The 72,089-nt window shown below is 36.5% G+C and overlaps 2 pseudogenes; one reads left to right on the top strand and one right to left on the bottom strand.

Moving 5' to 3' along the window:
* Positions 1-19,951: 19,951 nt before the first annotated feature.
* Positions 19,952-20,096, bottom strand: LOC129150144 (small nucleolar RNA SNORA48; annotated as a pseudogene).
* A 15,589-nt stretch (positions 20,097-35,685) lies between these two features.
* LOC103290316 (nuclear receptor coactivator 4-like) lies at positions 35,686-58,926 on the top strand (annotated as a pseudogene).
* Positions 58,927-72,089: the final 13,163 nt, after the last annotated feature.

The following is a 72,089-nucleotide window of genomic DNA, read 5'->3' as shown; positions in this document are numbered from 1 at the left end:
CCATATTATACCATAGACTATGAACAGGCCCAGCTGGTGTGACTCAGTAGGTGAGCATCGACCTATGAACCAGGAGGTGGTGGTTCAATTCCTATTCAGGGCACATGCCCAGGTTGCAGGCTTGATCCCCAGTAGGGGGTGTGCAGGAAGCAGCCTATCAATGATTCTCTCTCATCATTGGTGTTTCTATCTCTCCCTCTCCCTTCCTCCCTGAAGTCAATAAAAATATATTTTTTAAAAAGTTTAAAAAAAAGAATATGAACAGGAGTGGAAACATTGAGGCAGATCTCTCTGGAAGGATATAGAAAGCATGCCAAGATATATGTTTAGATAACTTTAATGAATGTGCATATAATGCTGCCATATCTGTAAAAATAGGAAAGCATATAAAAACACCAAAACTAATTTATGAAATAAAACAAAACTATACAACATATGACTTTTTCCAAAGTTCAGGGGTAAAGCACCTCAAAATTCATACCTTCCAGGTTCTTCCAGCGAGCGCACTCAGTTCCAATCCTCAATCCCCTGCCTTCGGGGTGTGCCTTTTGCTAGCTTCTGCCTCAGAATCGAGAGCCACTATCACGATAATCCCCTGCCTACTATCAAACTTGCATTTGTCCTGACACAAATCCTCACTTCTTCAGCATGTGTTCCTCAGACTGAGTTATCAGTCAAGGCCCATTAGTGATGCCTGTGCAGAAGCCTTCCAATACGTCATTTTGAGGGATACCTTTGGTTCTTCATGTCCCTCCAAATACTCCTGGTGCTGGGAGATGACCTGACAGTCCTAATGGCACAGAGGCATCTAGGCTAGGCTTTAAAGGCAACTAAAGCCTGCTTCTCTTTGAATATAAGAGTAAGTTGAAGAGGGAGCACTATCTCAATACCTTGAGATTCTGCATCCCAGCAATTATGACAGTTTGGCTCAAATAAACTCACAAAATTTTTTTTAAAAAAGAGTAAGTTGAAGACATTTTTATCTTCTTGGTAACTATTGAATCATATATATATATATATATATATATATATATATATGAATATGCACCCATTTATATACATGTAATATATATGATACATTATATATGTATAATACATATTTATATATACTGAGTGGCCAGATTATTATGATCTCTGAATGCATAATAATCTGGCCACTCAGTGTATATCCTATATAATAAAAGGCTAATGTGCAAATTGTCCCCTCGACCAGCAGGCAGGCTGGCCAACCGCCCAGGTCCTCTCCCCCTGGCCAGGTTGGCCAGACCCATGCACGAATTCATGCACCGGGCCTCTAATATATATATACTGAGTGGCCAGATTATTATGCATTCAGAGATCATAATAATCTGGCCACTCAGTGTATATGTATATGTATATGTATATGTATATGTATATGTATATAACTACATATCCCAAAGAGGAACATTGATCCTTGTCTTATTCAGGAGTCCCTGAGCATGATCATATGCTTACTAAGGTTAGACATTTGAAAGGGAAAAAAATAAGGAAATCTTACCTAAGTAGCCATGTATAAGGAAGCTGTGTGGTGGGGCATGAGGAACTGGAGGCTAAAACTTCAAGAATAAGCAACTATCTTCCTCTCCATTGCGTGCTCCATGGGGGAATGAGAACCAGGGTTTCCAGAGAAGCCAGGAATCCTCCTATGAAATGTCTTATACGTTGACTCAAAAAAAGTTAGGTCTTGTGCAGACCAGTACAGGATAAGTTTTCCTGTCTTTGAACATCATCACTTATCTCCTCCCCAGGTATCATTCTCCCCAAACGAAATCTACTCATCAGAAAAATACTACCAATCATGGAAAGTGAACATTGAAAATTTGCAAGTATTCCCCAACAATAATGTGCTGAAACAATCATATTTAATCGGTTCTCAAACCTATTATTTGTTCTGTCTACCAAAAGAGAGTTCCAGTGTAGCTATTTCAATTCTGAACTTGCTTCTACTCTAAGTTCTATTATTCTGAGAAAATGCTTGAAAATTTTGGGAGTGATGGTGAGGTAGGAAGGGTTCAATAATATCCTCTAAAAATTTAAAAATAGTATAGCTTATGTTAAAGCTGTTCTAATAGACATTGCGAGATCACTTAGATACAATTTTATTTTAACTACTTTTGCATGCAAGTCGAGTTCCCCTTAAGCCAGGTAATGTAATCACACATCTGCCTTTATTCCTTAAGACAACTGTGCCCTGAATTAGCTCCCCTGAAAGTCTGACACAGTTAGAAGAGCCATAAAAATGTCTTGTTAAGAGATTTAATATCATCATCATTACTATGTAAATATGCATTTCCTCTGGGTATAGAAATTAACCTATTATACTCTTCCTGATACAGAGGGGTTCGTCTAGAGTGTTTTGAAAGAAACACAAAGTCACAATTAATTTATTAGCAGAGTTCTTGGGACAGATGCATAGAGAGAAGCAGGTACAGTTAAGCTTTCATCTGATGCTAAGCTAGCATGAGGACATCTGTGCCTCAAGGCAGAAGTAAGGAGATGGGAAAATCTGTAATAATTTTGCTGATGATTTTACCTAAATGCATGCTTTATTAAGGTTTCCTTCTGAAAAAAATTCACATCTCATGATAATAATTTGCATTTGTATTTTTTTTAGATTTTACAAAGCAATTTTACATATATGATGTCATTGAACTCCTTCCTACTAAACTATATTGTATGTTAGAACAAGTTTTGTCTATTTAGAAATGAAGAAATGGAGCTTAAGTGATCTACAATAGTAACACATGTAATAAGTTGAAGAATGGGGTCATGTACCCTACATCTTGTGTTTTTATGAGTTATTTAGGTATCATGCTATTGTCTTAGAAAAAATCTGCTTTATGATCCTATGAAAACATTTTGATACTCATTGATATATAGATTCATTGTTATGGGCATGTTTCAAATTTTATTTTAATGTAAAACAAAATAGATTTAGAAGAGTAAGAATAATATAAAATTTTTAAATCCTTATCTGAGAATATTTTTCCATTGATTTTTAGAGAGTGAGAGAGAGGGGAAGAGACACAGAAAGAGAAACATTGGTGAGAGAGAGACACATCATACTGTTGCAGAGAATTGAAGCTGGGATCCTTCAGTCCTCAGGCCAATGCTTTATCCACTGGGCCAAACCAGCTAGGGCAATTCAAATTCTTAAAGACAATATATAGTACATATAAAAAAAACTAGAAATACTATTGAAGTTAATATAAATACACACACATACACACACATGTGCACACTTCATTCCACATCAGCACATAAAGAGCTACCTTATTAATTTTAATGGCTGGTGGAATGTTATCATAATTGATTTAAACAGTTAGATATTTATTTCTAAACTAGAGACCCAGTGCATGAATTTGTGCACAGGTGGGATCCCTCGGCCTGGCCAGCAATCGGGGCCGATCAGGGCATCTTGCCCAGTCCTGATTGGGACACCACAGGTTGGCCAGCTGTGGGGAGGGGCCGCGGGAGGTTGGCTGGCCAATGAAAGAGGAGGGGCCGTGGGAGGTTCCGATCGAGGTGATCAGGCCGCCCAGTCAGGGGAAGGGGCTGTGAAAGGTTGGCTGGCCTGGGGGGAGGGGCCATGAGAGGGTGGCTGGCTGCAGGAGGTTGGCTGTGGGAGTGCACTGACCGCCAGGGGGCAGCTCCTGCATTGAGTGTTTTCCCCCTGGTGGTCAGTGCACATCATAGCAACTGGTTGACTGGTCATTCCAGTCATTCGGTCGTAATGGTTGCTTAGGCTTTTATATATATAGATTAATCTTCTTGCACAGACATTATTTACATAGTATATGTCCATTGGATAAATTCCTAGAAGTGGAATTACTAGGCAAAATAAATTATGCATTTTCAATTTTGAGAATTATTGCCAAACTGCTTCATGGTGGTTATATGAATCTGTATTTCCACCAGCAATGCATGAGAGTCCATGTTCTCCTCATAATTCCACTAATACATTGTGTCATTAATTTTTAACTCTAATGTGATAGTTAAAATATGTTATATAGCTGAGTTTTAATTTGTATAACTGATGTTGAGAATTTCCCCGTACGCATCCAATCTTTCCAGTTGTTCATAGGACTGTTGTCCCCCCAGCCCCTCCATTGATTCATATGAATGCTAAACATGTTAAGAATACAAATTTCTTAATTGTTAAAGGTGATTTCTATCTGGGGACTCAAGGCCTACTAATTAAATGATATATCTTTTTAAAAAGTCTTATAAATTTTCTTGATGATGTTAAATTGTAGATGTGAGTGATTTGTTAGGGAATATCTGCACTAAAAATCTGCATGCTCTTTTTATATCAAATTTATGTAAAAGTGATATAAAAAGTATTGTGAGAGCCCAGCCGGTGTTGCTCAGTGGTTGAGCTTTGACCCATGAATCAAGAGGTCATCACGTAGATTCCTGGTCTAGGCACATGCCAAGGTTTAGGGCTCCATCCCCAGTAGGGGGCATACAGGAGGAAGCCGATTCATGTTTCTCTGTCATTGATGTTTCTATTTCTCTATCCCTCTCCTTTCCTATCTCTCTAAAATCAATAAAAACATATTAAAAATAGATAAAAGGTATTATGAGAAAGATCCAACAGTAGTACTCTAAAGGGATAGTCCACAGATTCATGGCTTTGTTATTTTGTGACAATGGCTTTTCCATTTTTAAAAGAACAGTAAACTGTACTCACATTTCCCTCTAAGGCAGTGGTTCCCAATGTGGGGCACCCCCCTCCACAGGGGGGCAATTTGATTTTTAAGGGGGGGCAATTCAAGAATGAATTACTAATAGTGATTTTTTTGCATTTCTTATGGTTCAAGGGGCCTCATATATAGTATATAAATATATATTGTGACATATTTATGCATTTCAGTTCTCTATGTTTTGAAACTTTATTTTCTATTTTTTCATATCACTTCATATTATTATTATTATTTAACAATTTCTTAGTGATTTCTTCCTCAGTACCTCAACTGTCCTTTTATTCTTTTCTTTCATGGATTCCATGTTCTTTGGAAGCTTGTTTAGACCAAGTTAATGGTCTTTTAGGTTTCCTCCACATGAATAGGAGTTCACTTTTTGAATAAGAATTATATGTCACGGGGGGGGGTATCAGGATTTTAGAGATGCTTAGGTGGGACATGGCCCCCAGAAGTTTGGGCACCACTGATCTAAGGGAACTCTCTATCTGTGGAGTTAAATCAGAGGAAGAACATTGTTAAAGTTTGGAGAACTCTTTTGAGATAGACCCCAACCTATTCCTGCAGTGTGAATCTCTTGGAAGATGGTTTTGTAATAATGAAATAATTATTTAAAGTTCTAGGACTTAATTGATTCCCTAGAGCAAGTCAAACCATACCAATAATTATTGACATAGAATAAGTGACAGGAGTGGGATTATGTATGACTAAAATAATCAGATTTTAAAATTTCAATTTATTTGTCTAAATTGACTGCCTATATCAATTGTATTCAGCTACTTACATTATGTAATTTTACCCAAAAGATAATTAGCCCCTATAATTTACTTAAATGATATATTTTCAATCAAGGTTTTAATTTCTGTTGATGTCCCGAAATAATGTGGAAGTAAAATGGAAAATTTAAAACACTTATTCCACATGAAGTAATATAGAATACACTAAAAACATTTCAAATGTCCCTTTATATCATTAAATTCTCTTAATAAAACAAATTCCAAATGTTAGAGACATATACATGGAGATGTAGAGAAAATGTTTATTTTCATTTCCATATTTATTATTACAGATAAACTTTTGAACAACTAAAGAAATAAAATCAAATGTTTTAGAAAAATAGGTAATGTCCTGAGAAGCAATTGCAAATGGCATCACTCATCAATGAGAGTTACTCTTTTTTTTTGTTTGTTAATCCTCACTGGAGGGTATTTTTCCATTGATTTTTAGAGAGTAGAAAGGAGGGGAAGAGACAGAGAGAAACATGTGGATTGTTTTCCTACCACATGCGCCCTGGAGATCAAGCTGCAAACAGTATGTGCCCTTAACGGGAATCAAACCCAGTCCACAGTCCGATTTTCAGTCCACAGGCCGATTCTCTAGACACTGAGCCAAAACTGGCTAGGACAATGAGAGTTATTCTTAAGGCTTTCCCTGTGACGTGGGAAAACCAAGAGAATGGAGGTGGAGAGAGGGGAATGGGAGGGGATGGCATCTACAATTTCAGTGCATATGTCACTGCAGGATTAAATACTGTAAACATCATGGAGTGTCACGTCAACATTACAACCTGTAGTACAGCCTTGATTTATAGTTACTCTACCTCAGATACACATCAAGGGGGTTAATTACTAGTAAAAAAAAAGCCTCATTAGGTAATATTTTCTTATTTGACTGCTTCTTAGCTACAGTCATTTTGTAAACACAAAGGGATCTCAACTCTAAAGGTGTGGCTGGTAGCCTTGGCTTGCTTCTAAGCAAGACCATCACCTCTACTCAATTTCCCAGTTAAATCTTATCTTTATTTGGGATCAGTAAGTGAGCTTCTGATAATAAATAAAAATACTGACTAGACTTTAGGATATAAAGTACATCATAGAGAATATGGTCAATATTATTATAAAGCTATGTATGGTGCCAGTTGGGTACTAGATTTATGGGGAATATCACTTCATCCTATCTAATAAAAGAGAAACATGCAAATTGACCGTACCTCTGCTACACCCACAAGCCACACCCACCATCCAATCAGGAGTGAGTATGCAAATTAACCCAACAAATATGGCGGAGGCCACAGAGCTGGAGCCAACCAGAGGTGTGGGTTGCTCCCGGCGATGGAGGAAGCCAAGCTTCCCACCTGCCCTGGCCGGCCCTGGCCTCAGCTCAAGGCTACAAAGTTTCAAGTATAGAAGATAAATAAATCCCAACAAAGATGGCAGCAGCCACAGAGCTGGAGAGAGCAGGAGGCTTGGGTTGCCCCTGGTGATGGAGGAAGCCAAGCTTCCCACCCGCCCTGGCCGGCCCTGGCCTCCGCTCAAAGCTACAAAGTTTCAATTATAGAAGATAAATAAATCCCAGATACCAGGGCCTCTGCTTGGGTCGCTGGGGGGCATGGCCAGCCAGCAAACAACCACTGGCCCCTCACCCAGGCTGCTCCACGCCCCAAGGGAACCCCCACCCTGATCCAGGACACCCTTCAGGGCAAACCAGTCAGCCCCCACCCGTGCACCAGGCCTCTATCCTATCTAATCCTATCTAATAAAAGAGTAATATGCAAATTGACCATCACTCCAACACAAGATGGCTGCCCCCATGTGGTCAAAGATGACTGCTCCCATGTGGACACAAGATGGCTGCCACAAGATGGCCAGCAGGGGAGGACAGTTTGGAGGGACCAGGCCTGCAAAGGAGGGCAGTTGAGAGCGATCAAGCCTGCAGGGGAAGGCAGTTAGGGGAGGGCAGTTAGGGGTGACCAGGCCTTCAGGGGAGGGCAGTTAGAGGCAATCAGGCTGGCCGGGGAGCAGTTAGGCATCAATCAGGTTGGCAGGAGAGTGGTTAGGGTGTGATCAGGCTGGCAGGCAGAGGCAGTTAGGGGCAATCAGGAAGGCAGGCAGGCAAACAGTTGGGAGCCAGCAGTCTGGGATTGTGAGAGGGATGTTCGACTGCCCGTTTAAGCCCCAGGATCAGGCCTAAACAGGCAGTTGGACATCCCTCAAGGGGTCCCAGATTGGATAGGGTGCAGGATGGGCTGAGGGACAACCCCCCACCCCATGCACGAATTTTGTGCACTGGGCCTCTAGTAGGTTATATAAATGTCTAACCACTATACTGTATACTTGAAACTAATATAATATTCAGCTATAGTTGAAAAAATTAAAATTGGAAAAGTGAACTGAAGTAGGTATAAGTTGAAAATTAAAATTAGAAAAAGGAACAGAAGTAAGTATAGTTTGAAAACAGTAGCTATAGCTTGGCTGGACACATACGCACTGTATCAGCAAGAATATAGGTTTGGTTTCTCTAACACATCCAAAACAATTGTGACTTAAATAAAATGCAAGTGTATAACAATCTGGCTATAAACAAAACAAAACAAACAAATATATGTATTTGTGTGTGTGTGTGTGTGTGTGTGTGTGTGTGTGTGTGTATAATTGGTGGATAGCCAGTGAAGAGAAGAGGCTACCTGAAAGAAATAGAAAGAAAATATAAAAATAGTAGATATCTTTACATAAGAAGTTAATTTTACCTTGAATGCAAATATAACTACTTTTTAAAAACTTTGACTATGTCTAAAATAAGAGAGATGTTTGTCTGTGTGACTTTGGGATAAGTATTTTTTTATACATCACAATCACAATCCCCAGAACATGTACTTTGGTAATTAGAAGTGCTAGTAGGGCTATTTGAATGGAAAATATGTTCACAGTTAATGTGTTTATAAAATTAATAGACGTAAAAACAAAACAATACAACCCACAACAGTCACTGCAATAGAAGTAAACCTGCTGAATGAGCTTTGCTCATAGGCTGCCAGTTTATGACTTCTGAGAGAATGTTTAAAATTATCTTTGAGAGACGGGGAAGGGAAGATTCAATCCACAAGGAGCCACATGTAGTTCTGTAAGGGAATGTGGAGACTTCCAAGTGACTGAGCCAGAGTATGCAATCAGCCCCTTGCCCAAGGAGGAGGAAAACCAAAAAGAAAACACATGAAGGTTAATGCTGACAGGAAGGAAAAGTCGCTCTTTGTTGTCATGTGCGTGCACACACACATGCGTACACACGTGAGTGACAGCACACACACAAATGATTGTGGGCTATAAAACCAAATTAGCCTGTAAGATTAAATCAGAAAGAGTAAGTAAAAATAATAGAAAGAAGAAAAGGTAAAAGAGAAAATCAGCAGTCTTTTGATGAGGACAAAAAAAGATAAAACTTCCATTTATATCATATAGCAACTTGGATATTAATCACAGTTTCAGATCACACGACAGATTTTGTTGAAGTATTTGCTGCAATAAAATTTGCTTAGTCTTAGCACCGGTTATAATTTATGTTTTGTTTAGGTGAAGTCCTGAGCTCTCTCTGCCTACATTTCTTAATTAATGAAAACAGTAGAAATAGCGTGGCTTATGTGCTTGCTTTGAGAAATAAGATAAATTAAATGTAATATTACCACATTAGGCATGGTAAGTATTTAAAATTTACTGATGATTTTATTTTTGCCGAACATGGCAGGTGCCACATGAAGAATGCAAATATAGTTATTGACCTACTGTGTCAGTGACAGAGAAGATTAGTCTTTTCTCTAGGAGGTTGGAATTAGCCTTGCTGAGAATATTCATTGCATACCAGATTAGATTACCCATTGTATTTCTGTCACTAAAGGTTTTTCTTGGTTGTTGACTGAGTAAAACAAATTGGATGTAGGTTCAAGGTATATCATTTAGGCACCTTCTTTCAAAAGTAATCAGGGCCTTACTAGCTTGAAACCAGGTAATTCCATTTAATGTGCCCTTAAAGAGGCCCCCAGGACAGTCCTCCATTGGTAAATACATGAGAGGCAGAACAAATTGACTTTCATGATCACTGAAGTTTAGGAGGATCAGGACAGAAAGTGGTGATGAATTTAAAATTTAGTCTGATAAGACCGATAAAGGTAAAATATAATGTTTTTCATTTATTCCTACACCAGGGACTTATGTCCAGTGAGAGCGGTTCCTGGAACCTGAAAGGATGCTCCATAAACATCCATCTGTAGATGTGTGTTCTGGTCTCTAGCCCCACTGACTTATTCCGAGACCAGCTCAGCTTATCTCTATACTAGAACTCCAACTAGATGAGAGGTAGGCAACACTTGCCCTTGGCTTCAATTTATTCAGAAAGAAGTATATTTTTGGGTATCCCCTGGTGCTCAATGCTAGGACATCAGGAGATGTGAGATATTACTTCCAACTCAAAATATAGTTGGAGACTCAGTAATGTCTTAGCTAAACCAGGACAACTATTAGGAAAATAAATTTACTACCAAGACAGACACTATTTTAGTAGATATAAGAAGATTTTAGGAGTAACATCATAAAAATAGAACAGAGCAGGTCTTAAAGGGGAATAAATGAACTTGGGAATTTTAAATGGGAAGATAATGGTAATAATGATCATGAAGAAAAAAATCCAGTAATTTTTGGAAGTGAGCAATCTTTCGCCTCTTTTAAATATTTCTAGAAATTGTATCTAGGTAAAGTTTTGAACATGCTTTATACTACAAAACATAAAAGGCCTATATTTAATTTTTTTCTTATGATTTCTCTATTGTTTAGTGTAAGAAAATCTTATTAAATCCCTCCTGTTGGTGTCTAATTATATACCTTACCCCAAATGTAATAAATCCAACACATTTTTAGATAAAATAAAATCTATTTTAATTATTTTAAATTTCACTTTGCCAATTTATAAAATGTATTCAGAAATGTATATAACACTTATGTCAATGCCCTCTATGGCTTAAATGTACTTGACTTAAAAAAAGGTTTATTTTATTTTAAATTTGTATTATTTTAATTAGCTTTTAAAGATATTGATCTTTGCAGATACTTAAATATGCCAGTTCTCATATTCCTTTCCTTTTGGTAGGTATTTGAAACACATTTCATGTGCTGAAATGAACCTTTAAAGTTTGAACACATAGACTATTAAATGGTGCTTTCAAAACTTGGCATTGTGCACAGACCTTCTTGGCAGAACATTTTTCACACAGTAAGCCTGTCCCACATCACACAGATCCTGGGATGCCCCAGGGATAAAATCACAGCACGCTGTGTCTTCCTGACAGCTTTCCCTTCTCTCCCGAGGGGCCTCTAATGGGGTCACTCCTCTCTTGTGCCCTACATGATTTTTTCTCACTTTGTTCCATGTTCTGACTCTGCTGGCTTTTAAAAAAATCCCATCTAGAATGTGCCTTACAATAATGTAAGTTTTTTTTTTTTAAAGTAGCAGAGGTGGCTTCATTTCTGGATTTGTAGTTTTTGATTAAAGAAAGTCTGATTTTATTTACTTTTTTCCAGAAGATTTTCTTACTCCCATTAATCTGTTCTGGCTCATCATTGTTTTTTGTTTGTTTGTTTGTTTGTTTGTTTTATAGGCATAGGGAGTTCTTCCATCTATAACTATGATTGAAAATATAGCACCTAACTAGGAGTGTGCATGAAATAGGAAATACCTTTTTCCTTTAATTATGTAGCTGGTTCCTAGTATCTTTTAATTTGAATGAACTTTTGTTTAAAGAAAAAATATATACATTTATCTGTATATTCACACAGATTATCGTTTCAAGTCCATGAAGATATTTTCTTATGTTTCCTCCCAGATTTTTACCCTTTCAAATTTTGATCTGTAATCCAGGCAAAATTATTTTTTGCATGATACACAGGTCAAGGATCCTTTTTTATATGTAATTGAACTGACACCACTTATTACAGGACTATTCTTTTCAACTGAAGAGTTACCCGTGTCTTAACCAAGTGACTGAATGGTATTGGTTTGGCCTTGGACTTGGTATTCACTTCCATTGCAATTTCTTTATATGCAAGTATCTGAACTAAGCGATCAGAGAATTACAAAGGATGAAGGGATGGTTGATCCCTGTACTTCTGAAAAACTTTGTAACCACCTTCGGGGAATAATTATCTTCTGAGAAGGTGTGTTTTATGACTGAGATACAGGGAATACACATGAATCTCTTAATTGCTTAATAATAAAACTCAAACAGAAGTCTTCTTATTACCAATTTGACCCATTTTTCGCTAAGGAACAAAACAACTCTTTTTCCCAATGTTTTGAGAGAAAATAGAACCGAGCAAATTTTTATATTGATTTAATACATAAATAGATCATGGAATGATTTGGCTACAGAGAACTCCAGTATGAGGATGATTTCGGTTCCTCTTTTAAAGAAAGATGTCTTGACACTGGTTTTAAGTATGTCTATTAAGAAAACTCTACCAAAACCCTACTGCCTTTCGGCTAATATAAAAAGTGAAAAATTGCTACATAAATAAAGTTAGGTACATAGGTTTCTATTTTCTTGTGAGACTATATCCCGGGATAGAAAATGGGGTTTTAGTAATATTGCAACTCTATCTATCTAATCTATCTATCTACCTACCTATTTGTAAGTTTTAAAAATTTCTTTCAATGAAACGTCTCAAATATATTACCCTCATAATTCTAATACAAATAAATAAATAAAAAAAGAACATCTTAGAGAACTAACTGTAACATCCAGTGTATAGCCACTAGATGGAACAGGGAATAACATGATAGAATTAACAATGGTTAACTAGTATTTTATGTTACCCTAAAGGCATTCATTTAAAATAAAATTAAATGGCTCAATTAGCATGAAAATGTCACCAAAGTAGAGTAGCAAAATGTAAAGAGTCCGATTCATTAGAGCTGGTTTGAGTCTTAAGAGTTCAGCTCCAGAGCCACGGTCCATGCACCTTGGTTTTACAGGACATCTCCAGGGTGCAGTGCTCACTCACTGATCTGCATCTTCTCTCTGAACCGTTTATGCAACAGCAGTCAGTAGCCATGAAATTGCAGGAGGTCCCCTAATAAATTCTACCATTCATTGAAGGAAAACAGCTGCACACACTTGCACAGATTTGTATAGCATCTTGTGTAAAACAAGGCATTACACTAGACCTGCTGGATTCTTTCTTTTTTTTTTTTAATGGAAATTTCCTTATCCGGGTGGGCAAAAGGTGGGTATGATTTCTTAAGTGAAAAGCTAGTGTTTGTGTGAAGCCTTTTATCTGTAGAACTGCTGAAAAAAATTAATACACACATAAACACACCCATTTTCTTATTTTTTGTCAAAAATAGTTATGTTAACTTACGGAAGAAAAGCACATGCACATACATGTATACGCATATGCATATCTACCCATGTATTTGCATATTTAATTACTTAACTGAAATTTTTTGTCTTTCTAAATTCAAATGTGCCCTAAAAATAAAGACTCCATTTTGTAAATTAGGATGAAATACTCTTTGCATGTTAATTTTTTTTAATGGTTAAAATAAGGGGAATGATGAGTTTGTGAGGACCTTGGGTTATTTATTTTTTTTAAAGTTTTAATTATTTTAAATCTACAACAAAAAGAAAAATATACATTATTCTCTAGGTTTCTAGTAGCACACATGTCATAATACAATGAGTTCTAGCAAATTATTTGAGGAAAATAAAACAATCAAAATGATCCCAAAACAAAATAAAATAATAATGTATAATTGCATTTTATTTTAGTGAAGGTTCGAATAACTACAAGCATCCTAAGGGCTTTAAAATGTGTGGTTAGGGGATTTTCCAGCTGCCACAAATCCTGACAGATGCTGCAGCTTTTTGATCTACTCTACAGTTTAGGAATGAAGAAACTTACACTGCAAAATGCTGCCTCCTGCATTCTGATGGTTTCCTCCAGCTGTGGCATTGTGTGCAGCGCCTGGCCTTGGGATCTCTGTGGATCAAAACTTTGGCTTGAGTTTTAAAAAGCTGATCATAATAACAAAATCTGAAAAAGCTATTTTTAGTTACATGAGTTTAGAGTTGAACAGCTCTAATTTTATTTTGTATGGTTATTGAGATGAAATTGTAAGACACAGTAATGAAATTAACAAGGTTAAATGTTAAAGGCTAGAATAATATTTAAATAAGCTGTGAAACGTACAGCATGATAGAGTTGTAGACTAGTTTGCAAAAGTCACTACAGAAATCTGATCTCCTTAGCTTATAATGAGTGCTATATCTATAAAGATCTGTGTGCATACTAAAAGCTTAGATAGCTCTGTCACGAACATTTGTAGTACAAATAACCTTTTCAGCAAGTGTGTGCACAGGGGATATTTTGAAACTCACAACACTTGTCAAGAGAAAATTAATTTCCACTTGAACTAAGCTAATGTAAATGTCAAAAATGCCCTTTGGAAATTTAATCACAAAATAAATGATCACGCCTACCGAGTAAATTTGCATATATAAAAACAATCTATAACATGGCCTAACTGTTGTCTTATTAGAAGCCAGTTTAATAAGTAATCTAGCCATGTGACCTTGGGTAAGTCATTTAATTTCAGTGCCCATATAAATAACTGATTTGTGAGAGTATAGTGAGGCATGTATTCAATACTAATAAAAATAAATCAAGCTCACAATACAATATTTTAAGCATTATAAGAAATGCTTATAAAAATGTATATGTGTATAGATATAAATAACTTGTATAACCAATGATTTAATAATGTTTTATAATTTTAATAAGTATTCCTCAAATCAAAAAAAAGAAAAATCCCATTAAATCTTTTCTTCCAGGAAGAATCACAAGGGAAATTGTTCAAAATTTAAAAATGCCTGTTGAAAAATATTGAAAAGTAATAGTAGGATCTTCACCATAAACAAAATAAAGTAAAATATGTGGCTAGAGCTTTGAGATGTATATGTAAAATACTATAAACTTTTATACTTGCACATCAAGCAGGCTACATTCAATAATTATTTCTCTTTTAGACTTCCAGAAATTCATGGGTTTGGATCTGTAAGATATACAGTAAAAATGGGTTTTCACATGTACACACTTACCTTTGGGCACAGACCAAGCAAACAAATAGGAAAAGCTAAATAAAATAGAAGTTTGTTAAGATTTGGTAAACTGTAAAATAGGATACAGCCCCATTATAAGGGCAGGAGGGCATTTTTATTTTATTTCAATGTTCCAAACCGTTCTTTGCAGAACCTCATCACAGCAACATTCTTGTAGCACAATCAGCATGCTGTTCACATTCATAGAGGGGGGACCAGAAACAAATCCTTGATTTATCCCAGTTTCAGGGATCACAGAAAGAAAATTTAAACTTTGAAGTGTAAACACTCAAGACTAAAATAATGCAACATAAAATTTTAAAAGTTAAAATAATTCTAAATTTTATGGGCCTAAAAATATAATTGACTTATCTTGACTCTAGTTTTCATAGTGTGATAAAGTGGTGTCATCCATGAGATTAATGCAAGCTGTCACTAAAAATAACACTGATTGAGTAATTAATGGTTTATTTTCAGTCTTCCTCTTTTTCATTGTTGCCAACATGCTTAGTACTTGGCACTGAGTGAATGTATAGCTCACATGTAACTCTTTTCTAACAAAATCATGTATTTCTTGGCTTCTTCACCCTTTTAGTATAGGTTTCTGGCTTCACTTTAATATTCCGATTATGTATTTTATTTCTCTGTGATTTTTCTGGAGTTTAAAGACCATATTCTCTGTCTTTTCATTCTCAACACAAAGTATGGTATTTGGCAGACTATGGGTGTTTAGCAATTGTTTGACCCAAGAATTAATGAGTGTCGCAATCCTACCTAATAAAACAGTAATGTGCAAATTGACCGTACCTTTGCCACACCCATAAGCCACGCCCACCAGCCACGCCCAACAGCCAATCAGGAGCAAATATACACATTAAACCAGCAAAGATGGCGGGGGGTTGGGATCCAAGCAATGATGGTGGACTGGGGCAGGCAGTTAGCGCCGGCAGCCGCCTGACCAGGTCCATGATCAGGGATCAGGGACCAGGGCAGGCGGCATGGGTTAACACCGCCAGCTGCCTGACCAGGTCCCTGATAGGGGCTTGGAGTCTAGCATAACAAAAAAAATATTCAGCAAAAGCAGGAGACAAGGTTTTATAAGTTCTCCCCCAGGTCACCACTGTTCTCTTATACATTTTAATTATCCCAGACTTTGCCTGATGGGATTAGATTTGAATTATGCCTGATAGAGATTACATGGCATGAATTGTAGGCTCATTCTTTTTGTGGTTGCCTGACTGAGAAAGGCCTTGGAATGAGAGAAGGCACTTTTATTTTCCTTTTTCATTCTTTAGAGGCTGAGGAATTACAGTTATATGAAGAAGTTAGTGAGAGAATGAAAGTCTCATGCTGTATTTTTCTCTAAGTTTTATCACGTGGACTATCAAAAACTTGGTGGGATCCTTTTTTTTTTTTTTTTTAAATATATTTTATTGATTTTTCACAGAGAGGAAGGGAGAGGGATAGAGAGTTAGAAACATCGATGAGAGAGAAACATCGATCAGCTGCCTCCTGCACGCCCCCTACTGGGGATGTGCCTGCAACCAAGGTACATGCCCTTGACCGGAATCGAACCTGGGACCCCTGAGTCCGCAGGCCGACGCTCTATCCACTGAGCCAAACCGGCCAGGGCATGGGTGGGATCCTTTTCAAGAGGTGTTACAAAAATTATGTTGGAATTAACATTCAAGAGTAAAAGGAGAGAAGTGAGTGGTGGGTAAAGGAAAGAACTTTGTCCTAGAAACCAAATAGAAGTCACATAAACCTTCAGATTCTTACTCATTGTGCTTTGGAGGTATTAAAGGATAACTTTTTTAAAAGGTAAAATCATGACTCATAATCTGTATAGATAAAAGGCTAAGTGACCGACATTTGTCCACCCGTCTGACCAACCGGTACATATGATGCACACTGGAAATTTAAAAATAAACTTTGACTCGCACACGTGCCATACATATAAAGCTCTCACTGGCGCTAATTTGAATGTTGCATTTGGTGGGAAAGTTCTTTTCAGAGGGGATATTTGTGTCGCCATGCTATACGATTGGCCATAGTACAAACGAGTTTAAAGTACTGTAGTGTTTGGGGATGTTTCAGACAGTTGTCTCTTAAAACAAATATGAGATCAGAGGATTCTGCTTATAGTGAATGGTTAGTAAAACTTGGAGCTGGCAAACTTGATAGCAGTTTTCATTTAGGAATGGATATTATTGAAATTCCCCATGAAATGATTTTTAATGGATCTATTATTAAAGCCACCTTTGGAAATAGTATATCTATAGATAATATTAAAAATATATCTAAACATGCAATTCTTTGTCCAAAAAATGAGCACATTCAAAAATTAAATGAAGAAATTTTGGATATACTTGATGGAGATTTTCACACCTATTTGAGTGATGATTCCATTGACTCAACAGATGATGCTGAAAAGGAAAATTTTCCTATTGAATTTCTTAATAGTATTACTCCTTCTGAAATGCCGTGTCATAAATTAAAATTGAAAGTGGGTGCAATCATCATGCTATTGAGAAATCTTAATAGTAAATGGGGTCTTTGTAATGGTACCAGATTTATTATCAAAAGATTGTGACCTAACATTATCAAAGCTGAAATATTAACAGGATCTGCAGAGGGAGAGATTGTTCTGATTCCAAGAATTGATTTGTCCCCATCTGACACTGGCCACCCATTTAAATTAATTCGAAGATAGTTTCCCATTATGCCAACATTTGTGATGACTATTAATAAATCACAAGGACAAACTCTAGACAGAGTAGGAATATTCCTACCTGAACCTGTTTTTGGACATGGTCAGTTATATGTTGCTTTCTCTCTCTCTTTCTTTTTTAAAAGTATTTTTAAAAAATATTTTATTGATTTTTTTACAGAGTAGAAGGGAGAGGGATAGAGAGTTAGAAACATCGATGAGAGAGAAACATCGATCAGCTGCCTCCTGCACACCTCCTACGGGGGATGTGCCCGCAACCAAGGTACATGCCCTTGACCGGAATAAAACCTGGGACCTTTCAGTCCACAGGGCGACGCTCTATCCACTGAGCCAAACCAGTTATGGCTGTTGCTTTCTCTTGAGTTCAAAGAGCATGTTACATTAAAGTTAAAGTTGTAAATACTTTATCTCAAGGGAAATTAGTCAAGCACTCTGAAAGTGTTTTTACTCTTAATATGGTATACAGGGAGATATTAGAGTAAGTTTAATCACTTTATCAGTCATTATTTGCATCAATGTTGTTTTTATATTATGAGTTTGTTATTGTTGTTATATCATTTGTTATTGTTTAGTTATTAATAAAATTATGTATTATTTTCATATACATTGTACTCATTTCCTTTTATCTCTCACACTTTTATTATAGAGAAAGGGCAAATAGCAATATTAAAATATTTCATCTAATTAATTCCCTTTTAATGTGCACAAATTTCGTGCACCAGGCTACTAGTAAGTGAATATAAAAGCCTAAGCGACCATTATGGTGGAACGACCAGAACAATTGGTCGCTATGATGTGCACTGACCACCAGGGGGCAGACGGTTCAGCCAGAAGCTGGACTCACAGCTGGAGAGTGCAGTGGCGGTGGCGGGAGCCTCTCCTGCCTCCACAGCAGCGCTAAGGAGCAGCGAGCCGAGCGGTAAGGAGCAGTGAGCAGGCAGGTGGTAAGGAGCAAGGGGTCCTGGACTGTGAGAGGAATATCCACCTGCTGGCTTAGGCCCGATCCCCGAGGCAATCGGGCCTAAGCCAGCAGGTGGACATCCCCCAAGGGGTCCTGGACTGTGAGAGAGTGCAGGCTGGGCTGAGGGACACTCCTCCTCCCCCAGTGCACGAATTTCTTGCACGAGGCCTCTAGGAAGTGAATAAAATACATGGTAACACTCAGGTGTTGACAGAATCAATTACATAAATACACACTAAACGTATTGTTTCCTTCATTCACAAATATTGATAGAGTACTTAATATAAATAAAATAAATGAATCCATAGCTGCCTACCAGTCCCTGATTTAAGTTAGTGTCCCTGAGAATAATTATGGGCAATGAAGGAAACAGTGCACAAAGCCCCAGACTAAAGGTCTTCACAGGAGATTTGAGGTTATTACGGACTCTGTGAAAACTAGTTATGGTGTCTTTGGCTGCTTAACCTTTATGCTTATCAGTTTCTTCTTTTGTAATATGAAGGGATCACCTTAATGATCTTTAAATTCCTTGTGTCTACTATTTTATTATAATGATTCATAGTTATATTGTTCAGGCACAAACTCTGTAGGCTCCTCATCGCACATTGCTTGAGGCTCAGGCATAAAGTTATTATAAAGGAAACCATAGTTCTAAAATTATTCTATGTGCCAAACACAGCAGAAACGCGGAGGCAATGAGAGGTCAAGTGGAGGCAGTGGCGTGTGGTGGGGAAAGGAAGTGTGGATGTTCAAGAGCAGTGCTTCCAAAGGGATACTGACACTAAAATTGGGTTTTTATTCTGCAAGAAGCACAGCAGGAGATGTAATGGGATGAGTCATTCTCAATGTCAGAAGCAGCACGTGCCAAGAATAGAGGCTTGAAACGGTGGGAACAGAAAGGAAATCGGAAGTAGTTTGGAGAACTGATTTCTGTGACAGGATGGAGATTGGAACGGTAGGTGAGAGCCAGACCTAGAAGACCTTGAATTCCATGCCTAAGGGTGCAGACTTGCCTATTTGTGCAGTGGTGAGCTGTTAGAAGGCTTTAACAGAGGCGGGGTATGACACATCATTACTTACAAAGATCCTAACTCCAGAGACTAAAAGTAGAGGCAGTGAGTTTTTAGGGAGGAAGATGAGATGAAATTCCAGTGGAAAATGGTGAGGTGGCAAACGGGAGTAGTGGCAGTGACATGGGAAGGAGTACATGATGAGAGATATGATGACAAAGAATCAATAAGACTTGGTAATTGACTAAATTTGGAAGTCAGGGAAAAATTACTGGGCACTGTAGGAGTTTCTTTAGTTTGGGCCCTGAGAAATAGGTGTTTTCATTAAATGGAATGGATAATAAACATGCTGTGGAAGGAAGATGATTAATTTGGTTTTAAATGTGCTAATTTTGAAGTGCCTTTGGACGTTCAGGAAGGAAGCGCCAATTGCAATTACATTAATGTCCATAAGCTTTACTGTTCTTAAAAGTCTAACATGATGTTGTTCCTCACCCCTAATTTCCTACTGTCCTCTTTTATTGTACTCTAGCTACCCACCACCATTTCTGCACTCCTTGACCATGTAAAATGTTTTCTTTTCCCCTGAGTTTTTTTGTTTTTTTTAAATGTGCCTCAGGCATGAAACAGCTCTGGCCACCAAGACAAGCATCAAGCTAGGATGAACTAAGGACTGTATGTCCGCTTTGCCCCTGATTGATATAAGAGCAACACCACCAATCAGGTGTCTCCTTGCCCATTGCTAGGGGGTTCCCCTGAGATTTTGTGATTACCATTTATTCTATTTAAAATAATTTCTCCCCAAACATTTATAGAGATGGTTTATATTTATTAGGCCTTGGTTATTATGTCTCAGAATACTATCTTAGAATCACTTTCTAAGACTATCAAGTTGACCATACATAGGGATGCATATATCTTTTCATATTGGTGGTTTGGTTTCTTTGGATAAATACCCAGAAGTGGATTTGCTGGGTCATATATTTCTATTTTTAATTTTTTGAGGAAACATCATATTGTTTTACATAGTCCTGCACCAATTTGTAATCACACTAGTGTGTGAGGATTCCTTTTTCTCTACATCTTTGTTTACAGTTGTTATTTGTTGACATTTTGAGTATAGCCATTCTGATATTTTTAAGGTGATACTGTGGTTTTTATTTGCATTTCCCTGATAATTAGTGATATTGAGAATCTTTTCATATGTTTGTTGGACTCTCTGGAGAAATGTCTATTGAGGTCCTCTCCCCCCCTCCCCCATTTTTAAATCAGATTTGTTTTAAATGTTAACTTATATAAGTTCTTTATATATTTTGGATATTAATCCCTTATCAGATATATTCTTTGCAAGTATCTTCTCACATTAAGTAGGTTGGCTTTTTGTTTTGTTGATGGTTTCCTTTGCTGTACACAAGCTTTTTAGTTAGATGTAGTGCCATTTTTTTATTTTCCCTTTTGTTGCCTTGTCTGGAGAGAAAGATCAAGAAACTACTACTAACACCAATGTCAAAGAGTTTACTTTCTGTTTTCTTCCAGGAGTTTATTGGTTTCAGGTCTTATATTTAAGTCTTTAATCCATTTTAACTTTACTTTTTTTAATCTGATATAAGAAAGAGACTCAGTTTCATTTTTTGGCATGTATACATTCAGTTTTCCCAACACCACATATTGAAGAGAGTGTCAGTTCCCCATTGCATATTCTTGCCTCCTTTGTCGTAGATTAATTATCCACATAATGGGTTTGTTTATGGGCTCTCTAGTCTGTTCTACTAATTGATGTGTTTGTTTTTGTGTCAGTACCATACTGTTTTGATTATTATATCTTTGTAGTGTAGTTTGAAATCAGGGAGCATGATACCTCCAACTTTGTTCTTCTTTCTCAAGATTGCTTTGGCTATTTGTGATCTTTTGGGGTTCCATCTTTGGGATAATTTGTTCTAGTTCTGTGAAATATGCCATTGGTGTTTTGATAGGGATTGAATTGAATCTGTAGATTTTTGGGGGTTGAATGGACATTTTAACAATGTTAATGTTTTCATTTCATGAGCACAATATGTCCTTTTATTTATTTGTGTCTTCTTCAATTCATTCATCAATGTTGTTAGTTTTCGGAGTACAGGACTTTTACTTACTTGGTGAAATTTGTTCTTAAGTATTTTATTCCTTAAGATTAAATTGTATTGGATTTTCCCCTTTGGACAAATTTATATCTTTTAGATGGTGCCTTGGAAAAAAGATAAGAGAAAAAAGAAAAGTAGCAAGTACTCAAAAAATTACATTTCCTTGAAAATAAAACAATATTTTATAAATATATATCTTATATTACATGTATGTATTTTATATTTTATGTATTCTGAATGTTTTATTTTGGATGAATATTTTATTTAAAATTATCCACTTCTCCAGCAGTCGGACATCCCTCTCACAATCCAGCACCACTGGCTCCTAACTGCTCACCTGCCTGCCTGGCGATTGCCCCTAACCACTCTGCCTGCCAGCCTGCTTGCCCCCAACTGCCCTCCTCCGCCAGCCTTCTCGCCCCCAACTGCCCCCCCGCTGGCCTACTCACCCCTAACTGCCTACCCTGCTGGCCTGATTGCTCCCAACTGCCCCCACCACCGGCCTGATTGCCCCCAACTGCCCCCCACTGCTGGCTTGCTTGCCCCCAACCCACCGGCTGCTCACCCCCAACTGGCCCCCCCCCCCCCGCCAGCCTGATCACCCCCAACTGCCCTCCCCTCCTGGCCTGATCACCCCTAACTGCCTCTGCCTTGGACCCTCCACCATGGCTTTGTCCAGAAGGACATCTGGAATGTTTCCTGGAAGTTCGCCCAGTCTAATTAGCATATTACCCTTTTATTAGTGTGTGTGTGTGTGTGTGTATATATATATATATATATATATATATATTTATATATATATATATACATACATGTATATGTATATATACACACATATATATATATACATTAATATGTATGTGAGTGTATGTGTAGACTATTCCCTAAAATGTAAAACCCAGGAGAAATTAACTTTGTATAAAATAAAATGTATCAATGAATAAAACAATATAAATTCTAACAATATAAATCACAACCCTAATAGACACATAACTAATAAATAATGTAATATATATGTATAGCATATATATAATTTACTGTAGGTAAGTAAAAGAGTACAAACATTTATGTTAAAAAGTATTTATTAAAATTAAATTAGTATATGATTAAAGTTAGAAAAAGCAAAATTACTTTATTGTAATCTTTTAACTAGATATTACTAGGGACTAAATAATTTATAATGGTGCATATTTAAAGCAATTTTACTTTGCCTTTCAGTGTATTTGCAGCTATTTTCCTGGTAGATTTTTTCTAAGGTTATAATCCTATCACAGGGGAAGATTTCACCAAAAACAAACAGAAAGGGTCACGAACCTCTGTCTAACCTTTACTATTTAGACTGAAGTCCCAAGCCTTTTGAAAATGTAAATTGACCTGGCCTGTTCAATTAGAAGACAAGTACATAGATTAGAAGGCTTATTTTTTGGAAAAACCTAAATGTTTTTTCTTTTCCCTAAGCACTTTTCAACTGTTACATTTACAGACAGTTAATTATCATCTATTCTTTGGGGCCCAGGAAAAACAATTTAGTACTCAGTGAAATGAGCATGCAATCTACCTTATTGCTCTTGTCCTTTTGATAGGTGAACGTGAAAGATGTGCACATTCATTCGACAGAGGCAATGACAGTGTTCCCTTGAGAAGGCAGAACTATGAGAAGGGTGGAGGTCGGTACTTGTTCATCCCAAAAAAGCTGTTGGTAGAAATTTCTGATCTTCCCGAAGGATGAGAAGTACTGCATTTCTAAGTGGCAGGGAACATAAAGGAACAACAACCAAAAACGAGCACCAGGCACAACATTAATTGCTAAATGACACATTGGATTTTTACTTTATTTGTGTCAATCAAAATACTCTCAATAAATCCATTTTCATAGAAATAGAGAAAATATCAGTGGTGTGGAAAGCCACAGCTGCCGATCTCTGACTCCAAGGTGTAGCTGTTGATGCTTCATGGGATGGTGTGAAGTCCCACAAAATAAATTGCAAGAGGGGTAGGAAATTGTGAATTATAAAGTCCACTATTGTCTTTTGTGTGTCTCTGTCTTTTTAAAATATATGTTTTTATTAATTTCAGAGAGGAAGAGAGAGGGAGAGAGATAGAAATATCAATGATGAGAGAGGATCATTGATCAGCTGCCTCCTGCATGCCCCTACAGGGGATCGAGGCTGCAACCCTGGGCATGTGCCCTGACCACCAATTGAACCATGACCTCCTGGTTCATAGCTCAACACTCAACCACTGAGCCACACTGGCCAGGCTGTCTCTGCTTTTTAAAAATAGACTTTATATTTTTTAGAGCAGATGTTATTATTCAACATTGAATAATATACCACTATCTGGATGTGACACAGTTTATTTATTTACCCACTAAAGAACATCTTGGTTGCTGCCAGTTTTGGTGATTATGAATAAAGTTGCTCTAAATATCCATGAGCAGGTTTTTGTGTGGACATTAGTTTTCAACTCTTTTGGGTAAATACCAAGGAGCACATTTATGAGATTGAAAGGTAAGAGTTTTGTACGAAACTGCCAAACTGTCTTTCAAAGTGGCTGTACTGTTTGCATTTCCACCAGCAATTAATGAGCATTCCTATTGTGCCACATCCTTGCCAGCATTTGGTGTTGTCAGTGTTCCAGATTTTGGTTCTAATAAGTATTTAGCAGGATCACATTGTTGTTTTAATTTGCATTTCCCCATGACATGGGATGTGAAGCATCTTTTTCATATGCTTATTTGCTGTCATCTCTTTATCTTCTTTGGTGATGTGTCTGTTAAGGTCTTTGGCTTATTTGTTAATTGGATTGTTTCCTTACTGTTGAGTTTTAAAAGTTTTTTTTTTTTTGGTATATTTTGGAAAACTGTCCTTTATCAGACGTGTTTTCTAGTTTGTGGTTTGTCTCTAATTCCTTTGATCCATTTAGAGTTAATTTTTGTGGTGTTAAAAGTTCTAGGTCTATATTCATCTTGTGCATATGGATGTTCAGTTGTCCAACTATTTGTTGAAAACAGTATTTTTACTCCATTGTATTATCTTTCCTTTATCAAATATCAGTTTATTATAATTATATGGGTTTATATCTGGGCTCTCTATTCTATTTTGATCTATTTGTTTATTCTTTAGCAATGCCTCACTGTCTTGATAAAGTTGTGTTTTATTTTTTGATCCATTCTGATCATCTGGTTTCTTATTGGTTCATCTAGAGTATTGATGTTTTAAATGATAATTAAATAGTTGAATTAATGTCTGTTATATTTTTTACCTCAATTGGTTGCCCTTGTTTTTATTCTTATTTTTGTCATCCACTCACTTTCTTTCTTTTGTGGTTTATTTTTGTTTTTCATTAATCAGAATGAATAAGGAATTGATGCTTTTCTTAAAAATCAACTTTAATTTTATTTACAACTAGAGGAGTCCTCTGAAAATGACTTTAATATTGTATGTTTATTATTTGACAAAATATTTTATCAGCAATGGACTTCCCACCTATTTACTTCTTATTTTTTACCTTTGGCTTTTATAAATTTTTAAAGCTTTGTAGTCATTATTGATATTTTCAATACTCAATGTAAAAATAAATGAGGCCAATATAACTAGACCATGCTGATAATGAAGTATTTTTTAAAAGATTTCTAGATAGTGTTCTAAAATAAAGGAATTTTCTTCTTCTTTCATTTTTTATGGTCTGAACATTTTTTATGGTTTGATTTTTTTATATTGGAAAAACATCTGATACATTTGAGATCTGAGATATATTCTGTCATCTAAACTTTCATTGAATTTATCTGTACTGTGTCATGGTGTCAAGAGGTCTTGCTGTGCAATGTGGAGGCCACACACATCGAAGTACAACAGTGTGTGTGTGTGTGTGTGTGTGTGTGTGTGTGTGTGTGTATTGCTTGTGACTGAGTTTTCTGCTTACCAGCTGTGTATTTTTATACACTTAACTAAATTCTTGCCTTTTGGGTCCTTCATCAGTAAATGAGGACATATGATGCAATCCATAGTATTTTGATGGGTTTTAGCTAAAATATTTGTTTTTAAAATACAATTTTTATTGATTTCAGAGAAGAAAGAGGGAAAGAGAGATAAAAATATTAATGATGAGAATCATTGATCGGCTGCCTCCTGGGATCGAGCCACAACTCAGGCATGTGCCCTGTCTAGAAATTGAACCACGACCTCCTGGTTCATAGGTCAATGTTCAACACTGAAGCACACCAGCTGGGCAGTTTTAGCTGAAATATTTTAATGTAAAATATCAATTAAAATTTTCCAAAATATAATAAGGCCCCTTAAATGCTACCTCACCTATCATTATTTTCTGTTTGCATTGCAGTCTTTTATTATTCTTTCTCCCATAAAGCAGTCCAGAATGGGAATTTTTTAATTCCTTAGCACTTTGCCTGGCTTTTATTATGAGCTCAATAAAATCTCTGTCAAAAGAAAGATAAATACCCTTGATTTTAAATACTTGTGCAAACATTTATTTCACCACTAAGAAAATTTAATAATTATCCACTTATGATTGAAAATGTGAGGGTATACATGAGAATTCCTTAAAATGTGGGATGATCAAACTAAGTGAACTGGTCTCTAGAGTTATTCCTATTAATTTCTTTTTGTACGTTGTCCTTGCAAGAGTTTTCTTTCCAGTAAATCACTTGTAAAGGTTGGTGCTACCGTTGCATGAAGTGTGAACCTTTGCTGCCTACTTAGAGCGTCTGTTGCATCAAAGCCTGCTGAGAGTTTATTATTTTAGTAGGGTTCAGTTAGGGCCTCGAAATGCTTTGCACACAGTCAAAGGTGTTGCTGTAATTTATAATTATCTGGGAAAGGAAAAGCACTGATCTTTCCATGGCATAGAGGAAGTCCTACAAAGAATGTTCGGGTATAAAAATATATACCCTATATGTACCTTGGTCTTAGCTTTCACTTTTAATATAAAACATCCATAATGATCTCAGTTATTATGTGTGTACATATGATGTGTGTGTTGTATGTATATATGAAATAAAATGTACCCATACCGTCTAGTCCAGTGGCCGTGCACAACGGCAAATGGTTCCAACCACTTTCTTAGACGTGATTTCCAGCTTATACAGTAGTTAATAAAGGCCTTTGTTTGATCTGTAGTGTCCCAGATACTAACTTTCAAATATAAAAATGAATGATTTACTTTTCTTTGTGACTTCAGACATGGCGCAGTGTTAAAAAAGTTAGTATTTATTTCTGGGAAAACAAATCATAAACATAAACAGGTAAAAATGTCAACCATGCCCTTGGCCTCAACTTGAATCTCAGGTATCTCTTAACTGATTTTAGGTCCACACATTCACTGTCTCCACATGTATGCAGTCCCAAATCCATATGTGGAAGTGAAACTACTTGCCTACCCTCTATGTAATTGTCACGTAGTGTGAATTTGTCCATTGTCGTTGGGATCATGTGTACTCTCATGCAATTCCCTGTGCCACATTGTCCATCCAGGTTTTCATGCCAATTGACTTTAAATCTGGTTTCCACTGTGAAGTGGGAAAGAAGGAAGAAGCCTAGGTATCCCCTCTCTCCTCTTTCCTCAAAGAGAGGCTCAGATAATGGCTATGTTTTCCTGTGGCTCCCTCTAGAAAGATCTGTGGTTTCAGTTTCCAACTGATGATCCTTGTCCCAAGAGGAAAAAGCCTCCTTTTTTGAGATTCCAGCATGGAGAAAAGAACGCCTTGATGTTGCTCCTGATTTCTGTGTCTTCTTACACTCACTTGATTGGCTTCTCAGCTCTTCCATAAGATTCCTCGTATCCGGTTCCAGGGTTAAATTCTCCTTCTTTCAAAAACAGTAAAGGGTTTCTATTTTTTATTTTTATTTTTTTTATTTTTTACCAGATTGTGACACGTATACTCTGTAGGATGATATTCTAGGAGTTTCATTTGCTGGATATATTTCATTTGTGCCATTTCTAGGAATTATGGAATATGACTCTGTTTTAGGTTAAAAGTACTAAACTTTACAGCTTGCATGGTTAATTAAGAAGTAAATGATTCTTTTTTTCCTAAAAATAATATTTTTTATTATAAAAATATGCAGCTGCATGACTTTGAATTACTCCTAATATATATTGGGAACAAATATATAAGTGGATGAAAGTCTTAATTCATGGAATATTACCATGTGATATGTGATTTCCATATGTATCTCATTTATGTTGGTAATAACCCAACAGGAATATTATGTAATTTAACTTGCTATTATAAAGCTTGTAAAATAGCTCCAAACCAATTCCAGACTATGTACAAAGCCTAGAATACTCCTAATCAATAAAAATTTTTCTTCATCAATGAAAATATCTATACAACAGTGACAGAATATGAATATTCAATGTAAATAATATGAAAATTTATACTTTTTACTTTCTTAGCTACATTAGAAAAACTTCTTGCAAGTGTTTTAAGATTAATGTTTTCCTTCCCTCAAGGAAAAAGGATAGAGCAAAACAAGTTTTGTTTTTAATGACTTGAACTCTGGATTTAATAAGTTTCAAGCATGTAATATAAAATTAAAAGAAGAAGGAAATGTATTTGGGGTGAAGATGAGATTAGAGTTAGAAAATCATGAAGATGGCAAAAATAAGTGAAGGAATTTTCTTAGGGGGGAAGAAGTCCAAAGTAAAATTGTCTCTAGTGACAAGGACAGTAGTATAAATTCACTGTCTTGCTTTTGGACTTTGTTAATTATCTTGTCCTTTGCCAAATATGAACTGTAGAGACCTTGGTTATCTGTATATTAAGCAGGGCATCATGCTGGTTCACTAAATGATGACATAATTTTAATAGAGTTGATAAAATGAAGGCAAAAAATCAAAATACCCTCGTAAGATACATGCATCTTAGAAAACAGCTGGTAACCTCATGGAAAGTCACTGATTTTACTGACTTTATAATATTCCCAAGGTTTAAACAGTTTAAGGTGCTAACAGCCACCAAATATATTTAAACTTTCATAGATTGCTTCCAAATATGGAAACCTGTTTAAAGCACAAAATAAATTTCTGATGGAAGAACTTAAGACACTGGTAACTGGTAGATATGTTCCAATTGGAAAACATTGTGTCCATATGTCTCTGTGTGTAATCTGGTCTATCATATTTATCTCTTATCATCTATTTATTTACCACCCATTCTACATGGATATGATATTAATTCCAGAGGAGAAACAATGTCATAGTTTACTGAGTGAAGTAATGAGAAAAAATGGAGTAGAAGTCTTGTAATTGGTTGAGAAAATAGACTATTACTATGCAGAAAGTATAATAGACTAGAGATAATTTGGCTAGTAAATTTTCTTTGTTTATCACCTTATTATTTTAACTATACAGAAGCCAGTTTCCTATTACTCTTTTACTTGAATTTATCACCTTATTATTTTAACTATACAGAAGCCAGTTTCCTATTACTCTTTTACATTGAAAATTTTATCCAGTCTCTGTTAGAAGACAGAACAAGATTTTTAAAAATGAATTTTCAAGAGCAATCTGAAGGTGGACAGCTTAGTTATTTGCATTCCCTACTTCACTAGCCCCGTGATGCAAGTTCTGGAAGCAGATAAAGGTACTGCATTCTACATGGCCTAGTTCTGAATCCACATGAAACACTGTAGGTTTGTTTGAAGTTACAGTTTGAACAAGTGAAAAAAATCAACAAAATCTAAGAAGAACCAGATAGCATGATTTGAAATAAGCTGAAAAGCTTGGGAGGAAAATATAGAAGCAAAATGTTTATTTTTTTCCTCAATTGATATTTTCAACAACATGTTTTTCCTTTTCATTAAAAAATGATTATGGTAATATGATTAAAAAGCTAAATAAATGGAGCTAAATGCATGCTATTTACTACCACCCTCCCTACCTGCCTACCCCAATAGCAGTTGTTCAAGGGCAGCCACCTTTACTTTATTTCTGTTTCTGGTATTTACCAACGTATTTCCTAATAATAAAGGTATAATGCAATTTTCTTATTTAGCAAGTCAAACATATATCCACTACAGACCTTTGGGTACCATATAAAAATGAATACTTTTTAGGCTCTCTTTACTGGAATTTCAAAGAGAAGGAAGATAAATCTCCTACCCATGAAATAGATGTGTTACACCATGCAATTTCGGTGGTAGATGGGATTTTACATTTTATCGAGTTCAGCACTGAATCATGCTTGACTTTTTTTTTCTGACCACTCCTCAGAGGACATCAGCTTCTGCATATATTTCCCCAGTTTCTGTGAAATTAAGCCTCTCAAGCTTGTTCATTTCATAATTCCACAGCTCAGAATTCCCCCCAGCCCTCTGTCTCAATTTAAAATCCATTCTCCTGAGACTTCCTCCCCTTGGACTAGAATTTCCATTGGAATTATTGCTATTTTACCTGACAGGTCTATCAAATGTTTTCGGACAATACTCATTTTATTCTTTAGTCACTTCTCTTCAAAGTTATGTACTATAAATTCCTTAGTATATAATCCCTAAATAAGCGATATACGAGTAGAAGTCTTCACCTCTTTTTCCTCACTCACAGTGTTTTAGGAAAGCCACATGGCAGTATTCACTCCTATTGAGCTTATGCATAACTAAATACTGTGTAGACTGCTTTTTGCTGAGTCTGGATTCCTTTATGCTGAACTCTTGAACTTGAAGTTTTGGACCCAAGAATAGTGCCAAGTATTTTATCCCTGTTATGTTTTCTTTCTAGTGAGATCTGACATGTTGTTAAGTCTGTGAATCTTTTGAATACTGATTCTATCACCTGTGATATTTATCAACACTTCTATATTTCTGTCAACTGCAAATGTCCCAAGCCTGCCATTTCCATCTTTACCTGAGCCATGAATAAAGACATTCAACCAGAAAGGGTCAGGGATAGACCCTCTGTGCATCTCCAGGCCAGGTTGACATTGATCCTTTGATAAATATTTCTGATACTTGCAATGTCTAACCAGTTACAGTAAGTTTAATACTTTGTAGAAAGAAATTAAGAAAGCCCAAGAAGAAGTAGAAGAAGAAAAGAACACTAATGACTTTTTAATATGTTAGGATAGAAAAGAATAGTTAGCTCATTTTCTAAACAATGTATTAAAAAATAGTTGTGATTTTATTACAGGACTCGGAGTTGTCTCCAGTGGTCAGCAAACTGCGGCTCGTGAGCCACATAAGGCTCTTTGGCCCCTTGAGTTTTTAGCAAAGGCCAGCTTAGGAGTACCCTAATTAAGTTAATAACAATGTACCTACCTATATAGTTTAAGTTTAAAAAATTTGGCTCTAAAAGAAATTTCAATCGTTGTACTGTTGATAGTTGGCTCTTTTGACTAATGAGTTTGCCGACCACTGGTCTATACGGTTTGGGCAAATTGGATCAAAGCAGAACACATACTTACATTTATTTGGATATTCCAACTTAGCTGTAAACCGTTGGAGGATGACAATCTTGCCTTGCTGCTGCTGCTGCTGGGTGTGTGTGTGTGTGTGTGTGTGTGTGTGTGTGTGTGTGTGACAGGGACTTCTGCATAGAAGGCTAAAAGACACCAAAAGTGTTTTTATTTTCAACAAGAGTTATGGATGCATGATCAATAAACAACCAGCAAATAATTGCATTTTTGAAGTATGTGAGCAGATGCTCTGGTGTTGGGAATTATTGTTGAATGAGTATAAAATATGACCTTCAGAAAACTTGTCATCTAGCTGTTATCTGATTTTATTGGCAAACAGACTCTCTGTCCCTGTGAAATCATTACTGCATTTTTACAAGTTCAGTGTTTCAATAAATTCATTAGAATGTTTCTTATTTTTTCGTATTTTAGGTACTATTTCCATCTCTTCTTGAAAATGAAAGTGGGTCAGACCATCTGGAATTAGAAATAGAGAGCAAAAATCCCCTTTAAGCTGGGACAGTTGCTGGGAATCAGTCTTGGAAGCTCCCTCCATTTGAAGTGACTACTGTGGATGAAAGGTCTCTATCGATGGCCTGACTTTCACAGAGGCAATTTACCCAATGCCTTGTTCGCTTGGTGCTTGCAGGATTGACTTTGGCTATCTGTGATGCTTACGGAGAAAATGCTTCCTCAGGCTTAATGAAACTAAGTGGAAATGATAGCCAAACTCCGTAATTCCTAGAGCACCCATACTAGGTAGAACATAGGTCTATTGGGAAAAATAGAAACAATAGTAGATCAGGCTAGAACCTTAATATTTATGAGCTATAAGTGTTGACTCTGAATAGGTGAATTCTATCTTGAATATAACTGGTAGATAGGGTTTGTAAAATACATATGTATAGATTCTCGTGATAATGATTAATTATTTTATAATGATCACACATTGGATATGTATTCCAATATAAAAATTGTTTTTCCCTGCTACTTTAATCCTATGGTACTATAGTTACCATGTTTTTATTTCCCTCAGAAACCTTTCTGTAAACACTAATTACTGTAAGTCAACTGTTTAATTTCTAATATTATTGGAAACATTAAGTAGGCTTAAAATCAAGTATTTGTGTTTACAGTGCACTCAATGCTTTTTTCTTTATACTATATAAAATGTAGAAAAGCTTTTAATTATGGTTTTCTCTGTATATAAAGAATTCTATTATCATAAAAGAAACTACTTAACTTTATCACCTCTGAAGAAAATTCACAGACTTTGCACAGTTTCCAGCGTATTTTTTAAGAAAACAAAAACAACAAGCTATTTTACTAAGTGAAATGTAATATTCTTTAAAACTCTGGGGTTCTGAAAATAGGTTACTCATTTGAGACTATGACTAAATTTCCTGGCAGCACAGCTTCAAGCACTGGGAAAAAGTTAAGTCAATTCAGTGACCAGATAAACATTTTGGAGGGGCCTGAAACCACTAAATTCAGGAGTTGCCATTGTTTAGTGCCCCTTGCAATCAAGCTAACATCAAAAGTGGGGTTTTTACCAACTAATAATTATACATGATGGGTGAATACTAAGTCCTTCCTTCCTTCTTTCCTTCCTTCCTTCCTTCCTTCCTTCCTTCCTTCCTTCCTTCCTTCCTTCCTTCCTTCCTTCCTTCCTTTTTATTCTCACCCAAGAATATTTTCTATTGATTTTTAGAGAGAGTGGAAGAGCGAGGAAAGGCAGAGAGAAATGTCAATGTGAGAGAAACACATGGATTGGTTGCTTCCTACAGGAGCCCTGACCAGGGCCTAGGCCGGGGAGGAGCCTACAACTGAGGCACATGCCCTTGACTGGAATGGAACCAGGGACCCTTCGGTCCACAGTGAGCTAAACTGGCTAGGGCTAAGTCATTAATTTCTGATGCCTGTTAGAAATCAGATAATAACTCAAAGAAATATAAAATCTTCTTCTTCAATACCCTTCAACTCTGAAACAGAGAAGAGGACTGTGCACACACAGGGACTTGCTGAATGGCAGCTCGCTGCATACATAGAGAGCAAGAAAGGTGAATAGCATTGGGATTCCGTTGTCTTTCTCAGCTGGAGAAACCTGGAACCACATGTCAAATGATTGTAAGGACTCCAACGTGTTGGGGGTGTGACTCAAAAGGAACCATTCGAGGCTGACAAACATCCAATGGTCCAGTCAGATGTGCAACGCTCCGTGTATTAGGAAGCTTCATAGACTCCAGGAAAATTCAAAGAACTGAATGTGAATTCTCCTGCCAGTCCAAGTCAATCTGGACTAATTAATGCAGAATACTAATTTCTACCATGTAGCACTTTATCACCTACAAATTATGTTCCTGTTTGTTGTCCTTTTTAATCCTCAAAACAGTCCAGAAAATATAATCTTTGCAGATTGAGAAAAGTTTAAGTCACCTGACAAATTCAAAGGGAAGATGGTAGAGAAATATTGCTAACCTGCTGTGTGACTCGCTCAAGGAATTTCCTCACTTGTAAAAAGAGTGTCTATAATATTGTCCTTTCTATTTCACAATCATTATGCTCATAAAATATGCACAGATGTTTCCAGATTTATTGAGCCCCATAAAAGTCTCAGGATCAAGCGGTAGCTAGAAAAGGTAAGAAAACCCCTGAGAACTTGCAACTTCTTGAGAAGAGAGGAGGATTGTCATGAACAACTTTGGACAATCAATTTCAACTTGGGAATTTTGGCAGTCTTACAATAAGCCCATCACACTCTTGAAGGCAGACTTCCACTTTATTCCAGACATGGCTTTGTCTGGACTGAGTCATCTAGACCTCCTTCTAGTGCATCTCCCAGTCTGCTGGGGACCTCAGACCTCCAGAACCAGCGCTGGCATACTCAGGTAATGTTGCATTGTTTCATTGCAGAACTCAAGGCTGCAACTCCCCCCAGGAAAGAAATGGAAAAAGTCCTAGAACTTTCTGTTTCTGGCATCACTTTGTTCCTACAAGCTTGGGTGGTTTGCTTCTACTGGTCCTTGCAGACACATCTGGGGTTTTTGGGTCTGCACAAGAACAACAGAAGTAAAAGGTAAGCATGTTATGGCCTGGAAATACCTTTGCCGTGTATGTGTTGGGAGGTAGGGAGGTAGGAGAAAAAGATGGAAGTTGAGAGAAAGATAGTGTGTTCAAAAATATTAGTTCACACAAACAAATGTTTGTCATTAGGTATTATGTATAATTTAAAGACCAAGTCTTTCCCCTAGTAGCTTAGAGTTCAATAGAAAATATAGAGTGCGAAATAAAACCATAGTTCAATGATGGATGGAATAATGGTTCTTATGCTGAGAGAAGAAGAGGGGAGGATATGGAGTGACTTATTCATAGCTACAAGGTTTCTTTTGGAATAATACAAATATTTTAAAATTGGATTATGGTGATGGACACACAACTATATATATGCTAGAAACCATTGAACTGCACACTTTAAGTGGGTGAAATTTATGGTATGTGAATTATATCTCAATAAAGCTGTTTAAAAAAGAAAGGTGAAGCCCTGACTGGTTTGGCTCAGTGGATAGAGTATCGGCCTGCGGACTCAGGGGTCCAGGGTTCGATTCCAGTCAAGGCCATGTACCTTGGTTGTGAGCACATCCCCAGTGGGGAGTGTGCAGGAGGCAGTTGATCAATGTTTCTCTTTCATCGATGTTTCTAACCCTTTATCCTCTCTGTAAAAAATCAGTAAAATATATTTTTTTAAAAATTAAAAATAAGAAAGGTGAAGAAAAGCTAAGAACTATATGATTTCACTCATATGTGGGATATAAAACTGAAACTCATAGACACAGGCAACAGTTTAGTGGTTACCAGAGGGAAGGGGGTGTGTGTGTGTGTGTAAAGGGTAAAAAGGGCCAAGTATGTTGATGGGAGATGATTTGACTTTGTGTGGTGGGCACACAACATAATATAAAGATCATGTATCATGGAAATGTATACTGAAACCTATGAACAATGTCACCCCAATAAATTTAATAAGAAGAAATAAATAAATAAGTAAAATGAAGCAAGGTGATAGGAACTCTTTTATTTTTTGCTAAAGCAAGGTAGACTAAGGTAGTTCTTTCCTCTATTTCTGCAATGTCTTTCAAATCTGTTCCATTTTTTGCCTATTCATTTGTTTCTGTCTTAGTTCAACCCTCATTTAGCTCTTTGTCCAGTACTTACCCATAGAGACTAACATGTTTTTTTTGTTGACTCTCATTGATGTTGATTAGTTGTAAGCTGTCTTATGCAGACTGCTGCATTTGATTTTGAAATGTTGTTTATTATTATTATTATTTTTTTAACCTCTATTGTCTCGTAGATTTTTCTAAAGCCATGTCTGATTATGGTATATTCTTACTAAACATTTCACATGGTTCAACATGGCCTATAGAATGAAATGCAAACTTTTAGCTTGAGCCACGATTCTCTTTTTCTGGTCTTATTTTTACATCATGATTCTACCAAACCATGATTCATTTTTGGCATAAAAAAACCTCATCTTTGTCTTAAAAGATACTTCATTTTTTCCACTTTTCTGGCTGTTGCCCTTCTCTTAAATTTAAACTGTCAAAATTTCACCCATTCAGCTCAAATGCTTCCTCCTACATAAAATCTTCAATTGCACACATCAGAATTACAGCCTTTAACAAATTACACCCTTACTTGTATTTTAATTAGTTGCCTTTCTAGTGCAACTATGTATTCAATAAGTTATGGTTAAGTTGGCTTTTATATTATAAACCTCTTTATTTGTAATAGAGAAAATAGATTCCTGTAACATGAAGCAGAGCAAAATTCCATCAGAGCCAATATGGACCTTTGGCTTATCCGACAGTAAGGTGAATCTTTAGTCTCCTGCTCCTTTTACCATGTCCCCCACCCTCACCCCAAGCATTTCCAATCTACCCAACCCTCTTCTGCAGGATCCCATCCCCGAGAAAGCTCCAATTCTGTCAACCAGGCTGGTCAGTGCCAGCCTCCATCTATTGAAATGCACTTTTTATTAACTTATACTATCCAGGAACAGCTTTCAATCTGAGACTAAGCCAAACAAATGGAATCTAGGAGGGTAAAATGTCCCTTTGCCAGAAACCACACAATATTGAAGCATTCTAGGGTATTGATTTATGGAAGCTCGACTCTTTCCAATATACTTCCTGTGTGCATTTTCATCGAGCTCACCTAGGGACCAGGGCTCTGCTTCTGCTGTACAACGAGGAATGAGAATAGTGAATATTTCTGAGATGTCAGCCTGGAAAGTGATTACCAAGAAGCAAGTGAGAATGATTGGGAGCGTGAAATGATGAACAGCAGTTTGGTGATTTTTTAAAAAAATATTCCTATATTTATTGCAACTGAGTCCTGTCAAGTTAGGAAATATAACATGGATTTTAAACCTTAGCAGTACACAAGAAGCATCCTGTATGCTTTTAAAAATACAGATCTCTTGGACCGTCCACTGGTTATTTTCAGAATATGGGGCCCATGAACTAGTGTTTTTAAAGCTTCTCTTTAATTTGGAAGTAACCAGACCTTAGATTGTCATTTGGGAACTACTGGGTCTTTGGCAATTTCTTGGGAGTAAAACCATCATGTAGAAAGGGTTATGGATCTCATTCTGTGAGCGCCTCAGAGCAGCAAAGACGGTGTTGTGGATATTCTCAATGAACTTTAATTCCCTGGGTATTTTAAATTTGGCATGAAAAATCTTCAAAGTTGTTCATGTCCTTACGCACAAATATGGGAATTGACCCTGCAATTTCAAAATGTTACAATTAGAACAAATACAAACATATTTCCCAATACTTTGTAACAAACACTTTCTTAAGAAAACTTAATTTTTAGCACATCTGAAAATATTGACAATTTAATGTTGTTCTGTTGCTTTGTAAATGATGGAATAATAATGCTATTTCTAACTTGCCTTACCTTACAGTGTTCACTGCTTTAAAGACAGAACTAATTTATAAAAAAAAAAATAAACCACAAATAAAGAATGGCATTCATCAGTTAAAGTGGAGAGTTGAAATTATGATGCCACAGAACATTCTTTATGCCTTAAACAAGTCACATCTCTTGTGTTTCACTGGAAAAAGTAGATATTCAAAGAAGTATATTTACAACTTTATCAAAGGAGAACATATCTATGTCTTTTAATGGAAGCTTAACTTGAGTTTACACAATGTTTAGGAAACATTGCCATAATATCTAGCATATCCAACTTTTAATACTTGAAAGTTGACTGTGAATTGATTTTTCTAGCTTAGTTTATTCAACAAATCTCTAGTCATACCTACTATATTCCAGCAAGAGACTAGAAATACCATAATCAACAAGGCCAAGTTCTTACTCTTGGGAATCTCATAGACTGGATTTTCTTCTCCAAGATCAAGCTAAACCCTATAAAAGAGCTAGTTTAAGATACTGCAGTTTTTATGAAGTTACGCACTCTACAGAACAGCCTTTAAAACTGTTGAGTCTATCCCATTATTTTTCTTACTAGTGGTCCAGTGCACAAAATTCGTGCACATTAAAAGGGAATTAATTAGAGGAAATATTTTAATATTGCTATTTGCCCTTTCTCTATAATAGAAGTGTCAGAGATGAAAGAAAATTAGTAAAATGTATATGAAAATCTTCCTCCTGTCAGAGTCTGGGGTGTGCCACGGGACCCAGAGTCAAATCCCTGCCCAACTGTGCCTCAAAATCGCACAAGACCCAGACCCGGCTGGCCCCACCCCCACTGGGCCAGATCCAGACCTAGCCAGCCCTGCCCCTGTAAACCACACCAGGTGAGGGGGCGCAACCTCAGGTCCCCTGGTCCAGGGGGCACGCCTTGAGGTTCGCTGTCAAGCCCCATCAGGCAGAGGGTGCAGCCTGAGGGTGGGGAGCGCAGCTTGAGGTCCCCTGCCCTAGCCCAGCACCAGCAGCCTCAGGTCCCTGCTGATCACTCATTATGGCTCATTACGGGAACCCCGCCTCCGTTGTAGGTGCAGCCATCTTGTGACGGCGTGAGGGTCAATTTGTATATTACCTCTTTATTATATAGGATACTCATTGAAGTTATTAAGTACCTCATTTAAAAAATACCAAGAGTTTCACCACAAAGAATATTCCTCCTAAATGTGCAGTATTGGACCCGTGAACATTAACTGTCACATTGCTAGCATTATGGAGAGTTCTGGATAGGTGCAGGGGCCCCCTCACTAAAACTTGATGTTAATATTTCCCTCCCAGCAATAAAATAGCACTTCATGTGTTACTTGTAAAGGAAGATTTATTACCTTCATATCCTCTTAATAATTTATTTGTTCCTTTCATCAGATGTAATCTCACACCACAGCCCTTTGGCCTTAAAGAGTAATTTCCTCTATTAGCCCAGCAAACCTTTTCAGTTAATTCTTGACTCTGAGCCGAAGTAGGTAGTTTCATTGAGTGTGCTGTACTTGAAAGTCAGCTTCAGTTCATCATGTACCTGCAGGACTGTGCAGGTAGAAACTAAATATTTTGGCTTCTAAACTCCTTGTGAATTGACTTCTTTGAAATCCAAAGGAAGACAAAAGGGAATGAATGAGGCCCACACCAGGGTTTGAAGCACAGGAGATATGTGTAGTCTTTTCAATTGGTAACTTACTCTTATCTTGGGGCATAGCACATAGTAAGGGTATGTGGATTCACTTTATCCACAAGCTGAATAAGGAGATCTATTGTTCTGTGGCTAACAGAGGATGTTTAATTCTTCACACTTGTATTTTTTTCTGAGGAAGAAAATGAAAGTGTTATCTACTTTTTTTCTGTATATATTTATTATTTTTATTTAAATTGAGTTATACTACAGAGTTTCTCTTGAATAAAAGGAAAATATCTGAAAAAAATTACATTACAAAGAGGAAAACAGAAATTCAGCTTCCTGAATTTTTTATGAAAACTCACCTAGAAGTCACTGTATATTTTGGAATCAAATAGTATGGGTGCCTTTGGACATATAAGCAATGTAACTGAATCAAAGAAACTTCAGAAGTCTTACAAGCTTACAAATATTTTTCATTGGAAAAGAAGCAAATACAATTCTAAATTATGGATAAGTTAAAAAATATAATAGGATGGGATCATTTTTTAAAACTTTAGCTTAATTGAGTTATAACAAATGAAATTATAAAATATTTAAAGAGTACATTGTGGTACTTTGATGTACATTATGAAAGGATTTCCACCATGTACTTAATTAACACATCCATCTCCTCATGTATTTATGTTTTTTGCTTGTTTTTGATGAGATGATTGTTGTTGATAAGAACTACTCAATAAGGTGAAATAGAGGAGCCTCTGAATATACTATGTAAAAGGTCATTCAAAACAATTTTCAAAAACTTGAACTATTTTATCATTCATCCAGTTCTTTCAACCTGAATATATGCACATATAGAGACAAAACACTGATTATGTTTGTATTTTAGTAGTTACAGGGGATACAGTAATAAAGAGGCAAGGTTTCTACACTCAAAGGTCTTAAGATATAGTAGTCAAGACCTTTAGAAGGCAGAATATTACAGAAAATCTAACCTAGGTGTTTAAAGAAAGAAGAGATAAGTTTTACATAACAACAAAACAATCTAATTAAAATATGGGCAGAAGTACCAAATGGACATCTTTTCTTCTAAAGAAGACAACCAAATGGTCAACAATTACATGAAAATATGCTCTATCACTAATTACAGGGAAATGCAAATCAAAACCCCAATGGAATATCATCGTACACCAGTTAGAATGGCTATCATGAAAAAGGCAAGCAATGAATAGTCTTGGTGAGGATGTGATGAAAAGGGAACCTTTGAGTACTGTTAGTGGGAATGTAAATTCAGCCAGTATAGAAAACTGATTGAAGGTTCCGCAAAAATTAAAAATAGAGATCAACCAAAGGACTTGTATGCATGCATATAGGCCTAACCAATGGACACAGACAACAGGGGAGTGAGAGCATGAGTGGGGGGGGATGGGAGGGTAATGGGGGGATAGGACACATATGTAATAACTTAATAAAGAAATTTAAAAAATAGAGCTACCATTTGATCCAGCAATTATAATTCTGAGTTTACATCTAAAGAAAATGAAAACATGATATTAAAAAGACTCCCATATTTATCGCAGCATTATTCATAATAGCCAATTTATAGAAACAACATATGTATCCATCAGTGAATGTATGGGTAAGAAGAATCTTATATATACACAATGGAATATCATTCAGCCATGAGAAAGAAGGAAATCTTGTCACTTGTGGCAACATGAGTGGGCCTTGAGAGCATTATCATAAGTGAAATAAGCCGAAACCGGTTTGGCTCAGTGGATAGAGCATCGGCCTGCGGACTCAAAGGTCCCAGGTTCGATTCCGGTCAAGGGCATGTACTTTGGTTGCGGGCACATCCCCAGTAGGGGGTGTGCAAGAGGCAGCTGATCGATGTTTCTCTCTCATCGATGTTTCTAACTCTCTATCCCTCTCTCTTCCTCTCTGTAAAAAATCAATAAAAAAATAAATTAAAAAAATAAGTGAAATAAGTTAGACAGAGAAAGACAACTATGGTATTATTTCACTTATATGTGGAATCTAAAGGAAACTGAACTCATAGAAATAGAGAGTACAATGGTAGCTACCAGGGGCCGGAGAGTGAGGGAATAGGGGAAATGTTGTTTAAAGGTACAAACTTGAAACTGGTAGATAAATAAGTCCTGGAGATCTAATGCCCAGAATAGTGACTGTAGTCAACAATACTGTATTCTAATCTTCAAAGTTTCCAAGAGACTAGATCATAGTTGTTCTCAACACAAAAAAGAAATAATTATGGGACATGACAGAGGTGTGAGCTAATGCTATAGTGGTAATTGTATTGCAATATATACCAGTAAATGTATTAAATCAGTACATTGTACATCTTAAACTTATACAATGTTGTATGTCAATTATATCTCAATTTAAAAAAGAAAAAGAACTTTTGGGTGAAGTTAAGTATCACTGAAAGGCTAGTGTATAAAATTATTTTGAAGGATGTGTAGGATTTTGAAAGATAGATGTTTTGGAGGAAGGTATTTCAGGCAGAAGAAAAAATGGCATAAAAAGCAGGGAACACAGAAGTGTATGGGGTATGATCAAAGAAAATAAGTAACAATTAGGCTGTAGATTTAAAGTATATTTTAGACAAGTAACAGGAAATGAAGGTGAATGTGATATTTCTTCCAGACTTTAAGAAAATTAAACATGTCTTAAAAATAGCTTTCTCTCTCTGGGGAATCCATAGAAAAACTTCTAAGTTATACATAAAGAATAGCTGAATGCAGGGATAGGAGTTAGAAAGTTTGGCCACAATCCAAGTAAAAGAATATAAAAACTAAGTCTAACAAAATGGTAGTGGGAATGGGGGAATGGGAAAGGGGAAAGCTTAAAAGGAAGCCACCACCACCGCCCACCCCACCTCCCCAAGAAAGAAAGAAGCAAAGACTTTGAAACCCAATGTTGGAAAGTAGGAAAAGAGCATCATCAAGGATTACTCTTAGATTTTAAGTTGTGTCTATATAAAGAATGATCATACTATAAATAAAAACTAAAAACAAAACTCAGAGGAAGAAACTCATTTGGAGACAAAGGCCATGGAAATGATAGTGTTTGCTTTGGTTATGCTGATCGTTTTAGAATGTTTAAGTAAAGGTAATGAGCAAGTCATAGCTAAATGTGTGATTTTGGAGGTTAGAGATAGGCTCTTGGGATTATGAAGAAACAAGATCTATTCACCTAGTGGCAGCTCCCAGTAGTAAAGAGGGAGGAGGTAAGCACAAGCTCTTGGTGAATGGTTACTACTGGGAACCAAATTAGAGCACATTAAAATATCTAAACCAAAATAGCTGGTAAACTTAGTACATTGAGTTTCAATAACTCTAGTTCTCATCGTCTTGGCAGAAACAATTGGTAGGATGATGAGAGAGTTAAAATTTGATGCAGAAGCAAGGACAAGTAGGTTTCAAGAAACAAGGGATGGTTACTGTGGTCAAGTATTAAAGAGAAGTCAATGAGTGTAAAGAATGGGAAAAGACTTTCAGGTTGGTATCAAGTATTTGTAGTGAAAGTTACCCTGTAAGATGGAAAAACATGATGGGGTTATGGGGAAAATGCTAAAGCTGCTCTTTCAAAAGCTTTGGTAACAAGAGGACATGGCAAAGTGATACCTTGAGAGACTGTCGGTAGGAAGATAGGTTTTGCCGAAGTAAAAATTTAAGCACGTGAGTAGACAGAGCAAACGTAAGAAAAAAGGGGAGAACACAGAAAATGGTGATTCTTTAATGGAATGAGTTTTCAAGAAAGAAAGAAAGGATTAATGTCAAAGTCAAGATAGATGAGTTAGCACTAAAAAATGGAGGAATTGTGGGTGTTTTCTTCTTTTCTTTGGGACAGGAATGAAGAGAAAGATGCCAGATATAGATGTGAGGTCTTTATATAGAGGGCAGTCTACACAGATTATTTGAGACAGCATTGATAATCATAGCTAAGTGGGAGATGAGGGTTTTAATATGGGGAGAAAGGAATACATTAAAGTATCTCTTTTCAAGGCAATGCATTATTGAATCAGGAAACAAATATAATTTCTGAGCAGTAGTGAGAGAAAAGCAGGATTGGGAAGTAGGGATCTGTAGTGAAATCAGCACCATTTACCTACTTTCTCCAGCAATGCTAAATTGTCTAAAACTAGTTGAAAGGGGATTAGAAGAGCTACTCAGACTTGAATTTATACAGACAGCAAAAGTCAAACAGGTGAGGTATTTTTCAGTATTAATGAGAAAACCACTAAGGAGGTTGTATATGGTCTTGCAATCAAAGTTAGGAAGAAAACTGAAGTCAGACAAAGGTGCATGAACCAGAAATATAAGGACAGCTCAAGGGATTAGACCTCACAATGAGAATAAACTTCAAGCTGGTTGTTAATGAAGGTATAAAAAGGATAGAAAATAACATAGTTCTGTCAGAGAGGAAAATTTCAAAGTTTAGAATCAATAATATTGATTAAAGACACATAATGAGCAAAAGGGTAAGGTCATATTGATCCAGAATGCTTGAGGAATGAGATATCTAAGTAAATGTGGTGACTTAAAAATAGTATAATATATATGTAAAAAATATCCATGTAACATTTCTACAAATAATTAAGTACATGATATTTTGCTAGATGAATTATTATTTTATTCCCAACAGTCATGGAAATATCTGAAATGATAGGCATCCTGAGTCCTAAGTCAATATTTGTGGTATATTTAAGTAACATGAAATAGTATGTATCTATTTCTATGCCTATGTTTCTTTATCTGCTTATTTACCTATATATGTACTAGAGGCCTAGTGCACAAATTCGTGCACGGGTGGGGTCCAGCTGGCCCACCCCAATTGGGGTTGGGGGGCGATCAGGAGTGGGGTTTATTGAGGGGAGGGGCCACAGGCAGTTGGCTAGGCAGCCCCACCCCCTGGTCGAACTTGCAATTAAAATTCCAGTTCAGGGAACAATTTGCATGTTAGCCTTTTATTATATAGGCTACTAGAGGCCTGGTGCACAAAATTGGTGCACAGTTGGGGGTTGGCCAGCGATCAGGTTCCCTGCCTCCTAACCTTCCCACTTCCTCCTTCCCTTGCCACCCACAAACCACCACCATGTGGTTCTCCACCCCCCTACTCCCCACCTCTGGCCCTCCTCCTTCCCTCACTGTCCACATCCACCACCATCCACTCCTGGTTCCCCATCCCAGCCTGGGCCTGGCCACGATCAGGCAATCAGGCCCTGCCAGCCGGGGAGAGGGGCCAACCGCCACCATGGAGGGTGGGTAGCAGGCCAATTGGGGCATGCCAGCTGGGGAAGGGACAGGGGCAGGGACCCGGAGGTTGGCCTGCAAAACCCAGTGGCGATCAGGGCCTGTGGGCTGGGGGCAACTCCTATGTTGAGTGTCTTCCCCCTGGTGGTCTGCACATCATAGCAACTGGTCGTTCTGGTCATTTCATCATAACGTTTTCTTAGAAACCCGATGCATGAAATTCATGCAAGAGTAGGCTTTCCTTCCTCCAGCAGCCAGCACCAGCTTCCCTCTCGCACCCGGGACCCAGGCTTCCCTTTGGCCGCCAGCAGGCACCCAGGACCCAGGCTTTCCTCACAGCCCCGCCTTCGTCCGGAAGAACATCCAGTCTAATTAGCATATTATGCTTTTATTATTATAGATAGATATTTTTAACCTATGTCTGTAAAACCTTCTGGATATATTGCATAGACCTAGGAGTGCAGAGGCTATTTTTATACACAGAAATCTTCCCTAACAGGTATGTTAGACTTTGCTGTGAGGTTGAAAGAGAGAGGGATGAATTGCTTCTATATTCACTTAGTTGTATATACCATATAAATCAATGTACCAAAATGTACCTTTGGAAAACCAAGAGGTAGAAAGGTCTTGAAGGGTAGCATTAATTGGGAGAAAAATAGAAAAGATTTTCGTCTCATGGAGAGGGCTGAATTGGATATGCATGAAAAGTCAGCTAAGTGCAAAGTTCAGTGCTCTCTTTTCTTCCAATTATTACTATGGTGTTTTGTACATAACAGTTTTGATACACAAAGAGATACATTGCATGGGGCTGTCAATTTTCACAAAGTAAATAGTACATCCAATTCAAAGTTTACTGAATAAAAATATTCTATCTTAAATGATTCAGAAAAGCCTTCATGAGGAAGGTTACTTGTTGAAGATAGATTGCTTCTCAGAGGAATCAAGGTTAGTCTTTCTTAATCCATGCTAATCAACCTATATGGTGCCATTCAATTCAGTACTCAACACCAGGCATAAAAGAGGCATGCTGTTAGCTGTGTTGAACAAGAAAAGAAGTGGCATTAACAACCCATCCTCTATTTTAATGGTTTCAGATACTCTTATTTTCCCATACTGAACAAGGTACCAAAAGATACAATATTATTTATTCCTACTGGATCACAGCATGGGTAAATTGCCTACACTACCCTCAAAACTAAAATATTTTGTTTTAAGGTAGGAGAGTAGTTGGGTTTGTTTTTTAGGAGTCAACTTGGTTATAGGAGGCTAAATTGCAGTGAGGAAGAGAACCAAAAAGGAAGGGAAATGCATTTCCCTCTAATGGAACAATTGAGAGAGGAGCAGTCCAGGGCTGGCGGGTGGTTCTGCCATCCTCCACACATGGCTTTCAGGATTTCTCCAGTCACCATGAAGGATTTTAGGCATTATGAAATATAGGGGTCAGAAAGATTGGTACTGTAAAAACAGGTGACTTTTATTATTATACTAGTGGCCCGGTGCTCAGATTCGTGCACATTGAAAGGAAATTACTTAGACGAAAGATTCGTGCGGTAATTACATTACTGCAGAAAATTACATGCCAAAATAGTATGTATAATATATTATTATGAAATTTAAAAATGTGTGCGATTGGCACCAGCAAGAGCTTTATATGTGTCATGCATGTGTGAGACAACATTTATTTTTAAATTGTCAGTATGCATTATATGTACAGCCAGGAGGTCGGATGGTTGATGAATAAATTGCAATGTGGTTCACGTTGAATGTCAACAAAAACAACCAAATTCATGGTCGACAATGACAGATCTAAACACGTGTGCGATTGGCGCCAGTGAGAGCTTTACATGTATTGTGCATGTGCGAGTCAACATTTATTTTTAAATTGCCAGTGCACTTCATATGTACCGGCTGGTCAGTCAGTCGGATGGTTGGACAGATGGTCAGTCACTCAGCCTTTTATATATATAGATTACTTATAATCAACAAATCTATATTAACTTTACTCAAAATATGTCACAAGCTAATGGTATGTTAGCAGTTGAGTGTGTGCAAATAAAGTAGTTTCTAGATTCAAAGAGTGTAAAAGGAAAGCATTACCATAAATAGAATCATATCTAATCTAATAATAGACAAATATGCAAATTGACCGCACCTTTGCTACACCTAAGCCACGCCCACCAGCCAAGCTGCGCCCACCAACCAATCAGGACGAGTATGCAAATTACCCCAACAAATATGGCGGCTAATTTGCGTATCACGACAGCGTCGAAAGAAGCCAAGAGCTGCAGAAGGGAGTAAAGCTTCGAAGAAGCAAGCAAGCGGGGGGCGAGTAGGGAGGATAAAGGAGGAGCGAAGTCAGGGCCGGGGGCAAAGGGAAACGCAGGTGGGCTGGTGGAGAAGGCGGGGCGGGCGACAAGGGAGGAACGGAGGCGGGGTAGAGTGGAGCAGGAAATCCTATTGCAGGATTTTTCCTGCAACGGGAACGCTAGTAGTCATATAATATTTCTACACTGCTTATAATTACAAAACATTTCCCCACATTTTTCTCTACCGAAGATGATCTTGTGAGCTAAGCAGGGCAGGTGTAATTATTTCTATTTTACAGATCTTCCCTGGATCAGAAGGTTTTCATGGCAGATGTTCAGTCTTAAAACAAGCATTGAGAAACCACTATGTGTCAGGTGTGATTCCAGGTGCACTGAGGATGGAAAGTTAAAAAAAAAAGTTGTTTGTTTCTCAGGGGCTTCCAGAGTAGCACAGAAAAAAAAGGAAACATAAACCAGCACTGTGATACTGTGGTAACTATGATACCAATAGAACATAAAGTAAGGGCAGATTGGAATGGTTTCAGCACTCCATAGTGAATGAATACCCAGGTTATCTGAATTTGATTCCAGTGCCCTTTTATGAAAAATTGAATAATTGAGATTCTGATGAATAATGTTATTGAAACTCAGAAAAAGAAAGTACCTTAAGATGTGTTACAACTGTTAGAGTAAGCAGGGGCGGGGGCGGCTCCATCTTGACTTTACCGAATGGGTTAATGGATGCACAAGTACAGGGGAGGACAAGAACCATTCTGAGAAAGTAGTTTGTAAAGGTACTTGGCAAGAAGCAAAGTGTATTGGGATGGAAGTGAGTTGACTAGTCAGACAGAGACGGAGCTTGTGGGCTGTGAGAGGAAATAAAGCCTCACTAGTAGAATGGCAAAAATTCTGAGAGAAATTTAATGCCATGTAGGAGAATTTGGTCTTCATGCAGGAGCCAATAGCGTATAGGAGTTTCCTGAGCAGAAGAGTGACATAGCAATAGCGGTATTTCAGAAAGATCATTACAGTGAAAGGGTTAATTAGAGAAGAAATGAATAGAGGCAGGCTAATTAGCTGAAGAGCTGTTGTAGTATTTCAAGCATGAAGTGAGAAAAGTCTAGACTTCAGTCTTAGTAGCCAGAATTGAGAAGAAAAGGAAAATCAGAGAGACATTTTAGAAGAAAAATGACTGAACACAATGACAGACTGCCTCTGTGGAATTTCAAAATGGAAAGCATCAAAAATTCATTTTCCCTTTATACTCATTATACTTTTCATCTCACTGTACTTCCCATTAATTCTTGATGACCTGCCATTTAGGCAACAAGTAAGAATAAATTAAGAAGAAATGTGACTATCATTTTCTGAAAAGTATAATGAAATAAAAGATGTTAAAAGTATATTGCATATAGTAAGTGCTCAATAAATGTTCATTAAAAATTTAATTTTGAAATCATCAAATATATAAATTCCTCTTTCAGAAATTAGCTTTTAGATCTAGGGTTGTCACACTTGAGCTATATGAACCATGATGTCAGGAACATAATAAATGGAGATTTTAAGTGCTTTAAGCAGTGAAATGTCACCAGAGACTGCTCCAGAAATGTAAGAAAAGAAATTGACAAAGTCAACTTAAAAGATGATATGTTGAAATATAAATGAGAAGTTTCCCATCTAATTTTTATAACAGAGGCAAAATAATAAATCATCAAAAGTTTCTAAATATAGATTGGTAATATTAGAGTTCATTTAGGAAAGTCCAAAAATGAATCAATATGTGTTTAGTGACAAGAAAATAGAAATGAAGTCTTATTTTTGTCCACTTTTTGTGTGTGATAGTAGTTGAATTATTATTATGAATAAAACACGGGTAAAAATGACACTCAAGTCATTGCATGGAATTAAAATTTTGAATGACTAATTAATTATGACTACCAATCTTTCAATATTTTTCAATCCAGATCATTCTTATAAGAATATACAGGCAACAACAACAACAAAAATATATATATAAATAAAAAATAATAAAAAAGAATATACAAGCAAATTTGTTGGAAAATGGCTTCAATTAACATAATGAGTGAAATTATGAAATCATTGCTTAAATGTTAAATATGTCATTTTGCTACTGAAGACAATACGTAACTCAGTATAATTTGGTATTTATAAATTTATAAAGGTATTTGTGGATAATTAAAAAAACAACCAGGAAAGCGAAACCAATCAATAATATAAAAATGTATTAACTTTACAAATAAGGAAATTGCCATCTCTTTTATAAAAACTAATTAGCCAAAATTTTATTTATATTACATTCTAACCAAAAAGTTGAAATAGTTTTGAAACATATAAAATTGCTTTGAAATGAATCTCTAGTAAGCTAGTTGATTTGGAAAATTTTAATTGTATTATTCATATAGCTCCTGCATAAGCAACATCAACAAAGTATCTATATCCTTAGGAACTCATTAATTTTCTTCATTTATATGCTTAATTGAGGAAGATTTTGGTAAGTCACCAGGTATTTGTTGGTGAATGCATTCATAAGTCACTCTTGAGATTTATACTTGGAATTAATCTGATATGATTTTCTTACAGAAGTAATTTGTTTGTATCTCTTTTACAACACTTTCATAGACATTCTGCTATGGATTAATCTTCCCTAGACTGTTTGAGAAACTCATTCAGTATTTGTTGAATAAGTACATTAAATTTTGAATTGCCCTTATTCCTTTGCGATCATGTTAATAGAAAGTGGTGAGAAAATTACTTTGAGTCTCTTCATGTTTTTTTCAGTCCCTTCACCAATGTTAAGTGACATGTCTTAAAATAGACACATAATTTACACTTTATACTTCTTTTTTTATATGGATGAAAAATATTTAATTTTAAAATCATTTAATTTATCTTTGTTTTGCTAAATATAACGTTCTTAGGTTGAAAGTAAAAATATTTTACCTGGAATAATTGTAATGAAACAACATATTAAAATTTTTAATGTTATATATTTTCTAATATTAAATGAGAAAGTTCACCTAATCTATTTTTTCCTGTCATTTTCTTGGATGACTATTTAACCTAATGAACATATCTTTGTTAATTTGGGTATGTTTTTTGTTTATGTTCAAATTATACTTTTATATTTTAAAATATTTTTCTTAAATAAAAATATGCAAAAGTATGCTCATGTCAAATGCATATTTTTATTTAAGAAATAAAGGTTGAAAATAGATGCATCCTTCAGTGATTATTAACATGATCACCTTATTTTAAGATAAGTTAAATTATGTTTGGATGTTTTTCTTCTTAAATTTAAATCTTTTTAAAGTTACAGTTTGCATTCAATATTATTTCGAATAGGTTCCAGGTAAACAGCATAGTGGTTAGACAATACATACTTTACAGAGTGCTCTCCCAGTATGTCCAGTATGGATGTTCTGTCTCTATCAGGATTCAACAGTTGGATAGGCCTCGTTTTTTTTCTAGGCCTAATTTTTTTTTTTCTTTCCATTATAAATTTAAACACTAAAGTGTGGTCCTGAATATATACATACATGTATTATGTATGAAGAAGAAATTGAACATTTAATTTCTCTCCTTAAATATAAATAAATATTTGTTCAATAATCTAAAAACACACAAAAATGCAATAAAATAATAAAACAGTTGCTCTGAATGCATTGCCATTGCCTTTAGTAGGATCTATTTAAGATGACTTAAGGTCCCATCTTTCCTTCCTTCCATTTCCTGCATTGTCTTTTAGATCATAAGCATTGATTTTTTCCTATAGTTTCGTTGTCTTCTGTGGCCAGTATAAAGAAGTGGTATCCAATTTGGTTTTTAATATGCACTCTTTTCTCATTCTGGTTTCCTTACCTCTATTCTCACATCCCAATTAATGAAACCCTAATAAGGAACAAAAGAGAAATCTGCTGCTGATGAAATAACATTTCAAGAGCCCTGGGCGTGAATTCCAGAGACATGTCCTTTCAGATATGTGCATGCCAATGAACTGTGGAGATTTGTAAATTTTTTTTCAATTAATTGGAGATAGAATTCTACCAGACACATTTCTCTATGCAGTTCAGTAAAATTTGTGAACATTTCATATTTTTATAGAGCTAAACAATTTATGTTCATTTTCACCTCTAATCTTTATTATAATTATGTCAAAATTGCCTTACATATCATACACAAAAAACTAATTTTCAAAGGGTTTAAATCATGTATCCAACGTGGGAAAATTAGTGTGTCTTAGTTGGAATTTAAACCCAAATTTTCTGATTAAAATCATGTTATAGTAACAATACTCTGTGAACTCACCTGTTACGGGAAAGAATTTGTAACTTTTCTAAATATTTTTCTCAAGGAGAAACATTTCACTTTCTAGATGAATAAGTGGTTACATCTTAATAACCTTCAAAAGATATCACTGCTCCTTTAAAATAAGCCTGCAATTGTCAGACTCCTGTTGGTTAATTTCTTTTGCTGGTAAGATTTGATCCCATTTTCATTGCTTTCCTGCTGGCAAAAGTCTGCTCATGTCAAATCACATATATTAAAGCACTTTTGATTTTTTTATAATGCATCTACTTTTTTATATGTAGCAGTATGTTGCCATGATAAAACTGTAACTTACAGAATAAGAAATAGATTTAAGAACAATACAAGAAGACTCCTTTTCTATAATTAGAGCGGACAAAGTAAAATCGGCTTTCTCTTAAGTATCACTCTATTGTGCCTGGTGTTGTATGACCACATGTCAGAATGGCCGAGAAAAAATAGCATCCACTGGGGATGGGTTTATATTAGTGTTTCTCAAAAATTTCTAATCAAAAGAATGATCTAGGGAGTTTATTTGAACTTTTTTTTCCCCCTTTGATCCTGGATATCTATATATTAATTAGATCCCTAGGTAATTTTTATAATCTGGAAACACTGTCTTAGATGGTCACAAATAAAACTTTCAACTCAGAGAAAGTGGTGGTTTTAGGGCTAGGAATGTGTCAATGAGAAGGGTAAGTGGTGTTTAAGCTATAGATCCTAGCTTGAGGGTTGACAATGTTGAATGAAGTGCTAGAATTTATGTGAAAACAAGAAAGAAGGGAAGAAAAAAAGGGAAAGAAAGGCAGAAAGGAAAGGAGAAAGAAAGAGAGGAAGAAAAAGCTGGATGCCAATGAAATGGGTATTTTATATATGTGAGTTTATATACTAAATGTCAGAAATAACTTTCTAAGGCAATCTAAGGAAAACATGAAATATTAAAATCTATAGAAAAATACAGATTGTATTTCTGGGCAATTTTTTTCTTGTTGTCTGCCGTCAGAAAGTGTTTTTGTAATCCTAATGAGAAAAGAATATGGAATGTTTGATTTTGACAAATTTCCTAGAAAACTCAAGAGACTGTGGGAAGGTGAACTAGGAAACCAAATACCAAATATCCCAATGTTTACAGTGTCTTGGCTGGATCTCATTGTGGTGTCTTTTTCCTTTTCTTTTCTTTTCTTTTCTTTTCTTTTCTTTTCTTTTCTTTTCTTTTCTTGTCTTGTCTTGTCTTGTCTTGTCTTGTCTTGTCTTGTCTTGTCTTTTCTTTTTTTTAAAATAAAAGGTATGCTGATGTATATGTATACTTCTGTTTGGTCATAATATCTTTTATAAAATTAGATTTTTAGTAATTTAAATTATCAGAGTAGTTTTTATTTTTAGAGATGCTAACACACTTTAAGGATAACTATATGTTCCAAGACTGACATGATTCCCAACCCAAAAGTAGAACTAGCTTTTCTGAGTAGCTCTTAGATAACAGCCATATAAAATAATCAAGACACTTGTCTCTTTATCTATATACTTAGACAACATTTCTATAAGACAAAAAGTTGAAGTTATTTTATTCAACTTTATTGTTTATGAACAATACATCACATTACAACACAATTGGTGCAGTGTCACTGATACCAACTTTATAGTAAATTTCCCTCCCGAGATGACTCTATTTCAATGAGAGATCAGCTACCCATATAAATATATTATCAACGTAATGCAATTTGCTGTGCATCGATATGAACATGTTATATTGATTCATTTTGCTTAATGAACTCAAAATGCAGCTAAATATATTATGGTACATAATTACAAGAGTTAGTTTTCAGGGTTTGCATGAGAAGACTTTAGATTAATATAATTTAATACATATATCTTATTATACATTTTGAAAGTTTGTTTGCTTAAGGTACTTAATCTGTAGCACGAAGTAAAGTAACAAGAGAAAGTCCATAGGAAATAGCATATTATTAAATATTTTACAAGTTAAAATATTTGAGTAGTTTTTTACAGGAAAATTCTCTCTTCCTCTGGGTTTATGGTATTTTCAAAGTGTATCTGACTCTCCTCGAAGATAATCATGTTGGCTTAAGCTAGCATCTGGAATCATTTCAGATTTAGGTAGAGATGCTGGAGGAATCACAATGAACATCCTGATTTGTAAGTTACCGCTTCAGTCTCACCATAGTAGAACAGAGTCTTGGTAGGGATTTTTGGTGAAATCTGAGCTGTGACCACATTTCTAAGTCACTCTGCTGTATTTCCATATACAGTATATATGTAATCTTCAGGCAATTCCAAAGACAACCTTTTGCATGATTTCTTTTATTCTTTTATGTACTAAAAATAATTATTGAGCAGCTATTAGGTGCTTAATTTTTTAGTGTTTTATTTTGTGTAAGATAGTAGGAATAAAGGAAATGATCATGGTATGATTACTGTTGATCCTCCTGCCCCAAGTTTGCCCTCTGCAAATAGCTCTAAACCTGTCTAGATATATGTACAATGACGCTGGGCACCTACCAATGTTATTGTCCACATCCAGGCCTGACTTCCATTATGTAGGGTGGGTGGTTGGGCAGCAAAGCAAAGGGAGGGATATGTCGCCAACCTCACTTTTATTCCCTTCACAGCACACAGCTGCTTCCAGATGTTAAAACTTTCAGTGTTCTCGCTCCCTTGGCTCAGAGAGATTCGTGTGACCCTTGGCACATTTCTGGCTGGTCAGAATGTGCCCAGGCTAGCAATTCCCTCTGCCCCAAGTGCAGGGCTGGCTCGCTGGCCTGGATTTGTTCAATTCAATCTACATGATGAATCATCTCTCATGGGCCTTCTTTCACTGAACACCACACAAAGATGAATTTTATTCTCTAATACATGACAAAGAAAGGCGCTTGGAAAACCTATGAAATAACTGACTTTCCTTTCAGTCTTTCTCTTCTGTCCCCAGGTACCCAAACCATTTGTTTTCACTTTGCCCTTTGAAATGCTAATTAGATCACTTCTTTGTTTTTATAGAGCCCTTAGAGCTCTTCGCAGTTTATGAAGTTTAATCTATATGTTCTCTCATCCAGTAAGAAAGGAGCACTTTGCTGTGTATTAGTTTAAGGCTCCATCTTCACTAGAGACAGGGTATGGATACAGCAAGTCAAAATGGTGAATATTTTATGATAGCAATGATTACAAAATTTTCAAAGCATTTACTGTTGACCAGTTATAGTCATAAGTCGGTTGTGTGTATTTCATTCACTTAGTTATTTATTTTTGTTAATCCTCACTGGAGGATATTTTTTCCAATGAATTTTAGAGAATATGGAAGGGAGGGGGAGAGACAGAGAGAGAGAAACATCCATGTGAGAGAGACACTTTGGATTGGTTGCTCCCGCATGCACCTGATCTGGGTGGGGGATTGAGTTTGCAACTGAGGTACGTGCCCTTGACTAGGATCAAAACTGAGACACTTCAGTCCTAAGGCTGATGCTCTAACCACTGAGAAAACTGGCTAGGACTGTTTCATTTAATCTTCCTTAGAATTAAATTAATGTTTCACTTAATTCTAAGGAATAAGTACCATCATTCTCCTTTACAAATGGGAAAGATGAGGCAAAAAGTAAACTATGAGACTCGGAGTATAATCCAAGCACTAATGCCAGAGCCTGGATGCTGATATCTCTTTTTTTTTCCTAGGGTCACATACCTCCCTTGGTAAAGTTTCAGGTATCCAGTATTTGTGCGAAGGCAATCATGTGTGCAGAGAAATGACTCCAGAACACACCATGTGAGTGACTGCTTAATTCTAAAACTAATCCTTTGTATTGAATTCAGATCTATAACAGACTAAGTGAATAAGGCTGACGAATTGAGAAGAGTCCATTGTAATCTACCTAAAACCACAAGAGACAGAAAAATAATGCCTTCACATCACTTCAAAGTATATTAACCAACTAATAAAAACTTGCAGTCATTAAGATCACTTTTCTCTATAAGGATTAGAAAATAGTAAAGGGGTATACCATATACATTTGATACCTGAAAATATAAGATTGTAATGTTTTCCTCCTATAAAATGAAGTATATATTAGCAATGTCCCCTTGTTAGGAAAGGATTTTCTCATTATTATCCTCATAGCTTCTTCTAAAACAATTAGATCCCTAATGCTATTGAAAAGAGGAACTAGCTTCTCAAACACAGGAAGTTGCAAACTAGCTAATTGCAATCTGGGTCAGTGGGTCTTTCTCTACATGTTTATCATTCATAATAATGTTCCTCATGGGGAAATGTGTTGCAATATTCCACTGATTTATTGTTTTTCTACATACTGTTAATGCAAGCACTCTGGTATTTTCAAGGAAATTATGACACATCAGGGTACATAGAGTATTCTACTTGCCAGAAAGAAAGTCAGGAGAAAAAGAAAAGAGAGATTATAAATAATAGCTTCAAATCAAGGTTAAATCCCTATGTATTTTCTTGGTTTTCATCACAATGAATCAATACTCAACAATTGCAATTAGTCATAAGAAAGCTAAACCTTAGAATGCTGAACAGATGGAGAAAATAGAAAAGAATTGAAGTTATCTTCAATGAGAAGACAAACAAAACCACATGACCATTTTCTTCTCATTGATTTTCCTCCTCATTAAGATGTGTTCATTTATTTCTTTCATTTTGAAGTTTTTTGTTAGAATCTTGAAACTAGAATTGTCTTCAATGAAGTATATCGATCACTATTCTTTTTTTATTTTTGACAGTATTATAGCTGTCCCCCAATTTTTTTCCCCTCTCTCCTAGCTTCTGCCCCACCCCAGGCCTTCATAACACTATTTTCTGTGTTCTTCTTTCACAGAGGTGAATTTAAAATTGGCTTGGGACAATAATTCTCCATGCTTTAATTAGCCATCTCCAAATATAACTAATCCATAGACCTCTTTAGCCCATCCTAGTATTATACCAAGTTCTTCAGCAAATATTCACTCTAGATACTATAGAGTATAGAGAGGAAAAACACAGGTTTCCCAAGGAAAACAATAAAAGAACATTAAAGCAGAGTTTTAGAGGCTGGACTGAGAACAGTATATTTGTGGGAAAACAAAGACCTTATCAAGCAACCAGCTAACTGAAGTTATAGTAAGTAGAGGACAGAATATACACTATATAAAATGCTTTTATTAAGCTTTTAACTCCTTAAGCATAAAGACTGTATGCTTTTTGCATAGGAGATACCCAGTTAAAAAATGACTGAACAGGTGAATGATTACACACATATAATTTGAAAAGCCAAATAGATCTAATATTTTGAGGCCCAAGCCAGGCAAAGAAACTGGAATTTTTATCTTAAAACAATAGGAAATATTTGAAAGTTCATCTTAAAGTTCAACTGAAATCTCTCCATTTTATAGCAAATTAGACATGAAACTAAATCATTCATCTATTCAACCAATATTTACCGGGCATCTACTCTCCACAAGGCATGCATTCTTTACACTCAGACAGGCCTAGATAAAAATGTATTTATAACTTAGTTAATAAGAACAAAACTAACGATATGCATAGATAGAAAAAAAAAAGAGCTGTACTGAATTTTATCTGTGTTGGGGGTGGAAAGAGATGAAGTATGGTGAGTATTATTTAGCCAGATAAAAGATGGATAGAAAGTTCACAAAGAATGCACAACATAGAGTTATTGAGGCAAAAATTTATGTCTTTGAAACTACAGAGAGTTGAGTAGTGTTTGACATCAAGTAGATGGGATGAAGAGTGAGATATACCTATAGGAGTAAACACAAGCAGATTATGGAAACCTTTATACACCAGTTCAGTTTAACTGCTTCTCGTGGTCTGTGTAGAGTCATTGAAAAGTTTAAAGGGGAGAATCATGGCAATTTAAGTAGCAGAGAAATAACGTTTAAGACTGGTAAAAGAGTAGAGAAGGACATGACTGGAAAGGGAATAATTAGAAGGAATAAGTATGATCTTGACTAAGGAGGTGATCTCCAGGCTCACTGGTCTTGCTACTCTTCCAACTATCACATACACCCTGACTTGGTTATCATCATCCTCCACACACTTCTCCCATATTTGTATAACTAACTTATATACATTCTTTAAATCTTTGCTCAACTCTTACTTTATCAATAAAGTCTACTCTGACCAGCCCACAAAGTTCTAATCCTCTCTACATTTCTGATCCTCACTATCATAGGCTATTTATGTTAGTCTGTAGAATACATCTTATAATTAATGTATTATACTTATTGTTTATTTTCTGTCTCCTACAATGAGAATGAAAGCTCCAGAAGGGCAGGGATTTTTTTTAACGTGTTGTTGTTCAAAGTAAACTCAACTTTAGAAGAGTGCCTTGCATGTGGTAGGCACTTATTATACACTTGCTGAATAAATGAAAGAGATGAAGATGAAAGTCCAAACTCAGAAATATTGAGACCTCAGGAATTATTTATGAAGGCTAAGAGGAAGAGCCAAGAATCCCTCCATTCTCTCCATTGACTGGGTAGATTGTAATTTCACTAAAATAAAAAGGGAATGCTGATGGACGAAGGGGATTTGAAAGAAGACAGTGGGTTCTGGCTTGAATATAGTGAATTTGAGATGCCTGTGGATTGTGCTGGTGAGATGTCTACCTGGAAACTCAGGGGTGAGACCTGGGCTAGTGAAGAAAACTTAGAAGTCATCTGCATGTAAGTGATGCTAAGACAGTAGAATGGATGAAATTGCCCTCGGAGAGCAGTGCACAGGAAAGCAGTGGATCAATAACAGACTGTAATAAATATCGTAATTAATAAAATGTATGCCATCATAAATAATAAATGGTGAATTATCATCTTTCTATATTATGATTTGGGGGATAATTAGAGGTGGTGAGGTGATATGGGGCAATCCCAAGTGGGGTGGCAATTGTTCAATTATCACAGTCATCACATAACTTGCCAAAGCTTAAATTAGTTGATTACTTATTAACCTGATGGATCTAAAAGATAACCCTTGCCCCTGCCCACCTTATGCTATAATTAGAGTAAGCTTTGTAGTTGTCCTGTTTTTCCAAGGCAAGCTTGCAAATCCTCAGATTCTTTACATTTTTCAGAAAGAATGAGATCCAAATTTCTAGATCGCATTTCTTATCAAATTATTTTTATTCTCATGTTAACTGGTATTCAATTGGTGGATGTCCCTAAAATGACTGGCACTCTGGGGCTCCATAGGAGCATTCTGGAACATTACATGCAAAGCTTCATTGTCTTTAAAATTGGTTAGATTACTTTTTTATGTCTGAAGAGGTTATTTATGGTTCAAGATAAAGGGGAACGTGTATTTTTAATTTTACAAAATATTTTTAAAATAATTTATACTATAGTTAGACTTCTGCCAGAGCCTGCAATTTCTGTAATAATGTCTGGGGCAACATAAAGTGCTTGGAAACCTGGCTCTACAAGAATCAGCAAGAAGTTCCTGAAAACTCATTACCAAAAGAGTAACAGTTATTCTACCACCAGTTCTTACTTCATTGATACTGAAAAGGTTGAACATCTAAAGCTTCTTGATTGAAGATCTAAAGCTTCTTGATCAAGATGACATGAATCTTCCTGATTGGCTGTTGGCTCCCTTAGAATCCTAAAATCTGGAGAAGCCTGGGAATGGCAGCAGTGAAATGAGGGAGAAGTTTAAGTTCCTGTTGCAGGTGTTCTGGGAGTCCTACAGTGGGAATGATTGACTCGTCAAGCCCGTTTCCTGTACCCATTGTTAGGGCAAGCAGCCCAAAGTGTGGAGATTGAAAACCTGGGGAATCTGAAGTGTCCGAATGATCAAACAGAGGCCATAAAACCCTTGCCCACTCCCCGCATGATTATTGAAGATTGGCTTGTCCAGAACCATCAGGACCCATATAAAGTCGAGGAGGTCGGCAAAGCCAATGAGCCCTATACAGGCTCTGCAGAGTGTGTGTAGTGAAAATTGTGAGAGGGAAGTTGTGTGTAAATAGCTACTAGAGAAAGAAGAGAAGGATAAAAATGGTAGGCCTGTGGACTCCAAACCTACATCTGAGAAGTATATAGATTCCTTGAATATGTGACTCTGTCCTTCCCAAAAGAGCCAACAGAACAAGCTAAGACGCCAAACACATTGTCTCCTTCTGGAATTGCCCATTCCTTTCACGTGATAAGGAACAATCCCTTCTCAGAGTGGCTCATCCCACCCTCATGTAAAGAAGGATATCCCAAGGAAGTGCCTGGTACCGAGGACAGAGCTGGCAAACAAAAGCTTATGAGTCCTGTGACCGCTTCTAGGTGTTCCTTTAACACAACTGACCGGGTCTTGCCGGGAAAGAAGACAGGAAACCTCAGCCACTTATCCTCAGAAGATAAGTGGCTACTTCAAAAGAAGGCCAAGGAAGTATCACTCAATTCACCCCTACAAGAGGAACACAACTTTCCCCAGACTGTGATGGCCTCCCAGTAGTTTCTGATCTCTTTGCCTGTATGAAGCTCAAAGTTGATGAAGAAAAGAGTTTGTATCAAATTCCTCTACAGATGTGAAGGAATGGAGTACTAGCAACTTTTCTGGAAATTTTCACACTTCCATGAACAGAGTGACTGCAGCTTGCCAAATCATTGTTTTTCTGGGTGTGACCAGTCAGCTTAGTTCTTTCCTGCCTAATTTTGAATTAGTGAAGAGAAATAATTCATCAAATTATGAGTTACTGTGTAAAAGAAAATGGATGCTTGTTGGTGCTGAGGTGACTCAGTTCCTTCTTACAAAGTATTAACTTAATCCACCTCTACACTAGCAACACAGCATCTTGGTGGATATTTCTTTCATGAGCCTCCAAAGCTCCTTAGCTTGGGTTGTTACTAGTACATTAAAATGCTGCAGGTTTAAAAGTGAGATAACTCTATAACAAGCTGTTGATTAAAGCTAGTAACCTTCCTTAACCTTTTGATTATCCTTCTCTTGACATTTCCCTTGCTGTGGATTTTCTTCTGTTAGTGATGGAAATCATTATTTCTTCTGCTTGATTAATATATAGTACTAGAGGCCCAGTCCATGAAATTCATGCACTTGGCGGAGGTGGGTCCCTCAGCCTGGCCTGCACCCTCTTACAGTCCGGGAGCCCTTGAGGGATGTCTGACTGACAGCTTAGGGCTTCAGTCGGACACCCTTAGCACTGCCACAGAGGCAGGAGAGGCTCCCACCACTGCCACTGGGCTCATCAACCATGAGCCCAGCTTCTGACTGAGCAGTGCTCCCCCTGTGGGAGCACACTGACCACCAGGGGGCAGCTCCTGTGTTGAGTGTCTGTCCCCTGGTGGTCAGTGCATGTCATAGTGACCAAATTGACGTTTGGTCAATTTGCATACTAGCCTTTTATTATATAGGACAGTGGTTGGCAAACCGCGGCTCGCGAGCCACATGCGGCTCTTTGGCCCCTTGAGTGTGGCTCTTCCACAAAATACCACGGCCTGGGTGAGTCTATTTTGAAGAAGTGGTGTTAGAAGAAGTTTAAGTTTAACAAATTTGGCTCTCAAAAGAAATTTCAATCGTTGTACTGTTGATATTTGGCTCTGTTGACTAATGAGTTTGCCGACCACTGATATAGGCTATTTCACACAAATAGCTAACCTTGAGAATATAGTGACCCCTGTTAAGCCAAAATGTGTACCAACATCTTGGCAATTTTTGACATTAATTACCAACATTTTAGCCCACATTATTTTCTATATTATCTTCTTTTGGAGTAAATTTAACTGCTACAAATTTTGTCTTTATTTCATTCTCTAAATAGTATTAAAGAATCTAGTGAGCTCTTTTAGAAGGGCTCTGAATTGCTTCACGACGATATCCCAGGTAATCCTAACCTGTTTGAAAATATTCTGAGGAAATGCAGGCAAAGGAGCCCCGGTGCCAACTAATCAAAGAGCAAAAGGCAAGACATGCTGGGAATGTAGTATTTGAACTATTCATTATCCTAAGGGCTGGTTATTGGTGCATCCCGTGTAAATAGAAGTTGAGCTTGACACCTGGTGCTTTTACTGGTAACTAGGGATAAATTTAACGTTCTCTTACTGCTAGCCTTACCTCTAGAAGTATAATGCGGTGACATTTTAGTGAATGGGCCGTTTTGAACACTTGTGCCTCAGGGTGTTTATTGAAGCTTTATGAAAGCTGATGTTTTCTTAATATACTTAAAGTCATGTCCATGCTTTAAAAAGTTTCTCTGTAGGAGAGAAATGGCATTTATAATGTTTTTAAATTCTCTGATATAGCTGCTTTCCAGGCCTTTAAGCTATTAAGCGACTCCACTTGCTTTGGTATATGGTATTGGAATTATTTTTAAAGTTTGTGATGTTGTCATCTAGAAAGCGCTTTGGGGGAAGTTTCACAGTCCAGCCGTGCTGTTCACCATGCAGCTTCCCTGAGATTACTGAGCCACAGCTGAAAAATACCTCCTATTATTTTTAGTCCCAGCCCCCACCCCAGACACTATTTAGAACTTTAATAAAGGTAGTGGGTAAAACACTAAGAATCCTTCCCATTATCTGAGGTTGCAGGAGACATTGAAGTTTTGAGGTTTAACAGGCTGTGTATTCCTAATTTTACATTAATCACTATGCTAATGAGTATATAAAACAGTCTTATGCACTGATGCGTTTTATATCTCCCTCCATTAAAAGCACAGCAGCAATAATAAATAAGTAAATAAATAAATAAATAAATATAAATAAATATGACATACAGAGAAAACTTAAACCTAGACCTATTTGTGTATTAAAGGATATAAATTAGCCAGAGTTACTTTTAGACCTAATAAACTACTGATGCCTTTGAGAACCTCTTAAGAGCCGACCACACTTGATGATTAATACTAAAGGGTCATGTTGTAAAATGCCATCCTGGGAAATTTTAGTAACTTTAAACTGGGAGACTGGGTTCAGACTCTGTGGGTATTAAGCTGTAGAAAAATTAAAATGTTGGGGACAGATGGATATGAATGGCCCATAGCTGTAAAAGGTTGAAAATCCACTTGGTCAAGAGTAAACATTCTGTTCTATCTAAACACAATTCTCTGTTCGTGCCCTGATGGCCACTCCCTGGAAAAGGAGTGTGGGGAAAGATTGGATAGAACAAAATGAGAGGGGGAGGGAGAGAGAGGGTAGGAAGGACTTGGTACCCCGGGACTAACAACTCACTGTGATTTAATGTCCTCTCTACAAGTCAAAATTAGGCATGAGCTCAGTGTTACATTTTCATGGGGCATTGATGGAACCACCTGTGGGACCAAGAGGATCATGAAAACTTTTGGGAGGCTGGGGAAACTTCTCCCTAGCCACCTTCTGAGAGCATTACCTCATTCAAACTTCAGCAAATTTACTCTCAGCTTTCAGAATAAAGGAGGACAATCCTTTTGTCATATGCATTAAGGCTCACATAAAACTTTCCATTGTGCCCATTATTAACAAATACCCCTGATCACAAATGAAATGATTAAACTGCTGAAAGTAGTACATAAAAGGATCATAGATATTGCTTTAGTTGTGGTTAAATAGGGAATGAATAGACTAAAAGGAGACAAATAGCAGATTTCCATCAAGTCTCTCTCTGGAATGATGTATTTTCTGAGACTATGTTATTGGACAATGGATAGTCTGGAAAAGTAGTAATTAAAAGTCAGAAAAGACAATGATGGGAAGGTGGTTTAATGGAGCCATCAGCTCTACTTGGACGAAGAAAGAAGACAGAAGGTGAATTGGTTACGTTTTTCTTGCTGAGTCAGTGAGAGGGAAAAGGCAAATTCATGGTACAGAAAAGGCTGCAAAAGAATCTCATCAAAGTGTCTCTCAAATTCCCCACCAGACTGTTGTGCTTCTTAAACTGAGGACATGTTGACAAGCCAGAGCGAGGTTAGAATTCTGCTGAGACTCATTCCAGTGGTTGAAGTCTGGCTTTTGGGAGTTGCACAAATTCTTGTGCTTAAGAACTTTTAACTTAAGAATGTTTATGGATGACAGTCACTCATCAGAGCAGAAGCTTGTCAGACCTGCCTACCGTCAACAGATGCTTTCACCAGCACACTGTGATTTTGGTCACGGCCATTGCGCTGTCTCAGACAGTGGCTCTCAGATTGTTTGACCACAACCTACATTTTACATCCTGACACACAAAAACAGGCATATATGGTTTAAGTGACTTACAAGACAATACCACATGGGAGGTACTGTGATATTTCCTTTTTTTTTTTTTTCTTTGCCATTCTATTCTATTTAATTTTATTCGTGGCCACCATTCAATGTTTACTCCCAGTATCATAGGTTGTGTATGATCTGTAGTATAAAACACGCTTGTCTAGGAGATTTTCAACCTTTCTCATCTCATGCCACACATAAATGAATTACTAAAATTCTGCGGCACACCAAAAATAGATTTTTTTGCTGATCTGACAAAATAATAATTTTGATTCATTCACACCGAATGACTATTGTGTTGGCTGTTGTCATTTTTTAATTTGACAATCTAAGGGAAAAGAGGTTGGTGCCCTGACTAAGAACTCAGGTATTGCATCTTTTAAAAAGTCTTACAACACGCTGGGTTAAAAATTGCTGGTCTACGGTGTTCTTTCTTTTTAATTGAAGAGGGCTATTTATTAACATATAAAATTTAAAAATTGAACACAATTATTTTTATTTATCCTATTTTAGGAGATAAGTTATATTTGCAAATAAACATGTTCACGTCTAAATACATAAATATAACCAGAGGTTTAATCAAAAATTAAAAATTCTGGACATTACTATAGCTTTTATCTTTAATCCTAGAAACCACTTTTTATGGAAATTTTCAGAGAATTTTTATTTATTTCCATTATTCTTATATAAGTTTTTTTTAAATGTGAGATTCATGTGAGGAAGAGAGCATAATCCAGAAAATATACTCAGTCAATAATGTCAATGAAAAAAAATTGTGATTTAAATCAAGTGTTTTGTAAGTTTGTTGTTCCTTTTCACTGGGCAGAAACAGCCTTAATGATTTGGTCAAGTTGCTTGAATTTGATTTATGCTGAAATAAAAGTTGGGGTCAAAATAAAAGCTTAATCCAAATTCCATAGAATGGGGAAATCCCCTAAGTGTAACCAAATTTACAATTTACTCTCATATACAAAATAATCATTATGTCTTAGGAGACATAGAAATTATAGGCTAATGAATATAATAACCTGTGGCAATTTATGCTGAAGTATCCAAAGGTACTTTCATTTCTTTTTAAAACTGATTAAGAATGAATCAACATAAATTGTTCTAAATTATTTCATTCACATGATAAAAGTGAGCTAGAATGTAGAGAAAGGGACTAAATAAATTAATAAAAGAAAATAACCAATTTTAGATAAATTAAGGCAGAGAGTTTTAAGGGAAAACAAGGGCAGGTGATAATAAAATTAGGATGGAAGAGAAGAAAGGAAAATCAGAGAATGCCTAACTTCAGTATATGAGTAGGGCATAAGCCTCAGGGTGAATAATTCCATAGGTCTGCCCTGGTTCAGTTTTACAATTGAAGAAAGATAATTCTAGGGGATTTGTATATTATTATTGAGATCAATTCACAATTTTCCACCAAGCATGATATATTAGCTGAGGAAAATCTCATTTTCAGTGGTTTGAGTGGTTTCTGAGTCACTGGTTGTCTCTGTTTTCTGTGCACTTAAAAGGATGTCCAAATCAACAAAGAGAAGACTGGGTAAGAATCTTCATCTTAAAAATGACTGCCTTGCTTGGATCAGATTCCTCAAACTTTTGACCTAAGGCTGAAATCAAATGCTTTACCTATATTGAGTCAAGTAAAATATCTAACTTTGGTATATAGGTATATATATTTTCAATAGCAAATTAAAGTATATAAAATAGAAAATAGCCAAAGGTAAATAGGAGGAGGAGGAGGAGGAGGAAGGAGAGGAGGAGGAGAAAGTGGTACCTGGACATTTTCAGTGAACTTCACCAAAATTCAAAATTTTAAATAATATGTAAAGTTTTGTCTTTAAAAGAAAGAGTATGAAGTTATCTTAACAGGTAAACTAAAAAGAAGTGATTTGACTGGATGAACTATAAACAGAATATAACATATATGTAGGACTATGGACATCTAAGGCTGCATATAACAATAGAATTAAAGTAACTTTCCCCTTTACTGACATTCTCCTACCAGAGTGGGTCACTTGTTAAAATTGAGGACCCTACATTGAAACATGATTATCACCGCAAATGTATAGTTTACATTATAGTTCACTTCTGGTGTTGTATCCCGTTACTTTTCATCTATATGTGTCTTTGTATTTAAAGTGGGTTTCTTATAGACAACATAGAGTTGGGCCTTGTGGTTGTTTTTTTAATACAGTGACATAGCTGTCTTTTTATTGGTATATTTAGATTATTAATGTTCAATGTGATTACTGATATAACTAGATTAATATCTACCATATGTGTTACTGCTTTCTATTTGTTGCCTTTGTTCTTTGTTCCTATTGTTTACCATTCTTTTTCTGTCTTTTATGTTTTCAATTGAGCATTTCATTAATTTATTTATTTTAAACTAGAGGCCCAGTGCACAAATTTGTGCATGGGTGGGGTCCCTCTGGGTGGCCTGTGGGGATCGGGCTGAAACCCACAGTCCAATGCTGCCTACAGCTCCTACCTGCCTCTCCCCCTCATTCCGGCCCCACTGCACTTGCCGCGAGCTCGCGCCCAATCAGTCCCGAGAGAAAGGCTTGTTCTGCTGTAGCAGCACTCACTAGCCATGAGCCCTGCATCTGGTGCCCTCCTGAGGGGAGTGGCCTGTGGGATTGGGCTGAAACTGGCTCTCCAACATCCCCTGAGAGAGCCCCGGATTGCATAAGGGCACAGGCCAGGCTGAGGGACCCCACCGGCTGGGGAGGGACCACAGGAGGACGCCAGGGCATGTCTGGTCCTGCCTCGCCCAGTCCTGATTGGCCCACCCCAGCAGCAAGCTAACCTATCGGTTAGAGCATCTGCCCCCTGGTGGTCAGTGCACGTCATAGCGAGCAGTTGAGCGGCCTTAGCATATCATTATCATATTATGCTTTGATTGGTTGAATAGTCGACTGGTCACTGGACGACTGGACACTTAGCATATTAGGCTTTTATTATATAGGATATTTTTATTGATATTTTTAGAGAGAGCGGGAAGGAAATGGAGAGAAACATCCATCAGATGCCTCCTGCACAGCCTCTCTCCCTGCTTAAAACACGAGGGCATTTTCCTCTAATTTTTATTGTTAGAACCTGGTATAGCTCCTAGAGATAAAACTCACAAAAATGTTCAGGCCTCATTATCATTGCCCCTATCCCCTGAGATTTTAACTTCCAGACAAGTCCACAATGAGCCTCCAGTTATACTTCAGTTACAGTTTAGGTTTCCCTACCCTTGTGGGTTTTTGCTCAGTAAGTTGGGTTTCATTCTTTCTATCTGCTTGTCTGTCTCCCTAATTTGGAGGGCATTGGTTTGTCCTGTAGCCTCAGTTCTCTGCCAGATCTAAGAAGATTTCTTGATGTTCGGTTGGTTCAGTTTTTCACTTGTTAGAATGGAGTGCTGACTTCTAAGCTCCTCACCTGCTGAACCAAAAATGGGAATTTATACATGTTGTTTTAAGCTGCTAAATTTGTGGTAATATTATTATGCAGCAATTGATAATACACAAAATATCAGCAAATTAAAACAAAAACATGGGACTATCTTAATAGTTACATAAAAAGGAGTGACAAAATCAAACATTATTTTTGTGCAAACTAGTAATAAGACTTTATTTTTAATGTGATAAAGGGGTCCTACAAAAATCCTGCAGTTCAGAAACAAGACATGTAGGTTTGCTCTTATCATTTCTTTTAACATTATATTGAAAGTTCTAGCTACTTTATTAAAGGGAAAAAGAAAAATGAAATGCTTACAGATCAGAAAGGAAGAGATAAAAGTCACTTTTATTTGTAGATTATGTGATCAAATTTATTAAAAAATCTTAAGGAATCTTTAATAAAAAGGCTACCCAGAACTAATAAATGAGTTTAGCAAGTTATATGATGCATGGTCACTTTATAAAAAATAATTATATTTTTAGGAAGGAGCAAAAAAGTTAAAATAGTATCTAAAACTCCTATGAAATAGTATGAATAATTAGGGATACATTTAAAGATCCTCTAAATGATTTTTAATAATTTTATAAGGAAGGAAGCTACCATCTTACAAAGGAAAAAAAAAAGGTTATTTACTTTAACCTTTGTGAATTTCTAAGTAAATGGGTAAAAGTTTTTCATTTTCAATTTAGGCAGAGGCATACACACATATATCTCAATTATTCCCAGAGTAGAAAACCCAGCAATGAGCACTCTTAGTCCAGTAAAAGGCACCAAATCACCAGTATGTGGACTCACTGGTGATAGGAAAAATAGACCAACCTAAGACAAGAACAAAGATTCGACTCACTTCCTGAAGACCCAGGGAAGAATCATAGTAAGAAAAATGACTTTAAATATGTGAACACATGTAAGCCCCCTTCCCTCATGCCCCTCATAAAAAACAAGCAGAAAACAACAAAACCAATTGAAAAAGTCATTGTAGACACAAGCACATTGTGATTGAGTATTCAAAATCATCACCAAAAAAGCTCGTTTTACAAAATAAGAAAAATATAATATGCAATTATATTCACATGATGAATAAGAATTGTTTTCTTTCCCTTTTCAGTTCTTCTTAATATACAAAAGAGATGTAAGAACGTAAACATGGAAGTAAACAAACATTTTCTCTCGTGCATGACAGCATCCTGTGACTGCTAATCCACTTTAGAAGGAAGGGAAGAAAGGAAAAAAATGGTGCCTTTTACTGACTCTTTATAAAAGCAACAGGAAGGAGATTGGCATCATGGAAGATAAGTTTGGACTTAACAAACTGAAGCTCACTGCTGTAATTACCTCCCGTGTCTATTTTTGATCCTGCCTACTTTGTGATACTTGATATCATAATGAATTGTTGATTGTGTTTACGAACATTTGCAAGGTGCTCATTTTCTGCTTTTCAGTTGGAAAAGCTATTTTGTGTACTGAAAATGGCTTGACCAGCTGAATATAATTCCATATCATTTTAATTCAATGCAGATAGACGTTGCCTAAACTCGATTCTATAGAGGTTTGTTGCAACTTGCAAAAACCGCATCCTGGCGAAGAGGAGAAAAATTATATTATGTGTGCACTTCCCTTCATGCACATATTAAGCTGACATATTTGTTACTAGAAACAATGATTGGCAACTACATTTTGGAAGTAAAGTGACTATGATTGGTAATTGCATTTTGAAAGTAAAATGGTTATTTTATCCCCCCAAAATTACCAATTTTTATTCTAATAACCATAAGATCTTTTCAAACAATATATGAAACACTGTAATATCTTCTTAATACACATGTACAGAGAAGCTAAAAATAAATGTGTACTCAAGAAGTTTTTTGTTATATTCTCTCTTGAGGAAGCCTGGAATTGAATAGAATAGGCAAACTCCCATAACTAACTATTACTAAGCAACTATTACCCTATAGGGACCTCTCAATCAACAACTTTTCTGAAGCCACGTTTAGGTTGTGCAAGTTAGAGAATTGTTAATAGTTGTTTAATATTTACCCAGGAGGAAGATGGATGGAATTAGCAATGATTAATCAATCATGTGCTAAGTGCTTGGTCATTATAAATATCGTATTAATAATTTTATTTCCCCTTCAAAGTTTGAGGAGAGGCTATTATCTTATTTTTACAGGTGCAGGGAACAGCTTTGGGGAGATTAAGGGATTTGGTCAAGGTCACAAAATTAGTAAATGGCAAAAAATAGGACTTGAACAATGGTTCTTCTGATAATATGACTGATAGCTCTTGTTTATTTTATTTCCTCATCACCGCTCCTCCCCCCTCTCCCAAAAAAATACAGCAAATAGGCAGATTCAAATTTGTCAGCTTCAATTGGCCATTTCTATTACTAAGAAAGTTCTGGAATGTTTTCCATTACACCTATTGTTGTGCTGCAAAAACTCCACAGGAACAGCCAGATCCCTGTGTTCCAGGTTCAGCTCACTCACTAATAAGCCCGGTGCCACTGATGGTAGCATCACCTTTGCGCTTTGGTGCTTTTTCTTTAAAAATAAAAATTACATCAAATCCTTCCAGAAGCTTCTGTTTTTGTCTATAAATCAACTAAAAGATATACAAAAAGATAACAGTATTATTATTATTATCATTTAAACCTCACCCAAGGATATTTTTTCCATTGATTTTTAGAGAGAGTGAAGGGAGGGAGGAGTGGGAGAGTGAGAGAGAAACATTGATGTGAGAGAGACCTATCAATTGTTTGCTCCCACATGTGCCTCAAGTAGGGCTGGGGATGGAACCTGCAACCAAGGTACATGCCCTTGAGCAGAAATCAAACCTGAGACCCCTCTGTCATTCTTTTTCAAAGAATGTAAGAATCTTGCAATACTTGAACTTCATTTATGGTTAATATTCTTTTGACGTTACCTACATATTTATCTTTCCTGATTCTCTTCATTCAGTTCAGGAGTTCTGTCTCTCCAACTGGAATAATTTTCCTTTAGCATGTATACTTTCTATAGTATTTCTCAGAAATATAGATCTAATGCTAAAAATATGTCAACTTTTAATTTCTAAAAGATGTCATTTCTTAGACTTCAGTTTAAGTGAGTATTTTAACAGGATATAAACTTCTAATTTGTAGATAGATAGATATAATGATATAAATATTGAAATAGAATCTAATTGTATATGTATTCCCCAGCATATTTCATTGCTTTCTGGCTTATATGCTTTGTTCATAGTCAACTCTCAATCTTATTGTTTCTCTTTTAAAGATAACATTCATTTTTCTGTGAATGTCTTTAAGATATTTGTCTTTATTCTTGAATTGCTGCAATTTGACTGTGATGTCCCCATCTGTTGTATTATTTGTATTTATCTTGCTTGGGAGTTGCTGCACTTCATAAATTCAGGCATTTCATCAGTTTCAAGGCCTTTATCTCTATAAATATTGCTATTTTCTTTCTTCTCCATTCTTACAACTTCCATTACACATTTATTAGGCATTTCAACCATCATTTCTCCCTCACTAGCAATGATTCCCTACCTACATATTACATTTGGTAACGTAAAAGAGGACTCTTCAAGTAATTAATGTCATTTTTTTTTGCTTGACGCAGATTTCAAGAGAACATTTTATTAGTTAGCTTGTTAATGAAAGAAAGTTCTTTTTTGTTGTTGTTAATTCAATTGAAAGAGTGGATTTTCCTATCAATTTCTCATTTGTTCTTGTAATAATTGTTTTTTTGCTTTCCATTTCATCTTAAGATTCAGGTTGCTAGTAAAATTTTGAGAGATAAAAGATTAATTAGTCATCTGTCTGAATCCTGAGAGGATTTTCTTGGACTGTGTTGATTTTTTTTAGTAAATTTGTGATAAACCTAATTAGACATTCAAGAAAAATAAATTACTCTGATTCTTGTTAAAGATAGTAAAGAAGATTTCATTCAAAGGGATTACTACAATGGGGTTTTGCACTAGGAGAGAGAGGTTGGGCTCAACTCCAAATACAGCAAGGAAAAGTAAGGATTTATAGCCAAAGAGAGGAAGGGAGCGAGCGGGTGATTGGTAGGTGGAAAATTACTAGGAGGGTAGACTAAGAAAGTAGGCTAATTCTTGCTAAACTTAGGTAACAGGATTCTAACTGGAGGCAGTCCAGAGTGCTTAGACATCACCTGGGGGATGATGTGGGGAGAGGAATTTAGTCAGGTATTCTGGGTGATCACATATCAAAGGTGGAATTCTCTCTAAATAGACTTAACAGGATTCTTACTAAAACTGTACTTAACAAGGACAGAGACGGAAGCCTGAGATTGGGCCTAGTGGAGTGTACAGATGAGAGGAACCTGACTGAAGTTAGATCACAGGAGAGGATTTCTCTCAATGTAATAGTTTTATTTGCATAGAGATTGAGGGCTAAACCAGCATCCACAGGAGGTTCCAAACAATAGTATAAGTAGTATAAATCAAGATATACAAGAAACAGTTAACATTAAGTAAAATAAAAAGCCATATAAATGGAAGGAGGTTTTTTTTTTCTTCTTTTTTCAGTTAGATTCTGCTTTATATATGTACTAGAGTCCCGGTGCACAAAATTTATGTGGGGAGGTGGAGGGGATAGGTCCCTCAGGCCGACCTGCACCCTCTCGCAATCTGAGACCCCTTGGGGGATATCTGATTGCCAGTTTAGGCCTGATCCCACAGGGATCGCTCACCTGCCTGCCTGCTTGATCACCCCTAACCACTCGCCTGCCTGCCTCATCGCCCCTAACCACTCTGCCTGCCTGATCACCCCTAATCACTCGTCTGCCTGCCTGATTTCCCCTAACCATTCTGCCTGCCTGCCTGATCGCCCCTAACCACTCTGCATGCCTGCCTGATGCCCCTAACTGCTCCTCTGCCTGCCTGATTGCCCCTAACCACCTGTGACTCAGCCATCGCCACCACGGCTTAGTCCAGAATGATGTCCGGAAGGTCGTTCGGCTGCCCAATCTAATTAGCATATTATGCTTTTATTATTATAATCTAAAATTCTGAGACAGTCCTAAAGATAATGTCAGGATTCATAAACTCGTTCTTTGCAGTTAAAGCAAAAAGAATATGACAGGAATAGAATCTTACTCAGTTCCATAGGCTGTTGCTCTTTATGAAACAGCTGGATAATCTTCTATTTTCAGTCTAATGCATTCATGTAAGGCATGTAACCTTCAAAATATTGGGACTTATCTATTATCCACACTTACACCTTGACAGACAATAATAATCACAGATATAAAATTTAGTGTTGCAAATTTTTTAAAAAGTACTTTGGGAAATAATTTTAATTAATAGACATTAGAGTCAGACAGATCTACCTCAAGTGCTCGAGCTATGATTATTAGCTTAAACACGTGATATCATTTGTCTCATTTAGGGATAATAATATGAACCTATCTTTCAATTTTATTGTGAAGACTACCTGACATTTTATATATAATTTCAGGAAACAAGGTCTAACACATTGGAAGTAATTTATAAATTATTTTTAATATTATTTTCAGCAATAATAAGAGTGTCACAGTCTTTGTAAGGACTTTGCAAGTGCTTTTATTTACTCATTTCAACACAGGAAATGAGTAAATAAAATCAGAGGACCATGTCAGGGGAAATAGCCATTTTTAGAGTGTGTCCTTTTATTATAAAACTAGAGGCCCAGTGCATGAAATTTGCACACTGGTAGGGTCCCTAACGGCAACTGGCTGTCAGCTGGGTACTCCCTCCCTTCCCCCAGCTGGCCCCACCCCCTGGTTGAACTCCTGGACAACTCCCAGTCGAGGGGACAATTTGTATACTACGCTTTTATTATATAGGATGAGAAGGCAGCCACTTTTCAGAACTACCATAAAATAATTAAATAGCCATCTATTGTTACTGCCACTTATTCCAATTCTCCTCTATTATTTCCATAGTCACCCCCCTTTGGGAAAAGTCTAACCCATAATAAATGCATTTCCTACACCTGCGAGGCCACACAGGTATTCACATTTTACAGGGAGTAATATTTTCTTTTGCAGTTTTTCCCTGGT

The sequence above is a fragment of the Eptesicus fuscus genome, chromosome 8, assembly GCF_027574615.1.
Source record: "Eptesicus fuscus isolate TK198812 chromosome 8, DD_ASM_mEF_20220401, whole genome shotgun sequence".
Lineage (NCBI taxonomy): Eukaryota > Metazoa > Chordata > Mammalia > Chiroptera > Vespertilionidae > Eptesicus > Eptesicus fuscus.
Note: the sequence above shows the minus strand (reverse complement) of the source record. Positions and strands in the feature narration are given on the sequence as shown.